Source organism: Schistocerca americana, chromosome 8 (assembly GCF_021461395.2).
Source record: "Schistocerca americana isolate TAMUIC-IGC-003095 chromosome 8, iqSchAmer2.1, whole genome shotgun sequence".
Classification (NCBI taxonomy): domain Eukaryota; kingdom Metazoa; phylum Arthropoda; class Insecta; order Orthoptera; family Acrididae; genus Schistocerca; species Schistocerca americana.
The window spans coordinates 430147324-430219412 of NC_060126.1; the positions used below are offsets into that span (position 1 = coordinate 430147324).

Below are 72089 nucleotides of genomic sequence, written 5' to 3' on the forward strand. Positions count from 1 at the left end.
TCTTACCCCTAGTGAGATAAGCCTCTACATCTTTACATTTGTCCTCTAGCCATCCCTGCTTAGCCATTTTGCACTTCCTGTCAATCTCATTTTTGAAACGTTTGTATTCCTTTTTGCCTGCTTCATTTACTGCATTTTTATATTTTCCCCTTTCATCAATTAAATTCAATATTTCTTCTGTTACCCAGGGATTTCTACTAGCTCTTGTCTTTTTATCTACTTGATCCTCTGCTGCCTTCACTACTTCATCCCTCAAAGCTACCCAGTCTTCTTCTATTGTATTTCTTTCCCCCATTCCTGTCAATTGTTCCCTTATGCTCTCCCTGAAACTCTGTACAACCTCTGGTTTAGTCAGTTTATCCAGGTCTCATCTCCTTAAATTACCACCTTTTTGCAGTTTCTTCAGTTTTAATCTACAGTTCATAACCAATAGATTGTGGTCAGAGTCCACATCTGCCCCTGCAAATGTCTTACAATTTAAAACCTGGTTCCTAAATCTCTGTCTTACCATTATATAATATATCTGATACCTTCTAGTATCTCCAGGATTCTTCCATGTATACAACCTTCTTTTATGATTCTTGAACCAAGTGTTAGCTATGATTAAGTTATGCTCTGTGCAAAAGTCTACCAGACGGCTTCCTCTTTCATTTCTCTCCCCCAATCCATATTCACCCACTATGTTTCCTTCTCTCCCTTTTCCTACTACCAAATTCCAGTCACCCATGACTATTAAATTTTCGTTTCCCTTCACTACCTGAATAATTTCTTTTATCTCATCATACATTTCATCAATTTCTCCATCATCTGCAAAGCTAGTTGGCATATAAACTTGTACTACTGTAGTAGGGATGGGCTTCATGTCTATCTTGGCCACAATAATGTGTTCACTATGCTGTTGGTAGTAGCTTACCCGCATTCCTATTTTGTTATTCATTATTAAACCTACTCCTGCATTACCCCTATTTGATTTTGTATTTATAACCCTGTATTCACCTGATTAGAAGTCTTGTTCCTCCTGCCACCGAACTTCACTATATCTATTTTTAACCTGTCCATTTCCCTTTTTAAATTTTCTAACCTACCTGCCTGATTAAGGGATCTGACATTCCATGCTCCAATCCGTAGAATGCCAGTTTTCTTTCTCCTGATAACGACATCCTCTTTAGTAATCCCCGCCCGGAGATCCGAATGGGGGACTATTTTACCTCCGGAATATTTTACCCAAGAGGACACCATCATCATTTAACCATACAGTAAAGCTGCATGCCCTCGGGAAAAATTACGGCCGTAGTTTCCCCTTGCTTTCAGCCGTTTGCAGTACCAGCACAGCAAGGCCGTTTTGGTTAGTGTTACAAGGCCAGATCAGTCAATCATACAGACTGTTGCCCCTGCAACTACTGAAAAGGCTGCTGCCCCTCTTCAGGAACCACACATTTGTCTGGCCTCTCAACAGACACCCCTCCGTTGTGGTTGCACCTACGTTACGGCCATCCGTATCGCTGAGGCAGGCAAGCCTCCCCACCAACGGCAAGGTCCATGGTTCATGGGGGAGATTTTCTTAATTACAGTTTACATATTTTGTCTTCTTTTTACATGCAAGGTGAAAAAAATGAAGGTTTATCCAGAAAACTCAAAAGATGAGCACTATTTGTTTAGATAGCAAAGAAATTCATCTACATTATCAAAACTTTGACCTAATAGTAGCCTCTTTAATTTTTTTTTTAATATATGTAGCTTTGTATGCTTTTCATTTCTTTTGGTAAGGCATTCAACAATATTTTGGGTAGATACACTATGTTGGTACAGGGCTTTTGAATGTATGTTTCTATGGAAATCATGCCTGTTCCTTGTTTGATAGTCATGTACTTCAGTGTTTAGAGTAGAGAATTCATGATTTGACTTCAGGAAACATAGTATTTCATAGATGAATAAACTAGGGAGGGTCAAAATTTTCAACTCCTTAAAAAGTCCTCTACATGGATCTCTGTAGGCTACACCCTTCAGAATACTAATAGCTCTCTTTTGGATCTTAAAACAACGGTTTGTGAAACCTGTAGTCCCCCAAAATATAATACCATACCTTAGATTAATATGTATGTAAGAGTAGTAGGCACACAGTACTGTTTCAAAATGGCTATTTTCTTTAAGTTTTCTTCATATATAACAGTTTGTACTAAGTTCTTTATTCAATAGTTCAACATGTTTTTCCCATCTTGAGTTATTGTCAAACCATACACCTAATAATTTTGTAAATTAAGTTTGTTCTACTAGACATTTCCAAATCTCTACTCTCATGTTATTTTTTACTTTGTTCCTTATGTGTCTAAAATTCATCCAAGTGATTTTTTTGTCATTTACAATTAATTAATTGTCCTTGAACCATTCAGCTGCCTCATTCATTGTTGAAGTTATTTTTTCTTGTACGTCAGCTTCACTAACTCCCTTGATAAAAAGGCTCGTATTTTCTGCAAAAAGTACTGATTCTGCTCTTGTTAGACGGTTAGGAAAATCATTAATAAAAACTAAGAAGAGCAGAGGCCCTAGAACAGAACCCTGGGGGCGACCACAGTTGACTTTCAGATATATTGAGTAATATTTTGTGCTATTATGTATTATTTCAACTCTTTGATATCTGTTGCACATATACGATTGAAACCAGCTGTATGCTTTTCCACGTATTCCATAGCAATATAGTTTCTCTAGCAAAATATCATGGCTGATGAGGTCAAATGCCTTGGATTGATCTAAAAATATTCTACAGTTTAAGTCCTCTATTGCAGTTAAAACCTGTTCCAAGAAGTGATATTCAGCTGTTTCTGTAGACCTGTTTTTCCTGAACCCATCCTGTGCATTGGTTAGAATTTTGCATTTGTTTAGGAAACTCAACAGAGTCTCATACATAATCCTCTCAATTACTCTAGCAGAACCTGACAGTTGTGACAATGGCCTATAATTTTGTATGGCATGTGGACAGTCTTTTTTATAAAGTGACTTTATTATTGATATTTTAAGTGCAGAAGGGAATTCACCAGTTTTAAATGATGTATTGATAATGTCAACTAGTTCAGTTATTATTTTGTTTGCACTATGTTTTACCATCACATCCATAGGACATTTTATTTTTCAGATTATTAATTGAATTTCTTACATCTGACTGTGTAACTGGGTACAAAAACATTGTCTTTTCATTTATGGGAACTTTTGACTTACTACCTTTTGAGTTCCCCAGATTCTTGAAAAGATTTTGAGCACTCTTAATGTAGTAGTCATTGAACATATTGGCAACACATAGAGTGTCTTCAACAACTTTTCCTCCCTTTTTTACCACCACTGTGTGGAATCAGTAGGGTTTGGACGGATCAGTTAATATGGAGACAGGACAATGTGGACATTGAATTAAAGATGCTAGGCACATAAACATAAAAAAAAAATCAACCATTATAAAAATTTGATAACAAAAAATAGCGGGAAGTGATGTCAAAATAAAAAATGATTCTGAAAATAGTGCTGCTAACAATTACACCAAATGTCTCTCCAGAAAAGTTTTCTACTTGCAGTTTTCAATTACCCCTAATTTACAAATACTGACTCTTAATTCTGGTGAAGCTTTCATCAGGGCACAAAACCGCAACACTTTTATCTTTGTGGGATGTTGCTGCTCTACGGTGGTCCAGTCATTTCCACCTCAACTGAATGTATGAAAACAGAAGTCCACTATAAACCTATATACCTGTGCAAGTCTGACTCTACTGGAATGTGGCAGGTGCCTTGAAGGTTGCTTGTTAGCAAGTATTTTGGCATTACACTCAGTTCCTTCCTTGAAATATTCCGGTCTCAGATGTGATGAGGTATCTCAAACAGAATGATCTCCTTCATGCCCACCAGCACGAATTCCAAAAACATTAGTCATGTGAAACTTTATTCACACTTTTCTCACATGAAATCCTGAAAGACTGGGATCAAAGAAGTCAGTTAAATGCAGTATTTCTTGACTTCTGAAAAGCATTTAACTCAGTACAAAACCATTGTTTATTAATGAAAATGTGATCATCCTGGTATCAACAAAATTCCTGACTGGCTTGAGGATATCTTGGTAGGAAGGACACAGAATGTTTGCTTGGATGGAGAGTCAGTGACAGATGTAGAGGTAATGTCATGTGTGCCACAGGGAAGTTTGTTGGAACCCTTGTAGGCTGGAGAGCAGATATTGCCTGTACAATCTATGTGTGCTTTGCCTTATGTATTATGACCTAGGACTAAGCAGATATAAAGAGGAAGGGTATTGTAAATTTCTGGAGTTCTGTTAGGTGCATTCTCTCATGGAGTGTTTGTTATGTTATCTTTTTATGTAGTTTGCTTGAAATGTTAATTTAAACTTGTAATGTGTAGATGGATTTAATTCTTACGGTGTGCTAATAGATATCTGGGAGTTACTGTGACTGGTGTTAACTTGAATTGATTCTGGTATCTTGTTAGTATACTTATTTGGGGGATGATTTTTGCTTTGCGAGGACAGGAGATAGTGTCTGTTTATTCTGTATACGATTATAGTCCATGCTGTAATATGCTTACCAATGTGGAGTACCAATACCAGATAAGAATGTTTCACAATTCACCTGTGTCTTGTGAAAAAGGAAATTTTGCTGGTTACACCAGATAGACAAAACCACTTGTTGATGTCAGCAAGTGAGCTGTGATGATGCCAGAGAGGGTATATTTCAGTATTCCCTCACATTTTTACTGTTACACTTGTGAATATCTCTGTTACTTTCAAACTTAAATGGATTGTTGGTAACAAATCTGTTAGGTGAATAAGTATACTGTGAGGCTGTGCTTAGTATTCCCGGCACCTTAAATAGATGATGATGATGTTGATGATGATGATGATGATGATGATGATGATAATAATAATAATAATATTTATTCAACATCGAATAATCAAATACAATCCCTAAAAATAATACAGTTTCAGGACATCATGCAGATTATTCTTCTGAATATGTCAGTTTATAAATTACAAACTAAAGATTTGTTTGTATTAATAAATTTTACATTTTGATGCATTTTAAATTTGGTAGTATACAATCACAATATTACAAATATTGTTGTTATCAACATTATATTAGCTGTAGGTTACTTAAAACTATGAGCTTGACATACTTATGAAGCGCTTTTCATACAGATATAATACTTGTCTAGGGAATATAAAGGGTTTTCAATTAGAATTCTTTTTAGCTGATCTTTTAATTTGTTAGTAGGAAGGGTTGTGGGACTTTCTGGTAGGGCGTTGGCTAGCTTCAGCCCAGCATGAAGTGCATTTTTTCCACATAAAGCTGTTCTGTGGCTACTTACATGGTATCTGAACTTTGCCTTGTATTGTAGTGGTGCAGGCCACAGTTGAAATTTGGATTTATTGTTTTCACAAGCAATATAACTTTCAATATGTATACACCTATAATGGTAAGCACACCTAATTTTGGGAACAGATTCCGACATGATTCTCGAGGTTTGGCACCACAAATAATTCTGATAACTTTTTTCTGTAGTATTAATAATGTACTTAGGTTGGCTTAAGTTGTTGCACCACATATTTCTACAGCATAGTTTAAATTTGATGAGAATAGGGCATGATAAGCAGTTTTTAGTACACACATCCTTACAATATTTGCTAATCATATTTATAGCAAACACATTCTTTGACAGCTTACCTACTAAGGAATCAATATGCATGTCCCATTTGAGGCTGTCCTGGATTGTAATTCCCAAGAACTTTGTCCATTTTTCCTTTTTTACAATGTCACTTCCTATGGATAATTTCATGTCATATTCTATTTGTTTCCTTGTGTTAAATTCCATCATTGCAGTCTTTGAAGCACTTACATTTAGATGACTTTCATTAAAATACTTGACTATTTCATTAGTTACACTGTTGCACAGCACTTCCAGACTCTCATAGTCTTTGTGTTTACACACTATTGATGTGTCATCTGCATACAATATTTTTGTACAGTTAGGAGAACAATACTGTTTATCATTAACATAAATCAAGAAAAGAAGAGGTCCCACGACAGAACCTTGAGGCACTCCATATTTTATTTCAGTAATTTTAGATTTGTAAGACCCACTGTTTGTTTTAATCACGACAAATTGTTTTCTATTGCTCATATGTGATTTTATTAGCTCATAGCCAGTTCCTCTGATACCCAGGTTCCACAGCTTGTCAAGTAATATGGCGATGTTGACACAATTAAAAGCTTTTTCTAGATCAAGGAACATTCCAGTTACATACTCCTTGTTCTCTATGGCCGTTATTATTTTGTCTATTAATTGTGCTGCTGCTACTGAAGTTGACTTGTTTTTCATAATGCCATTCTGATTTTCAAATATTAAATTGTGTTGACTCAGGAATGTCGTTAGTCTAGTACAAATAACTTTCTCAACTACCTTAGAAAATGCAGGTAAGATTGAGATGGGGCGGTAGTTTTCAATTTTAGATTTATCACCTTTCTTGTAAATTGAGGTTACTTGTGCTATCTTTAGACTATCTGGGAAACAACCTGATGCAATTACATCATTTACTGCTGTGGCCATGGAATCAGATATGTTGTCTATGCATCTTTTCAGTGTACTGATTAGACAATCCATCGTAGCCTGCCGATTTTGTATTTTTTAATGAAATTACTATGTTTTTGACTTCCTTGCTATTGGTTGGAGCCAAGTATATGCTTTGTTTGATTGGAATGCCCTTATATCTATGCTGAAGATTCTTAAAATGGTCATTGACAGATTTTCCAACAGAAGAAAAGTACTCATTAAAAACATTTGCAATCTGACACTGACATTTCATGATATGCCCTTTATGGTTTATAGTAAAATCACTTGTTGATCTGTGCTTACAATCCCTAAAGCTATTTATTACTTTCCAAACAGCTAAAACAGTGTTAGTCAAGTTTCTTAACATTGTGGCTACATATTTACTTTTAGTTTCTAGCAGAGAATCTTTATAGTAATCCTGATAGTTCTTAAATTCTACCTTTAGTCTATTATTATTGTTGTTGTTATTATTTATCATTGCATATTGGAAAAGTCTAAGTTTCTCTCTTGCTGATTTTACTTCATGATTTATCCAGGTTTTTTTTGTATCTTTTTGCAGTCATTTACTGTAAAGGTCATTTCTGGGCATGAGACATTGAAGCAATAATAAAAACCTGATGAAAAATCACTGAAAGTAATGCGGTTTTTTCACCCCATTGTAAGCTTTTCAGCAAACTGTTCAAATCTTTAACATTGCCGTCATTGGTGATCCTTTTTGTCACATATTGTTTCTCTTTTCTATTGACATGAAGATTTTCAGGTTCTATCAATACCTGTATTGCGTGGTGGTCAGAAATGGCAAGCTTCAGAACTGATGCACTGCATGTAAAGTGGGACATGTTAGTTATAATGTTGTCAATGCATAATTTTACACTATTGACCTCTCTAGTGGGCTCGTTTAACAGAAATGTTAAGTTAAATTGACCTAGTATTAGCATTAGTTTTTTAGATACAGAGTCAATGGACAGCAAGTCAATGTTTATATCTCCAGTTAGTTATTATGTTAACCCAGCCATTTTTATGGCAGTGTTTACTGTCAATGTCAACAAACAGGTCATTAAGAACATCAAAGAAACTATCTAGGCTACCAGATGGAGGTCTGTATAGGCCTATAATAATTACATTCTCTTTCCCCCACTTATGGGCAATGACCTTGCCACAGTGGATACACCGGTCCCCATGAGATCACCGAAGTTAAGCGCTGTTGGGCGTGGCCTGCACTTGGATGGGTGACCATCCAGCCACCATGCACTGTTGCCATTTTTTGGGGTGCACTCAGCATCGTGATGCCAATTGAGAAGCTACTTGACCGAACAGTAGCGGCTTCGGTCAAGACTACCATCATAACGACTGGGAGAGCGGTGCGCTCGCAGTCGTCGCTCCGGCAGCGCGCAGAGATGTCGTGGGCACGCCCGGAGTTCAGAGGATCGCTTAGCAGAGAAATGGGTGTGGCGGATCGCCGTTCGGCCGAGCCCGCTCGGTCGATGGCCCCATCCGGCCCCCCAAATACGAAGACTGGAGATGTTGGTGTGGCAGACCGCCGTCCGGAGGAGCGTGCTCCCCCGGCGGCCCCGTCTGACCCGCCGCCTACGACGACTCGGCCACCGAACACAGACTTCGAGTCAGAAAAAGATGACGATGTCATAATTAACATGGCAGACTTCCTGCCCATGATGAACGAGCAAAGGACGGCAGCCAGCGCTCCGCATCTCCCTGATGGTGGGCGGCCCAAACGGCCGATGTCTGCTGCTCAACTCGGCGCCAGAAAGGCGGCTAAGAAGAAGAGGCAGCCTACTGTCTCCACCACAGAAGACGCACCATCCGTGATGACAGCGTGGCAGGCGCAGGCGCCGACGGGCGGCCAGACCCAGGGCGATGCCTTCCCCGCCTCCCACATTGACTGCAAACCGCTTCGGCGTGCTTGCAAACAACGAGAGGCCGGAGCAGTCAACGTCCTCGCAGTTAGTGCCCACGACCGCTGCACAAGATGGCTGCTCGGATGATGAAGGAGAGACGGCCCCCACCACCAGGCGGTCTCATCGACGGCCGCCGCCGATAGTCTTTGAGGTGGCCAAAGACTACAAGGGCTTCCTGCAGCTCGTGAGGCAGTGGACGACAGCTGACTTCACTCTGCGAGCTGCCTCTGGAAACCTTGTATGGCTGCAGGTCGCGAACACACAGGATTACATGATGGTGACATCGGAGGCGTCGAACCAGGGCCTGCACTGGTACACGCACGCCGCCGTCCACGAGAGGCTGCTAAAGGTGGCCGTCAAGGGCTTCCCCATGGCGGCTGAACCGGACCTGCTAAAAGAAGAACTGGCGGAACTTGACTTCCACGTCAGAAACGTGACGCGGGTCAAGTCTCACGTCAGTCACAAAGAGTCACCTTCCCTGCTGGTGATTGCCACTGACACACCAGATAACAGGCGGCTCTTCGAGCTGAAGAAGGTGGCCAACACATCGGTCACTGCAGAGGGCCTCAAACAGAAGAGAGGGCTAGTCCAGTGCTTCCGCTGACAGGGGTGGGACACGTGGCTCGCCACTGTTCCTTTCCCGAGGCATGCGTGAAGTGCGCTGGCGCCCACGCAAGTGGGCTCTGCCCACTTCCTAAGACGCACACACCGAAGTGTGCAAACTGCGGCGGCCCGCATGTGGCGAGTTATCGCGGCTGCGAAGTTTTCAAAGCCGCGGTTGCTCGCCAGCGTGGGAAGCCAGCACAGAAGTCTGCCAGCCGCTCCCTCGGCCGTCCGCGCCCAGGCGCAAAACCGGCGAGGCGGCAGGCAACAGCAAGGACACAGAAGGCAGCCGCAGGCCTAGTGATGCCCCCACCACTGTGGGGAACAGAAGAAGGCGCATTCGCGCCAGTAAACATGCTCGAGAGGGCACACCTGAAGCCGAGCGCGTTTTCCCCCCACGGGGAAAATGCGTAAAGAAGACACCACAACGGGCGGAGGCAAGAGTGGCGACACGAATGCCACCGCCCAACAGCCTGCTGTGCCAAGGCAAGACGCTGCAACAGTAGCGCGTGAAGAAATCCTGGTCGCAGCCGTCTCTGCACTGTCCGTGGCGATCGACAAGATTGCAAACCTTGCCGACACGCTGCAGCGCGTTGCAGAGGCATTGATGATGGCCACACAAGTGGCCACCAAGCAGCAGCCGCAGTGAGGCGCTCCCTGCGCCGTCCGCGCCGGGAGGTATGCAGTCAGCCTGCCATGGGCCACCACCGTTGTCCGCACACGCGGGCAACACGGAAGACAACTAATCCTGAGAAGGGCAATGAGATCACAACTACAAAAAAGAGAAGAACAACTACAAATTGTCGAAGAGAAGACATGAGGCAATGCAGGGGTATCCTGCAAGAACTCCGACTAACCAGGGGAAAAGGGTGCACCCTGAAGAAGATGCTCTCACGGCGGCGCTGACCCCACGCCCCTCCTATTCGCATCCTCCTCTCAGGATGACATGGCAGTCGGATGGTCCTGGTAGGCTACTCGTGGCCTGAAGATGGAGTGCTTCCCCCACTTATAATTAATTGCTGCTAGTTCTATTACACCCTCAATGTGGAAAGCACTTACATCTATTACACTATAATTACTACCACTGGCTGCAAAGATAGCTACCCCACCACCACGTTCCTCTTTTCTACTGAAGGCAGGGCAAAAGATCATGTAGAGTGGCTTACATACACTAATTGGCTCATCTGTGAACCAGTGTTCACTTATAACTAAAACATCAGGGTTATCAACTGCTGCAATGGTACCCAACTAGTGTTATTGCCTAGACTTTGAGAGTTCTGCTGAATTAATTTGAAAGTAAGTTTGGATTGTTGAACACTTGATGGACATGTCACCCTAACAGACTGGTTGTTTTTAAGAGTACAAGGGTTCCACTGTATGATATTAGGGCTACGTTTCTCCTGCTAGACCATACAGGGAGATTTAGAGCTACCAGGCTGTCCAGCAGGGTTTACAGGTTTCCCTGGCTTGTTAGCTGTGGCTCTTTGTGTGGCAAGTCCTGTTTGGGTGGGTTGTGCCATTCCATAGCAATGCACTTATTTACACTGCTTTGTGTGATGTTTTGTCTGATTTCATCAATAATTAATTTACTCACTATCTTTTTACCTCTCTTGTTCACTTGCATACTATGAGTTGTGTGCAGGTTTCTATCTAGGTTACTGACGTTTACCAAAGACAGATTGCGAAATTTGTTGCATATTGTTTTAAGCCTAACATTTGTTTTATTCACTTCCAAGTTCACAGTAGATTGGTCCATTAGATCATGTCTCTGTGAGATGTTTGTTTGTGAGATCCACACGTAATTCTAATTACTGTCTTCGGTGGAATTAACACCTTCTGCCTAAGCGAGGAGTTCGCCCAGAATATTATCCCAGAAGATGTCAATCTGAAAATATGCAAAATATGTTAACTTACTGACTTCTGTATCCCCAAAGTTAGCAGTTACTCTTCAGGCAAAAGTAGCCAAACATAAACGTTTTGCTGGGCTGCTGTATGGTTTTTAAAGTTTAAATTTTCATTCATATGCATATCTAATAACTTACAATTTTCTACCCTGTTTATTATTTCTTGTTGGTATATTAGGTTAACAGGATGTGGGATATTTTTGACAGTGCAAAACCACATGATCTGCATTGTGTTTTGTTTTTCCTTTTTTTTCTTTCTTTTTCTTATTTTTAGTACCTTTTACAAAAATGTCATATACTATTTTCCCTAATGATGCTTCTTTTTCTTGGCTTCACAACAATGCTTGTATAATCTGCAAACAACACTAGCTCTGCTTTCTGCTTCAAATAAAACGGCACATCATTAACATAAAGTAAGAAGAGTAGTGGACCACTGATTGAATCCTGTGGGACTCCCATTGTAATTTCTGCCAGTGCAGACGATGTGGTGTCCTCCTGGGTATTACTCAAATAGCCTAAGTCAACTGTTTCATAAATAAGAGCTTAACCAGGCATTTGCTGAACTACATATTCAATAAAAACTTAACTTCACTAACAGAATGACTGACACAGCCAAATGCCTTTGGTAAGACACAGAAGATCCCAGTTGGTGATGTTTTCTCATCCAAAGATTTTATTGTGAGCTCAGTACATGTGTAAATAGCCAACTCAGCAGAATAGTCCTTTTGAAAACCAAACAGGGAATGGCTATGTATCCCACATCTATACAGTTGGGTTACAACCCAGAAGCACATTACCTGCTCAAAAATGTTAGAAAATGATGTTTGGAGTGGCAGAGAGTGGCACTTATCACCTAACAATAGTGTATTACAATCTTTCTAGGAAAACACCCCAAGCTGATGATGTATAAGTGACTAAGAACTCACATATTATAGGGTCACAACTTTTTTGTGTCTTGTTGGAGATATTATCTACCCCATATGAACGTTTACTTTTTAGAGTAATGATGATCTTCTTTATTTCAGATGGGGCTTGTGAGATTAATTTTTAATTTACTAAATGTCTTCTGTATTGCTCCTTCACTGTACTGTTTCACTTTCTCTTCTGAACTATTTTCACCAATTTTATCACCTGCTTTTAAAAAGTAATTATTAATAATATCTGCTACACATAGTCTTTCTTTTACAGTGCATCAATTATCTTTCCTTGCCTCTGTTCTAACAATATTTCATATAGATTTTATTTTATTATGTGATCTGTTGATTTCTGAAATGATGCGCACACTTCTCTCGATGAGCTTGTAGCTGCACGGAAGGGATTCATTAGCACAGAACAGATTTCCCAATATATATATATATATATATATATATAGAGCAGTGCTGCAGCAGGTACCAGATCAGGATCATGGTAACAGGAATCTTGGCTCCAGGTACCGTCTTAATCCTATGTCCATCACTGGCAGAGAACCATCTGCCCTCCCAAACTCCCAGTTCATTACATACCAACCAAGTGAGTCATCCCTAACGTTAGTGCAGTGTGTTTGTACCATTCCCTGAACACAATATGAGGAAGTGAGTAAAGAAGGAGTGACAGTGTGGAAGTTGTAAATAAGAGTGAGAGAGAATGTAAATAATACTACGTTATTCTAAGTAGTTCAGAGGTTCAGCAACAGACTGGGATTCAGTGAACTGAATCTTCCTGAGGGAAGAGGAATGTTGCAGCAACACCACCTCCATCCAGGCTTGGTGACTTATGTGACAACAACAAAGCTGGGCAGAAGCACTGTAAACACTCACCACTTTAACCCTAATAGTTCCTTGTCTTCGGCTAGTGCCATGCCAAAACATACTCCATGCCAGATGACATTTCCATGTGGGCCAAAGAGCTTTGTCCACCTTTAACCATGTCCTCAGCTGGCTGATGGGCTTCAAGCCACTGATGGATCTGATGATTCTGGGTCCTGCGTCAGTGCCATCAAGAGAGGGCCACCTCCATGGTGACTTCATGGGGTCTCTGGGGATCTTCAGGGAGTCCTGTGTACAAGGCACACAGGCCAGTGCACCAGACTGACCTTTGGAGTGGCCAGCTGCCCAGCACACAGCTGAATATCTGACATAAGTCTCATGTCTGCAGAGCCACCAGTTGCTGCCACTTCACTGAGGCAGGACTCCTCCCCAGTGACCTCGCACTGTAACAGCTGGGCGTATTGCTGTATGTGATGCAGAGCTACCAGCTGCTGCCTGGGAGTCTTCGCATGCCTCCCAATTGCCACCATCAACTTCTGTATATGTGTATTACAGAACAAAAAATATTAGCACTACTTGAGCTCTTCTGATTCCACAGCCACTGGGAAGCTGTTAATATGCAACCCGTCAACCTGCACATGCCATCCTGAGACGATCATCCAGACATTAATTGTGTCTACACTTCCTACCCTATTACACCTCAAAACATTTATTTACTTCAATTACAGATCCATATTAAGCCAATGTAGAAGTTAGTGAAATAGACAGAGTAACTTCTGAAGCACAAGTGCTACTATTCTCAACTATCCACTGAACATATAGAAAGAAAAGGTATATTTGTGCAGTTACATCTATTCATTGTACCACATCATTCAAATGAAAACAAAACAAAAAACCTGGGAAACATTTCTGGATGGAAAAAATGAAAGCACCTACAAATCCTGTATTCTACAAATCCCCAGAAGGAGACGAAACTTCACAAACATTTGAAGAGTAACTAAACCTCTGGTGCTACAAATTTGTTGTAGAATGCCTCTGATGATCTGCCATCCTTTTACATACCGACAACTTATTCTTCTTTCTAAAATAAATAACAGCCCCTTCTGTACAGAGTATACTATACTTTGTGTTTTACTGTTAGTGATAACATCTTAACTTTCCTTTAAAACAAAAAACAAAAGAAAATGACAATGCACTCCCATAAGCTGTCTCTGTAACAATAACACCACTCATACACTTCCTCTGGTTTTTAATTGTTTACAAAAGCAAACCTTTTGTTGAAGATGGTTTGTCATCATTGGTACAGTACAGGGTTGTGCTTCGTTTTCTTTATTCGCTATTTTTGTTTGTATACCTTCTAAAAATGAATGCCATAATGAATACAAGGAAATCTGTGCCTTTGAATGTTAAATTAGAAGCTTTGAAATAAAATCACAAAGGACAAACAATAAAAACAACTTGCTTGAGTACAGTATTGGCAAAGTTACTGCTGGTGGCTGGTGAAGAAACCAACATACATTGGAAAAGTTTTCTTCAAAGGAAACTCTCAGGTATCTCAATCGGAAAACTATACAGAAATCAGAAACTGAAGAAACAAGTGAGGAATTCTTCAACTGGTTTACACAACAGATGCAGAAGAGGGCTCTGATTTCCAGTCCGGTCTTGCAGGAGAAGGTATGTTTTTTAAAAACCAGGTGCAGGAGGGAGACGACAGTTTTGCCATTGGCATGGGCTGGCTTGACGAGTGGAACAAGTTCTATGGAGTATATCAACTAGATATATGTGGAGAAAAACTCTCTGGTGACTCTGAGGCTGTGTCAGAATTTATTGCAAAGTTCAAAAAAATCGTAAGTGAAGAAAATTCATATAATGAACAAGTTTAAAACTGCAACAAAATTAGATTAAATTTGAAATTGTTTTCACAACAACAACTTGCTTCTCAGGAATACAACAGTACTTCAGGACAAAAAAAGGTACAGAGAAGCTCATAGTTATGGCACCTTAAAATCAGCTAAAACCACATACTAAAACTGGTTGGAATTGGGAACTCTGCCAAGCCAAGAGCACTCAAGAATGTAACTACATCAACTCTTCCAGTTAGGTAAATGAATAAAAATAATGCCTGGATGACTCAGGAAATCTTCAAAACATGTGTTTTGATCTCATTGTACTGGAGTGCAGAACATTTTTAAAAGAAAAGGGATTTCCATGCAAAGTTGTCTTGACAATGGATAATACATCCTCACATCCAAGAGTAGAATAACTAAAGTGTGATTGGATCTGCGCCTTGTTTCTCCCATTCAGACTATACATCAGGGTGTTCCGGAATGCCTGAAGAAAAAGTATCATTGGCAACTGCTACAATCAATCTATCACTTGGAAGACAATGAAAGCATTGTTGGGGCTTAAAAGAAAGTGACTTGAAGTACTGTATCAGTAAGTCTTGGAGTGAGATAAAGTCAGATACAGTTTCTAAGTCATGGAAAAAAAATTTACAGAACAGAGGGCATAAACAGAAACTGAAGATTTTGACAGTGAGTGTAGTTTAGTCTTAAGGTTGCAACACTATGAGGAGGCAGAAAATGTGGAAATAACTGAATAGTTAAATTCAGACAAACATTTGAAAGTTACAGACTCTTCCATAACTTATTTATTTATTTACCACCATATTACCACATTCATGACAAAGGACTTGTCAAGGTACAGAACAGTATAAAATATTACATATTTACATCATGTATAAAATCTTATCATTGTTATCAACACATTTTTATAACAAAAACATTATTCTGCTTGATTAGATTATAAAATTATATACGTACATACAGATAGGATAAAAGCTAGCGAAACTCCTTGATTGATTTTACTAAAACTATTAAATACCAGTACTTCAGTTAACTAGGCATAATAACATACGGCACAAAAGCTAGGTGCATGATTAGATACATACATGGTTGAAAGAAGTTTGGTTTTATGTAGGAATGGTTTGATAATTACGAATTTTTGTTTAGAGGGTTGTGAAGCAGACCTACAAATTTGAGCAAAATTCCAGGTATTCATTAATGCTGTAGAAGCTGTTGTTTATTAGTAGATTTTTTAGTTCTTTTTCAAATGTATTAATGTTTGCTATGTTTTTGATGCTATCTGGCAATGCACTATACAGAATTTTTGGTTTGTAAACAGCACTATCCTGATATATTGATTTTCTGTGTACAACCCTATGATAGTCATCCCTGTTCCTTGTTTGACAATTGTGGATCTCACTATTCAAAGCTGAAACTTGATGGTTTTAATGGAGCAGATGCTTTCAAATATAAATATAGATGGTAAGGTCACGATTTTTCATTTCTTAAAGATACCTCTACATGGCACTCTGTAAGCAACATGACTTATTAATCTTACAGCTTTCTTTTGGAGCTTGAAAGAATGCTTTGAAAAAGAGGTATTTCCCCAGAACACTACACCATACTTCAGCAGACTATGCATGTATGAGTAATAAGCACTTAATGAAGCACTCTTAATATAAAGCAACATGCGGCCCATGAAGAGGTTGGCATAGGACAGTGCCATCCTGGTTCCCATGGCCGTTCTCCTGATTTGTTTGTAGGTCTGTCCTTCAAAAGTGAAGTAATTATGGGTGAGGATGAAGTTGGTAAGTGTGATAAGGAACGAGGTTTTGGAAGAGGCTTTCCTGAAGACCCAACAGCTGCTTCCCCTGGCCTGGTATAGGTTTATAGATGACATCTTTGTGGTCTGGACTCATGGTGAAGAAACACTCCTTAATTTCCTCCATAACCTCAACTCCTTTTCAAATCTGAATTTCACCTGGTCCTTCTCTGAAACCCAAGCCACCTTCCTGGATGTTGACCTACATGTTGTTGAAGCTCACATCCACACCTCTGTCCACATCAAACCCACAAACAAACCTTCACTTTGATAGCTGCCATCCATTCCACATCAAACGCTCCCTTCCCTACAGCCTAGATATTCATGGCAAATGTATCTGCTCCAGTGACGAATCCCTCAACAATTACACCAATAACCTGACCAGTGCTTTCCTCTCCCGCAACTGTCTTGTAGACCTTGTCCACAAACAGATCTCCCGAGCAATACATTCTTCCCTGTCCAACAACAATGTTCCTACCCCCAGACCACACAGAAGCATCTCCCTTGTCACCCAACATTATCCTGGCCTCTGAATACATCAACAAATTACTCCGCCAGGGATATGACTTTCTCAAGTCAAGCCCTGAAATGAGATCATCAATTGACAATATTCTCCCCACACCACTCAGAGTTGCCTTTCGTCGCCCCCCTAACCTCCGTAACATCCTTGTCAAACCCTACAATATTCCCAGACCACCTTCTCTACCCAGCGGTTCCTACCCTGTAACCGACCCCAGTGCAAAACCTGCCCCATGCATCCCCCCCACAACCACCTACTCCAGCCCTGCTACTGGTAAAACATATACAGTTCAAGGCAGGGCCACATGTGAAACAACACGTCATTTATCAGCTGACATGCCTGCACTGCACAGCCTTTTACATTGGTATGACGACAACTAAACTGGCTGAGCACATGAACGGGCACAGACAGTAGCAGAGCATGCCCTCCAGCATAATTCTAAGGACCTAGGAACCTGCTACACCGTATGTGCCATTTGGCTTCTCCCACTCAACACCAGTCCCTCGGAACTGCGAAGATGGGAACTTGCACTCCAACACATCCTTTCGTCCCACCATCCCCCTGGACTGAAGCTACGTTAACCAACCTCACTCCCACTTACTCTTCAGTCTTCTCCTCTTTCCCTTTCCTCTTTAGCCATCCACGCATCTTTTCATCCTACATAGTTGTGTTTATCTTTATACTATATACCTCTTTACATCTATATGCATCCTCTATGGTTTGAAGCTGGCACAGTACTTACAGTAGAATATCTTTGGCTTCCCTCTGACACCCATACCTCCATCTTTGCTACCCTCCCTGTTCACCTTTCCCCTGTTGCTTCATAACCTGGGTTGTGAGTAACTGAATCCACTTTCCCTTCTTCCCCTTTTTTCCCCTCTCTCCTCCCTGACGAAGGAGCAAAGTTCCGAAAGCTAGGATACGTAAATTTTCTGTTCTGTTTTGTGTATCTATCGGTTGTACTGAGTTGAGGTAAGTACTGGCCAGCCCCTCTATCTCTTTGTTAGTAAAAGTAAAGTGTATATAGCAAATGAAAAGTAATTGTCTGTGAAAAGACTGAGAGGTCTGTGATGGGGCAATGGTCATTCATTGTTCAGTCGTTATGTTGTGCATAAATTCCAGCAGAGCTGTTCTATGACATGACTGCTTTCACAGGTGGCCACTCTCTGGTAGAATAAGATAAACCTCCAACAATACTTGAGCAGGATGTACTCGGTGAGTGTATTGAATAGGTCCTCCACGGGGGTATGATCCATATGGGCAGGGAATGAGAAGAGTTGAGGAATAAGGAAGTACCAGGATGTCGTGTAGATTGAGTGTACAGTGGGATATGACTTTGGGAGCGGCGAAAAAAATTGTGACTAGGATGATCCTCATTTCCATGCATGATAGTTAGTAGTTAGAGCCCTGGCAGAGAGTATAGTTGATTGATCCAGTGTCAAATGGTATTGGGTGACGAGTGAGTGCTATTTTGCAGCTGGTTCCTGGGGGTGGTCAGACGATTAATAATCTAGACACAAAGGAAATAACATTTGGCTGCTAGTGGGCACCGATTTAGATCAATGGAAAAGTTGAAAATTTGTACTGGACCAGGATTTGAACCCAGGTCTCCTCCTCACTAAGCAGATGCTCTGACCACCAAGCCATCAGGGCACAGCCATCATCGCAACTGCACAGGCTATCCTAGCACGCCTCCCATCAGACACAAATTCTCAACTTATCCATGGACTACTAAGCCTTTTGTCGATTCCTGTAAGAGTAGAGCATGGTGTGCATCTCCACTGAAGGGATCATAGGCCAGCCTCATTTTAATTATATATGTGGTGTCTGTTCTTTTGGACATTTCTGAAAGGCCACCATTTTGAACCTACAACTGTTATGAATCAAGACATAAAATGAATAATGAGCAGATGCACTAAGTCAGAAGTGTATGGAGAACTATGTAACTGTGGGAACATAGTAGTTGGCACAACATGACTGTCAACCACCATGGCACCATTACCCAGATGGCACTTGTAATCACGAGGGCCCTCTGAAGAGATCATTTGTAATCACTACTGCACATACCTCAGCCCATGTCTGCTTTGAGTCAGCCAGTAATGTGATCAGTGTAGTGAATGCCAATCAGCATATTTGTTTGGTTTATGGTGTTGACATTTTTAACTCTGTTTGGTACTGACAAAACTGTGCAAATTGGACTTTGATAGGAATGCTTACTTAAGACAGCTTGCACTGCTCTGCAACTGTTCTGGACTAGCTTTTACTTTGATGGATAAATCAGGGTGAGTCCCCAATCGATTTGTGTGTAACCAACATCTACAAAAGTGATGATGAGGATGATATCTGGGACACATTCAAGTCAGACGTCAACATTTTTGTAAATAGGCAAGAGTGTGGTTTTTCAACCATGGAGGAACTACTACAACTGCTAATGCAAACCATCCAGAGTTATCCCAAGTGAGTGGCAGCAATATTACAGGCAGTGCAAGCATTAGTGAGAGGAACTGGTATACGTTCCATACCACCTGTCTTTACAGCTTTTCAACTGTTCAAGGAAGAAAATGAAGAATGAAACACTTATCACAGATGACTGCAATTACATTTTACAGCTTGCCACATTTCTGACACTGAAGAACAAAAGAGCTTGTTCTTGTCAGGAAATTCCGAACCCGAACATCTAATACAGAAATTAGTACCATTAACAATCCACTGGAACTTGAGTTGCCTAGAATATTTTCTTTACTGCAAGAATATTTTTCGATGAAGAAACTATTTACTGCAGCCAACTTTGAATATTGGCAGTGGAAAAAGGGCCCTAATCAATCTTATGCAGACTGAGCTGCTGATCTACAAGGATAAAGTATAAATTGCAACATTAAATATTTGTGCACATGGAACACACAGTCTCTCATATCAGGTATGTTATTGTGTGTCTTACCCTTTACATGAAGGTGAAGAGCCATGCATTAAGGATACTTACTTCAATAGAAGTAATGCAAACAGCTCCAGCCTATGAAACTGCCCATGCACTGGTAGTGCGAGACACCATACCACCTCCATGGGGCCCTCAACTGCTTGGCAACCCAGACAACCCCATAAACAATTATACCAGTAGCGATGTGTCACATCAGTGGCAGCAATATTGCCTGGCTGTAAACACTGCTGCCTGCAACACACACACACACACACACACACACACACACACACACACACACACACATGTGCCCCCATATACCACACGTCTGGCACAAAGGGACACTTTCAACAACTATATTGTAGCAGTTCCAATGCTAATATGTGCCAACTCGTGGAACTGAACAAAGTGAGGGGTAACTCTATGGAAGTGGAGATTTCTCACAAAGTAACCAGGAAATGTACTTTGTTGCATTCATAGGCAAATTCTCAGTGCTTCTGTGTCCTTGTTAAACCACTCCAAGTACTTGAGTTTTGGGTAGCCACCCTTGCACACAGCCAACACAAATCTTTGGGCCTATGGACGCCAACATATGCCTCTGCTTGAAAAGTTCTGTTTTACTGCCCATGCACTGGTAGTGCGAGACACCATACCACCTCCAGGGGGCCCTCAACTGCTTGGCAACCCAGACAACCCCGTAAACAATTATACCAGTAGCGATGTGTCACATCAGTGGCAGCAACATTGCCTGGCTGTAAACACTGCTGCCTGCAACACACACACACACACACACACACACACACACACACATAACATGTGCCCCCATATACCACACATCGGGCACAAAGGGACACTTGCAACAACTATATTGTAGCAGTTCCAATGCTAATATGTGCCAACTCATGGAACTGAACAAAGTGAGGGGTAACTCTATGGAAGTGGAGATTTCTCACAAAGTAACCAGGAAATGTACTTTGTTGCATTCATAGGCAAATTCTCAGTGCTTGTGTGTCCTTGTTAAAGCACTCTGAGTTTGGGGTAGCCACCCTTTCACACAGCCAACACAAATCTTTGGGCCTATGGATGCCAACATATGCCTCTGCTTGAAAAGTTCTCAGTTTTACTTGTCCGTTAAACTTTCTTGTGGTAGCTGACCCCAAAGTGGACATTGTTTTCGGAACAGACTGTACCTACACTTTTGGATTTATGGTTCATGAAACAGTACATACCACACAATCTGAAGGATCTCGCACTGCCCTAAAGACTCTTCGTGACATATGTACTCAAATCTTCTCACTTGGATTAGAGAAGACCACTGATTTCAAAGCTCAGTTCACTCTTAAGGCAAAGGCTGCCCTGATACTCTTCAAAGCTCAACCACTGCTCCCGGCTCTAAATGACACCCTTACAACAGAATCAGATGGACTCATGAAGATGTGTTAACACCCATTTCCCAAAGTCAATGGACCACTCCAATGGTAACAGTACACAAGCCAAATGGCACCTTATGGCTTTGTGGTGATTTTAAAGTAATGATAAATCCACAATGAACTCTTGGCAAAACTGGGCCACACCATATAATTCAATAAAACTGACCTCACAGAGGCATATATTTTTCATATTCCTTTGGATGTGGCATTACAAGCTTACCTAGTGCTCAGTATTGTAATGTAACAGACTGAGATTCAACTATTTTAGTATACAATACGCCTCATCGGTAAACAACATGATACGTAATGTCTTTTTTATGCCATGAGGCTTAACTTTCGCTTACAATCACCATTATGTAATGACAGATCAAATAATGTTTAACAGAAATTTTATTTCAGTCATATGAAATGATGTACTGTAATGGATTATTCAAAATGTAAATAGTTACCTCAGTCCTATTATTCAGTATTATTTGTAATGCTTTTCTTCCTATAAGAAGATAAAATTTTAACATTCATGGCACAAACACTGAAAGGAATTAGAATGCCGATTTATTTTTTTATGAAAACATAAATATTTGTATAGTAATTGTTACACATTGATTTTACAAAATTTAGCACAGAAAAACTTTTTAATTGACAAAAGCATTACTCAAAAACATATTTACATTTTTTCTTGATTCTCACATATGAAATTATTTGTATTGTAACACCACAAAACATGAGACCAGTGCCATAGTCAGGGTCTGAGTCGCAACCAGTCAATGCAGCATTTTGGAACACTGGCGGTATCCTTAACAATGACCCACTTAATTGTCTGGGAAGTGATCAGTCTTCAGGAAGTTCAACAGCACGTACGTGGCAATACTTGTCTTCTGCATTAGCATGCCCACTTTGGCCACATATACAGGGTGTCCCAGCTATCTTGTCCACCCAAAATATCTCTGGAACAATAACAGCTATTGGAAAACGACTTTCACCGGTATCTATGTAGGGCTGGGGCCCATGAATGTGCATATTTGGAAACATTCTAAAACGAAAGCATATGTGTTTTTTAACACAAACTTACGTTTTTTTTAAAATGGACCTCCTATATTTTTTCTTCAGCAATCCATAGCATGACAAAGCACATACACAATGGCGTTGATTGCATCGCAATATTCCCATTACATCCCGAGATATTGAGACGCGAAGTTGACGCTTGAAACACCCGACATGCACTGCTAGCACACGTCCTGAGGCTCAGGCGTGAACCCCATGCTGCCCGTAATCGCGATGTGATTGACATGCGTAATCACACTTCCATAATTATCAAGAGGTCCGAAACAAGTAATACGGTCTGCTGCCATCCTGCAGCATGGGGTTCACGCCTGAGCCTCAGGACGTGTGCTAGCAGCGCATGTCGGGTGTTTCAAGCGTCAACTTCGCGTCTCAATATCTCAGGATGTAATGGGAATATTGCGATGCAATCAACGCCATTGTGTATGTACTTTGCCGTGCTATGGGTTGCCGAAGAAAAAATATAGGAGGTCCATTTAAAAAAACATAAGTTTGTGTTAAAAAACACATATGCTTTCGTTTAAGAATGTTTCCAAATATGTACATTCATGGGCCCTAGCCCTACATTGATACCGGTGAAAGTCGTTTTCCAATAGCTGTTATTGTTCCAGAGATATTTTGGGTGGACAAGATAGCTGCGACACCCTGTATATAATCGACATCTGCCGTGTTTCAGTCTCTATCATGGAGCTGACAACACTCTCCTGACGCAGTTACCATCGTCACAGGCAAGCTGTGAACCAATGACCACTGCCTGATGGCCTAGCCATCAGTTCACTTTCACTCAGCCACCACAATATGGTCCAATGTATGAACAGAGGTCCTCCCAGTTCCTTGCCCACAGGCATCCACTGATGTCAGATGCTGCTCTCCAGCCATCAGTCCAAGGTTTGATCCCAAGTAACACAGCTAACTGCTGCATCTCTGGGGCAGCAACCCACCACACCTGATGATATAGTTGAGCCAGTACCAGCCAGGCCGCACGGCTAGGACTATCACCACTGCCTCAGCATCCAGTGCACCGAGTAAGCATATTACTTCCTAGTCATGTGTGCAAACTGCAGATCCATCAGCCACAGCTACAGCTACAGTTTTGATATAGGGATATCATGGGCCAATGTCAGTTTGCCCCCAGGCTGAAGGTGTTAACCTGTGATTATTCGAGCTCGTCGGAATAAAAGAGAATTTCACACACACCAACTGTCTTGTTGCTGCTACCCACAGCAGACCCCTATCTCCCTTGCTAGCCATATGAATATGGTACGTCTAGGTCGGAGGGCTGAACGCCTCAACTAACCAGAAGAACGGCTCTCCCACCCCATCGTGGTGGTCACTGCAGATATGGTCACTATAGTATTAATACTTTTTTATTTGAATTTACATAATGTAAATTTTGATAACACTTAAGATTGTTTAAATTGTCAAAATATTGTACAAGTGACATTGGCTGCAAGCATACAGCAGAAGAGTTCACTATTAGTAGTAATTTGATTTAGTAGAAATGCTGTTGTATTGCATTTGGTTAGCTTGAATAAATTAAAATATTCAAAATGAATTGATTCAAGACTTTTCAGATAAACAAAATCCTCACAATGAGATACGAATATTAAAATTCTGAATAAAATATTCACCGCAGGACCTGCAGTGATATCTAACAATCTTCAAGACCACCAGCTCAACCAGAAGAGTATCAGCAAATTTTATTAATGTTGCCCTATTCCAAAAATCAGTATATCACTTTGCGTAAGCCACAATATTATTAGACCTCATCCTCAATATTCTATACAGCATCTACCATTATAATTGGCTAACATTCAAAATCCCTTCAGCCCCTGCAACATTCCAGTATTTCATGGATCATTTCCTATCAGGAATTCCAGACAGTCCTGCATACCTTGGTGATATCTCAATTCCAAGTGCGACTTGAAGATCACCTCCGCAACCTAGAGCTCTTGTTCCTGAAGTTGGCAACAAAAGGTCTAAAATGCAACCTACTCAAGTATTCTTTCACACAATCATTCTTGAGATGTCTGGGTTCACCCTCTTGGTCAAGGGACTCCAACAAATGGAATATTATGTCATGGCCACCATCCGCATGGAAATGATCTCCAACAATGCATCTAATGTCCTCTGTGACCTTCCAGCAACTTACGGGTTACCTCAAGAGGATTTAGAGGCACCAACCAATTTCATTACAGAAACTGATTTGCTTCCATGACATGAGTGTCAATCCCAGTGGTGCCACTACCCAGATGGTACTTGTCAACATGAGTGTTCCTCTGACGAGATCACACCATACTCCCGCACATAAGCCAGCCCAGGGATGGTCAGAGTTAGTTTATAATGTGATCAGCTTAGTGCTCACTGCGTGACATAATGGTTCAGTTTATGGTGCTAAAGTTCTCGACTCTTGTTTATTACTAGCGGAACTCTGTTACTGTGGCATTGTACTTTGACAGAAATGTTTACTTGGACAGTTTACACTGTACTGGAAGTATTCTGTATCAATTTTCAGTTTGCCAAATAAAATGTGTTGAGTCCCAACTGGTTTCATGCCTAACTCGTCTTTACAAAAATTACATAATCCATTGTGAGGCCTAATAACCATTGAGTCCTCTTCTCAAAATCTTTAGTAAATAGTGCAATAAGAGAGGCTTATGGCTCTCACTTGTTAATGTAGAATTTGTTGCTTACCAATGCCATCAGCAGTGACAACATACAACAAATGGAATAAAAATTCGCTAAATAACTCACTACTATCACGTTTAATGCTTACATTGGCACTAACTGACTGCACAGGCAGAAGTAAGGAGGTGGGGGTGGGAGAAGATAACAGAGAGAGAGGGGGGGAGGGTGTGTGTGTGTGTGTGTGTGTGTGTGTGTGTGTGTGTGTGTGTGTGTGTGTGTGTGTGTGTGTGTGTGTGTGTGTGTGTGTGCCCGCATCTTAGAATAGAAACAAAATCATCGCTCTAGAGCTATTGCAATTTTCTGAGCTGCTACATGTGCCACCTAGCAATCAGATGCATCTAAGTGGTGGACTTTCCTCTTAATATAGTTCTTGAAGACGGATGGAGACAAACAAAAATTGATGGTGGGACAGGGTTTATTTCTGGTCATGACTCAAACGTGAAACCTCCTGAGCAAGTAAGTAACTTCAGCAGACTGGATGCACAGCCAGGTAAACAGTGAAATATTAAGAATGCACATGGAAAGAAATCATTATGTAGAACAAGCCTGAGGTTATAAAAGAAATTTTTTGAGTTTAGGCTGAGTGGCAGGTTATAAAATATAAATGCTGAAATACAGTTGTTCACTCTCTCTGCCACCTCAGAATTCCTTCATCCCTATCCCTCTGCTCTGTCACAGCAATGTACTTTCAAGAGGTTCTGACAAAATTAAATAGTGTATCTCGATCTCTGATCCACTACTGTCCATTCAAGCCAGAGGGAAAATATGTTCCAATGTCGTCACTAAAAATTATATAATTAAGACATGAAACAACTATTAAAGCATCCCGGTCATTAACTTGCTTATGTATTTTATATGCACATTTTGGCACTGAAATGACTGGTATAAACCTGCTGTAAGTTTAATGGACACAGATACTTCCAGAACATCATTGGAGAATACACACCACAAAAACAATGCAGTGGACCTGGTAACTTTTTCAACACCTTCCGCATTTGTATCTTGTACCTGAACAACAGTGCATCAGTACCGGTATATTGTAAGTAGGACTCCCCAAATGCTACTTTCAGAAGCCTGTTGGCTTTTTCAGTTTTCAACTAAATTCTTTCTACTACCTTGTTCCAGTGTCCCCTATTTAGAGATATTTATTCCCTTACTTTCTTCTCCAATTTAATAAGCAGTAAGCATCAAGCACATTAATGTCAACCTTAAAAATATTTCTGAACAAGATAATATATTCTGTCCTAGTAGTTTTTATTGAATAACGTTCACAATTTTATATTTTCAGCTTTAAGCCATTTCTAGAATCTGTCAGATAAAAAGAAAACACAGAGAAGTACCTATCTCACAGAGCACAAAATGTTTCATACATGTATGTAAAAGTAAGTCATACAATATCCAGAGGACATAAATACACAGTATCTTGTCAAAAATTTCCAGTGTAAAAGAGTACTATGGCCTAGTGCTGCTGTTTGGTGGCACAGGCTGCCTTCAGTACAAGAAGTCACAGCCACTGTATGACATCAGTGTGCTATTTAATATAGCATCAAACAGTATTAGTATTATGCATGCACTAATTTTCTATAAAAGAATAAAAATCTATAAACATAATAAATGTACTATGGACCAGTGTGACAGTGGAAGCACTTTAATCTATGACATACAATTATAAAAAAAAAGTACAAGTTCTTCAAAAGTATGTAAAAGCTAAATCTGCATAAAATAGGGATGATGTAACACAATGATGACTTTATTATTTGAACATACAGCAAGGGTGTTAATTAAAATGGAGTGTTAGACATTGGTATTCACCATCTCGTGGCCACTGTTTTCACTTGCGGTGCTGTTGGTTGCATAAGTCATGCCCTGTGGGTGACAAGACCCACTGGAAGACATGTAAGCATCAACTCCAACATAGCACAATATTCACAGTGGGTGCACATAACCCACAAGCCGTGGCTTACCTAGCCACAATAGCAGGGACAAAATCCCAAGTGAACACGACAGCCACAAAATGGCAATGATACCAATGTCCAACATTCCATTTTCATTTTACCCAACACCCTTGCCATATATAGTACATAAAAATTAATACTTGTTTGTTCATTTGTCTCCTATGCATTCCTATACCATTCGGTCAATTGCGATGAAATTTTGGTAAGTTGTGCATGTACACGAGAAGGTTTCTGTGGGGGTAAGAACCAAATAAATCCATAGGGGTGAGGGTGGGAAGGAGGTAACATAGAAGCTAAACTCAGAAACATCTGGAGCAATTTCAGTCAAATTTTGTATATACATGACTCATTACCTGTATAAAGATATTGTGGGCTGATATACTCCAACTACTCCTAGCAGTGCGAAGGTGTGACAAGTACAAACACTTGACAACAAAAAATTTTGTATCGCATCCACAGTTTTCAAGATCACTGCATTTATTATTGACAGTCACAATGACATTTCACCCCTAGAGTTTGGGGCTTGGGGGAGGGGGAGGGAGGGGGTACAAAGGCAGTGACATACCTGCATTTCTCTGTAACATTTGAAGGAATTTCTATCAAATTTTGCACATTTATAATTTGTTCTCTGGAAAAAATTACTGTGACAGCAAGACACCCCTATGACTGAGGGTTTGAGGTGAAAACACACGACACAAAAGCTTAACTCAAGAAAGCCAGAAAGAATTACAACCAGGTTTGGTACATACTGTACGTGACCTGTTACCTGTTATTTGTATACTCCCCTGTAATAACTTGACTTGAAATATTTTACATGTATGAAACACACATTATCTCTTATCTGTGTTGTTCACTGCATTAACCACATTATGAGAATGACAAGATACTCTGCAGCAATGTCCTCTTTATATGGTGTGAGTTGCTTTTATGTAAATATATTACCAGTTTTTGCTTCGTAGGATAACTACTTCTCATTGTTGTCTTTTTATATGACAGATTCTGAAGACAGCTTGAACCAGAAACACACAAAATTGTAAATTTCATACAATAAAAGCTATCATGGTGGATACTGCATTATCTAATGCAACTGTGATTGCAGACTCATTTTAATGATTGACATATCTGAAGAATTACTAGAGCTTAACCCAAGTCAATATAGTATACTTCAAGGATCAGTAATAACACAACTTCTGTTACTTTTGTACATTAATGACTTAAGCTCAAATGTGGAAGCTCATAAAACTATCATATCAGTAGATGACACATCAATTACATTAAAGCAGGAATGTGAGGTTAATTATAGGAATCGGTAAACAGTCACAAAACAACTCAGCAACTGGCTATGGCTTTAGAATAATCCCTTCATAATAAACAAATTTCATAATGCTCTAAACATGATTATGTATATCCTATTTATCTGTATCAATGATGAGCTCAATGATGAGCCATTTGGTAAGAGTACAGAGGCCAAATGCTTGTAAATTTGTTTGCAAAGCAAATAAGCACCCAGAGGCAAAATTTGCTCATTAAAATCCTGCTGCAAAGAGAGAGCAGTGCAGAATGCATAGCACATGTACTTTGTCACCTTCATACTAATCACTGGCCCACTATTGTTCTTGCTTAATGTTAACAATCTGTAGTTTTTTAAATCAGGTGACAGAATTAGTCCTGTTTGCAGATTATTATTATTTGTATTATTATGAAGCTGGACAAAGGAGAATCAGCAGAGAAAATAGTAAAAGACATTTTAGTAAAACTTACTAAATGGTTTTGTACAAATGGGCTAGCTTTAAACTTTGAAAAGACACAGGTCACCCAATTTTGTACTGTTTTCATCCCACCTCCTATTAACCTGATGTGTATAAAAAAATAAAAAAATGCTAAACAGCACAGAAAACTGTACTCATGAAAATTCAAACTGGAAAAAATACACAGTAGACCTGCTAAAATATTTAGTTTTGGCTAATTTTGTCATAAGAATAATTGCCCACTTTGGGAATATAGAAGTCACAAGTCAGTAAATTAACATATTTTGCATATTTTCACTCATTGATGTTCTGTGGAACAGTATCCTAAGCTAACTCGCCACTTAGCCAAAAAGTACTCATTGCACAAAAGAAAGTAGGCTAGTTAAAGTTATGTGTGGAGTTCACAAATGTCCATCTTGTTGGTACCTCTCTCTGTAAGCAGTACAGTCACAGCACATTTATTCACTTATGGAATTTGTTATCAACAATCCAGCTAAGCCTGACAGTACCATAGATATTCACACATACAACTCAGGAAATAAAAGTTATCTGCATTACCATTTAATGAATCTATCTTTGAGACAGAAAGAGGCGAAAAATGCAGCTATAAAACTCTTTGTCACTCAACTCATAGAAATAAAATGTCTGACAGATTCCAGAAGGTTGTCAAATATAGATTAAAGAGGTTTCTATACCCTAGAGGAATTCTTGAATAGAGACTATTTGTTAATTTAAAAAAAAGAAAAGGAAGAAGAAACAGAGGAAGAACTATAAATGGCCAGCACTGATCTGTTAACATGTTCCACATCATAACATTTATCGCAAATTTGATCTATGGAACAAAGCACTACAACTATAATATGCAAACCCCAAACTTACATTTGACCCAGATCAACAGTTCCCACGTATGAGTTACTTTATAACAAACTTCTCAGTAAAATAAAAGCAAGTACAAATGGGGACAAGTTATAATTTAGATAAATGAGTATGCACAGAAAAAAAGACCATTAAAAACAGACTACATAACTGGTTGCATCAATTCTTTATCCTCTTAGTAATATTAGGAAAAAGTAGATTGCTACACACCATAAAGATGACACACAGAGTAGCAGACAGACACAATGAACAGGCTGTTATACGTTAAGTCTCTGGCTAAAGCCTTCTTCCAAAAAGCATTCATACAACCAAGCACACCTCATGCACACTTGACTGCCATCTCCAGTCCAACCAGCAGCTCCGGTCTGAACATGCACACACATTGTACATGAGCAGTGTGACTCAACTTGAAGATATCTGTGTATCCATAATTATCTACGTAATTCATTATGTGTGTATTAAGGATCAGAAACCATCACTGCAATATTTACAAACAGGTCTTTATTTACAAACAAAATAGCACACAGATTCGTTGTAGCAATCTTTCTCCTGTTACACATTTATCAAACATGGAGCACAAACTAGCATGTTACAATAAATGGAAACTCCATGTGCCTTAAAATCACTTGTATATGGATTGCTATACTTAGGCCTATATGGTGAGATTGTGCAGTCCCCTAACTCGCAAAACTTGAGTCACAAAGTTCTTTCTGCTGAAGAATAACAAAGGAATTCACAAAATATTTAAAAAAGAAAGTACTGTTGTGTCATACTTGTGTGAGTTGTAATTTATGAACATCATAGTAGCTGTGTAGCCAATTCATTAATACTGCTGCACACATAATAATTTCTTCTGACATAACATTTGTTAAATTCGTACCATATGATATGAAATAGCACATGTTTACAAAATTTAGAAGCATAAATTCGAACAGTAAAAACAAATTGTACTCAAGTTCTATTCTTTTTAAATGAAATGCCTCTTCCTCTACCTCTGAAGGACTTTCCTCCCCTTTTGGTAGATTTTGAATCTTCTGTAGGTTGGTAACTTTTATGCAATGCATTGTACAGGCTCTCTGCCTCTCCACTGTTATTCACCAATTTTAGAAGCTCATCTTTTGAGAGTGAAAGCAAATGGTCCAGTGATCTGCCATAAATAAGCAACTTCCGTATGTTTTTTGAATTTACACCTGGCAACTTAGCTATGAAATCATGAATTGCTGGATTAAAGCGGTCCAAGTCAATTTCTTGTTCCAGTTCAGCCCCAATTGCAACTGCTGTTTCTGAATTTGGTTCAGGTTGGCCTTGCTTAAGCTCCTCAAACAGCTGAGCTGTTGCATAAGCATTCTGAGACCAAACAATACGCAGCTTTGGAAAGTGCAGAGTAAGCAACTGGAGCCGCGCACATACGTCATTTGACGACATGCTGTCACTCAAATAATACTGACCTTGCATGGCAAAAGGTTTATTCAATTCATATTCTATCAACAGCATTGGTTTCTTGTAGTGGCGTGTCATCGTAAGAGCTTGGTTGTATAGTCTACCAGAATTTAAAGACCCGATCAGATCATTTATGCTTTTGCGCTCTACACAAATATCAGGAGAAAGAATGTAATCCCCAACATGCAAAGTAACAGGGTCAATTTCAATACCTCGTTTGTGGATGAGCGAAGGCAGGTCACTGCGGAACTCCCTCATATCAACTATGACTGTTGGCTTTGATTTTTTCTCTTCCTGTTTCATTAATATTCCTCCCTTTCTTGTATTGACTGTTTCATTAGCTTTGGAGCTGTCCCGTGCCAGGTGAGGATTGTCGTCACTCAAACCACTCTGATTTTCAGCAATAACCATTGTGGATTTAGTTCTAATCAAATATTCAAATGCTTCCTTCTCCCGTCGCAATGTTGTCAAATAAGCTTGTTCTTCCACTGATGATCCGTACAAAACGAAATACACAACAACATTGACTTCTGAAAAAGTGGCATGGAAAACCTCCAAACGGCGTATTGCAGTCATGTCAGCATCATACATAACTACAAATTTTGGTTTGTGTTCTTTTAAAGTCTTTACAAGGGAAAGAGGATCTCCATTTTTCTTGAATGGCTGAATCATTATTACAGGTGGGTAATATTCACTTTCATTTGATGGCTGGGAAGCTTCATCTAATTCCACATACTGACCATCTGATTCTGGACCATCATTTTCACTTTTAACTTTCTGAGACAACATGTAGGAATCACGTGGCTCTGAATCTCCACCAATCTCCTGACTTGTATTGATATTCATTTCCACATCTTCTTCATTTTCTTCTTTAACTTCTGCTGCAGCTTCAGTGAACTTTGGTACTTTACACTTAAAAATTTTCTGATATAAATGGAGCAACATAGTCTTCCCACCAAGAACTAAGTACTGCTTCAGTTGTTCGCAGGTTTGTTTGTCATTCACCAAAATTAATATCTTCTCAGACTGTGAGGATCGTGGGCCTTTTCTAATATTCTCGTCGATTTCTTTCAAAATTTCTGACAATACCTGCCATTTGGGCACTTGTTCAGGATCAACGACTGCATCCTTCTCCGAAGAGTTCTCATCTTTGCTCTTTACGATTGCCTGTGCTCTCTGTTTTGCAACAAGGAACAATGTCTCAGCAGAATCAAGGAGCAACCAACCAGAACTTTTGAGTGCATATTCAGTGCGCCTCATAGTATTTATTATAGAATAAAAGGTTACTGAATCACAACGAGTCAATGAGATTAAAATATACCTAAGGGTTTTGAGATCAGCAACCAACTGTTTTGTTTTTCCACTCAACTGATTCCACACTGGATCAAGCTGATTCTGAAGAATTTTGTGGAAAGATTTTGCTATTGCATTTTCTGTTGTAAGCTCATCTAGATCGAGGCTTGAATTTCCATTCTTCAACTCTTTTATTGAAATACTTATTAAATCTAAAACTGCAGCCTGAATCTGAAGCATTGCTGGTGTCATAGTAACATGCAGTTCTATGACGTCGAGTTTATACTTTGTCAGACTGGTATTTACTGTTGACTGAAATCGTGGCCATAAGTATAAGTTACAGAGAAACAGCGTCTTCATAATATGTTCCACTTGGGCAAAACCGACCGTGAACGCCTGCGCTGAGTTTGAAAAAGCTTTTATGAACCCAGTTTTATTCTTTTGCCTATAGAGGCGAACTGCAAAGGCCTCGTGGCATGTTTCTAAAATGTTATGTGCGCGGAAAACCAGAAAACCTGTGACGTTCGCAATCGGGATCCGTTCTTTTAGCAAATCTACAACCAATATCTGTGGAGACACGAATAGGACACCACCCTCCAAATACAGTCTCTCTCTTTCTGCTGCCTGAAATTCGGTAGTAATAATTTTCGGAATAGGCGTCACACCATCGGCCTTTAGTTCGGAAATAAAATACTCTTCTTCTTTCGTAATTGTGCCAAGGACTATAACTAAATTTCCTGGGTCACAATAAACTTTCAACAAACTAATGAACACAGTTTCCAAACCAAGACCTTTAGCCGTAATTACAAGTCCATCCTGGTGCAATACATCCAGAAACATCTGATTCTCATATTCGAGCATTTTTCTTGCTGTTTAATTTATATCTGATAAGAAAATAAAAGTTCCATGTCATGCGTCAGCACGCAGCATATGAACCACACAATTTGGTGTAGATCACGTACTTAATGTAAGTGTTGCCTTCTTCCTCTTCTTGTTGGCCATAACTGCAATGAACTGATATCTGGATGTCACGACGACTTTGTGCTGTTAGTATTACACATAAAACATGGCAACATAACCAACGAGCGGCTTTTCACAGGACGAAGAAAATTCTTTTCGAACTTCACAATAGATTTCGTTTTCCATAAATCTCCACACCATTGATGTCCAACTCGCTATATTTCTCTAAACACCACCAAACATTACAATCAGTTTACCAACAACAACTACTTTAACGGTGTTCAAAGATGCTCCTTCTCCTCCAGAGTTTATGTCCTTTTTTTCACACCAGTAAGCTGATCGACATTTCCCGGAACTTCAAGGCGTTATTTCGTAGTTGACGGTAGATCGTCATAATGCGGAGAAATTTAAAGTAGCCTGTAGTGACTGCTGTTTCACTTATTGATGAGGAACAGAGAGAGTCTGTGTTAGAAAAAAATGTTAAACAATCGAGACTCTATACAAGGAGCCGGAAGTGGAGGAGTCATCGTTCTATAAATATTTCAGTATGTCTAAAAAAACAGTTTTTTACGTCTTAAGCCAGATGCAAATAAAAATTACGAAGAGAAATTCAAGATTTAGGTGTCCAATATCACCACGACAGAAGCTGATGATTTGTCTACAGTATGTCTAGATGGACTGTTTTAGTGTACTTTAACTATTTTTACACATATTTCTGCTACCTGCTGTTCGTCATTAATTTTTTATGAATCTTATTTTAAACTTCTGCATGCAGAATAAGCTTTTCTCCCAGTTTTCTTTTCGTTATTCCGCTGGAAAAATCGTGAATAAAGCACACTGAACAAGATATGTATCATTTATTTTGCAATGCATTTCTTCAATGGCTAAATCAAAATATATTAACTTACTATTGTCTTCCAGTACATATTACGATGTTTTCGTAATAGCAGTCAGTGGTGAATACTTTCCTATTAGTTCACACTGTCTAGTTAGTGTAACAGTTGCTTGACAAGCAGGTTACACTACGGCCCGCAGAAATATTCTTCCTGAGAAACCTTGACGTGACGTGACATGTTGATGACGTTCCATTGAAATGGTGTGCGAATACCACCATTTGAACTCCCGATGAGAATATTTTGACATGACGATGACAATGCGTCAAGTGTGGATCCACCTTTATTCTAGGAGGTTAGAATTTAACCAGAATCTTTTGACGTAACAGTGACGTACCACCAAGCGTTAATCCATCTTTATTCAAGGAGGTTAGAATTTAACCTTCTTGTTGTGACAAGCATACGGTCTTTTATTCCTTTGCGTAAGTTCGTGTTATTTTCTAGCAAATGTTCTGTGGTTCGTGTTTTAAGTGCCTTCATTTTTCAAATGGCTCTGACCTCTATGGAACTAAAAATCTGAGGTCATCAGTCCCCTAGAACTTAGAACTACTTAAACCTAACTAACCTAAGGACATCACACACATCCTTGCGCGAGGCAGGATTCGAACCTGCGACCGTAGCGGTCGCGAGGTTCCAGGCTGAAGCGCCTAGAACCGATCGGCCACGCCAGCCAGCTCCTTCTTTTTTATCCAAGAACTAAATCTCATTCATCATGCTATGCCCAGAAAGTCATGGGACTAAAAAATTGTTAATTTAAGGCCAATTGACAGTGACCATAACGTCACGTCCCAGCCCTCACGATACACAGCCATGCACTGATCTCCATGTTTCGTTTCGTTGTGGTTTTCGTGGTTAATATAATTTCTTTTTGTTCGTTATTTGTTATAAATTGTTTAGTTTCGTTATTTCCTTTATTAAACTTTATAATAAATGACGAAAGATTAATTGAAGCAGTGTGGCAGCAATCTGAATTGTACAACACGAGTGTATTGAATTACTTGCCCACTGCTACAGTTATAAAGTGAATGTTTATACATACCTGTACCGTATTTAATATCTTACAACGAATTGCATTGTAGTATGGCTGCAACTTGAAGTGAAAACAATATCGTGGGTAAAATCAGATTGATTAGTAAGTGGAATTTATTTGTATGTTTTCAGGCATTTGCAGTGTTTCGTAAAGAAATGGATTGAAGCCTTCAGACACTGCAAGTTGTTTGTTTAAATATGTGTTTTTGTTGGGCTTATTTATTGTTAAGTAGCTTTCTGGATTGTGTTTGAAACAGTTTAGCAAATCAGTGGTCAATCTATATGTGGTTTCACTAGCTAACTCCAGTAAAAATAAGGCACTTGAGCTGTTAAAAACCAAATCAAAAACTTAAAGAAAACCTATAAATCTTGAAGGAATGGTATTGAGGGAGATATGACTATTGCACAAAATTTGCACTGGATTGGCAACATAACTTAACCTTAAACAAACCAGTTTTTCATAGGATATCATGGCAGCTCTGAACACTGTGTTCCTTTTAATAATTCTGGGCGCAATTTGAGGTAACAAATGAAAAACCTGATGCTTCGACTTCCTAAAATATAAAATGAATATTTCTCTTCCTCCTTGTATAGTGTATAAAATTCCCCTACTGTGCCATGTAATGACATTTTTCGGACCCACTCTCTTTTTTGTGTTGTTTTGCACTTCTGTCTTCCTTCTCTAACATACACACTATCCCTGCTAGCTGTAAACCATTTGAGTCCAATAAATGTCATTTTGGTACAAATGTTGACTCCAGCATCCACATATACAAACTACCACTTTGTGTGTAAAAACATTTGAAAACCACCTTGCGAAGGTCGCAGTTTCCGCGAAAAACAGTTATAGACAACCATGCGAGTTGATATGACCAGAACTGATTTGACCTGACATCCCATGTCGTGACGGACAGTGTGAATACACCTTGACATGACGGTGCCATGATGTGATGGTGCCGTGAAGGCCAGTGTGAATTGGCCTTTACGTAATGTTTGACTTTCTTTGCATCAATCAAGTCTCAAGAACATTCTCAAGGCAACAAAACGTTCTCTGTGGAAGTTCTCAGTCTCACATAAATAAAAAATTCGTATTCTCTAATGAGCCAGTTCCTTCTCGCTACCTCCCGTCCATCTTGAGAAGGTTTTCAGTGTGGGTGTTATTTGTTATGTAAGAAGTCTGGCAAACAACACAGGTGTAAAGTTACATTTCATTCACCTCACTCAAACAGGTAAACCATTCAGTGTACAAATATGAAACTGGCATCACTGTTTTCTGGAAGAGTTGCAGTATGGTTGGGTTAAAGATTAAAGGGACCAAGTTGCAGTATGTTTCGATTTTACTTTTATTTGCGGCAGCAAATTATCAAGACGTTTACAGACAGTTTAAGATGATGCATTTTCTGACGATGTTACCGAATTTTCGACATGCAGGAAACCTTTTTGTTATTGAAGTTAGGTGAAAACATTATGTGGACGAAATCTTAAGATTACGTGACTTTTTATCTGCTCCAAACCAGAACTCTGTCAAATTTTTCTAACACGAAATAATTTTGGTTAAATACGATGTATAGTGGTCCACTCTCACATCAAATACGTAAGCACTCGCCCAAGATGTTAGTTATGAGAAACAGATCACTAGGTTTGTAATAAACCAGGTATTAATTTTTCTGATCCACCTACTTATTTCTAACAAAAGAAAATATAAGATTTATACTGTGAGAAAACATGATGGTGAAGATCCGAAAATGTCAGTAACAGAGTCGTCTGGTCCATATCTCATAAGTGTTTCCGTACACTAGTCTGGAAACCTGGGTCTGCTAAATAGCGCAAAAATGTTTTTATTTTCGCTTCGTTTGAAAGGTCATGATTTCCGAGAAGGAAGTTGTTAAACCTTCTGCAGTATCTCTCTTCAATATTTCTTTGTGCAAGATATATTTCTTTTCGCCTTCCAAGCAACATAAATTCTGCCATTTTAACTAAAACAATTTGATAAAACTTAACCTCAGAGAGAACGTACGCAGCTCGAAGCATGTTAGAGAGGTCACTTCAAAAAACGGAGAATGTTCTCGGTTGTGAGAAGCTTCTCTAGTTTTATTCAGACGAAATCGGAGAATTTTATCTGTTTTGAGCAATATCCCCCACCGTTTTACTCACGCTGAGAACGTTCTCGGCTGAAGTATGTTCTCTGACTCACTTCATTCATGCGAACCTGAGGATGTTCTCCGAAATGTCGAGTAAAAGTATAGTCTCCGTTTTACTCATACGATCCAGCAATCAGTGTGCTCTGCCTGCTCATAACGATTACACGAGTTACGTATGTTGTTCTTACTAATATATAGTGCGGAATTCGTACCTCTTTGGTGTGTAACTGTTGTGCTATCACACCACCAGTACCCCTTTTTCCAAAGAGGTGACCCCTAATACCTGCGTCGAGCCGCGATTTTGTCCCCGCGTCAGTTACGTCATCAGGAATGCTGACGTTAGAAACGGTACAACCTCATTGTTTCTTCGGCAGTGCCAACATTTTTCAACAAGTTCTCGTGAATTCCATGAACATTCCGTGAGCAAAATCGCTAAATATCCACAAAGGCTTGGACAATACTACAATGACTAACGGCATAGCGACAATGTCTTCATTGCCCGCCATATCTTTGGAGCAACGTCGCATAGCCGCTGATGCCAAGCAACAAATTGTGCCACGATGAGTGTCGAATTTACCAAGTGACTTCCCGATAAACATTACAGACTTGACGCCGAGTGAATCTCTTCCTGGTACTTAAGACAAAAGCGCAACAGAGAATCACAATAAACAATGGCCAGCCGCCTCCATAACAAACGTTAATCAAGTGCCTTCGACTTTTGAGCAGGACAAAACATCGTGTATTCCAGCGGTAGTAATTAGTAACATGAATACACTCGCATTAACGACTGAACCATTCGGACGCCCCCCAGAGTACCGTTATGATTGAACAATAATAGCTGATGCCATACTACTCCGTCTTTATGTTTCTTCATTCATCTGCGAACAGACTGTGGTATCAAGGTTTACATCGCCTTTCAGTACTTGTTCATTTCTATTTTCCAAATCTGGTCCTGACCATTGCGACTAAACGCCAGTTTCGCGAGACGGACTATGGCGTCACTCATATTCCAGTCATGTGGAGCATCACAACCGACTCGCTTCCGTTCCAGCGCTGTGCTTCGCATTTACATCACCAGCACCAGAAGCAACTATGGACTCTGAGAACGCGTTTTTCATGACCTCACCTTGGAAAGGTCAGATACCGCTGTCTCCTGGTCCGAGTGACATCACTTCTGTGTCAGCTGAGTTGTGAATGACTGCACGTCTGCATGAAGTCCATGAGACATGGACTGTGCTGCTGGATAATAAATGGACCACATCTTCCTTCTTTATGGTGCCAGGACCTCAGGCCCACTCACATACTTTCCATCACCAATGACACCTGACATCGGGAAAGTCGTACCTACCATGTCGGTCCCAGAACTTCAACCACAAGTGTGGCTATTCTTTGAACAGCCACCTGAGTTCTATGCACATCGCAATGTGTCACTGACGCAACCCACGCCGTGACATGACTCCCCTTGTCACGTGCCTCCCTACGTCGTACCGCATTTCCTGCCCATGTCATGCATGATGTTCCTGCTCCATGCCACGCTCACCTCGCGATCAGTGGCGTTTCCTGATTTGGATTTTAAGGCTTTGGCAAAAAAGCTGTGTTTTGGTTTACACATCAGCTCTCTTTTTGTGAAAATCAGAGTAAACGCATTTGTGAGACTACATAGCGTTATACGAGTTGGGAGGTTTCCAGTCCTATGTCTTTATGTGCAAAACTTTTTTTCCAGGTCGTGATCCAGTGTAAGTCGAAAATTGCAGCACAAATTGCTCATGGAAGAGACAACACATTTATAACTAAATTAAATGGACACAGTGATGTTTCAGTTGTTTGACACATGTGTAAAGAACAATGAGTTAACAAGGAAAACCTCGTGTCTGGCCCTTTTAGTACATTAATGCAGATTGTCACTGTATAATTAATAAAATAAAACAAGGTCGAAAAGTTATGCAGAACAGTTGAACCTACAGGGTAGGCTCCCTGAAAACTTATCCAGCCTACTGAATTATAATCGAATAATATGTATTGAGGACATACTCTCAATACAAATAAGTAAATAAATAATGCATAGACACTGAAATTTTGCAACAGTGGAACACAAGAGTATCGCTCTTAAAGGGAGACAGCAGGTAATTTTAATCGCTATTCTGCCAATGCTGTTACACCTTTTGAATAGATACACTTTTCAAAAGAACTATAAGTGTTAAAACAGTGAAATTTTAACTGAATATATGCCTGCATTTACAAGTAATATACACAAAAGACCTCTTATTCATTTGAAGAATTTTGTTCAATCTTTCACTAATAGTATTTCACCTTTTATATGTTAATTATTATAAAACAGTTTCCATTGGGTTGATGGTTCTTAGTTTACTTGTAATAAATTATTATGATCACGAGTACAAATTGATCAAACTTCATATTTTTAACCCAATTATTTTAGAAAACAATGTTACCAGAAAGTAAAAAATGTAGTTTTGAGAAAAATCAATTTAAAGTTTAGTATTGAAACTTTAATACAGTTATTAATTAGAATTACTTACCACTAATATTTTCCTACAGCATACTGACCATTATCTGAATGACACTGATCTTTTCTTTTCTTGGTTCCTCTTCTTTTCTTCTACCTCCTTTTGTGCATTTTAAATTAGCAATTTCTGCTTTGCAGATTCCCTCTTTATCTATTTGCACTAAGAATTTTGCAGTATTACCACTAGATTTTATGCACAGTTTTCTTGTTACACAGTCATTTAAGCATAAAATAGTGTTATAAACACCAAATTTGAAGGTTGTAATCTGGACAAATACAGCTTTTGGTAACCAGGTCCAAATGACAGAATTCACATATTCATTTAAATTTTGTGTTTCCCCACAAAGACATTCTTCAACAAAGTATCTTTACAATGATCTCTAAGTATAGGTTTAATTGCATTCATTACTGCTGCAGGTAAAGAATGGTTTGAGGTCATATGTTGCCCTTCTCCTTCGCTTGTACCAAGTGTCAGGATCATTTGGGCAAAGATAGTGCAGAGGATTTTCAATATGGAAGAAGATAGTCCCTACAGCTTTTTTCATGTTTTCTAAATTCACAACATTTCTTGTTATGGCCAAGCTATAATAATTCTATAATTTACCTGTTTCAACATTTGTCAGGCAACCTTTAGCTTACCATCTTCCAGTACTATTTTTACTTTTCTTTTAATAATCTCCTCAGCCTGGACCCCATTCACTTCGGGATATTTCCTGTACATTCTAATATAGAAATTGTGACATTAGGACCATAGGGTTGTTCTGCACATATCTGGTCAAAAGCCTTGCTATCACCATCCCCTAAAACTGAGCATATCTACACCTCTTCTTGCCACTGAATGATTAAAAATCCTGAGGACTCCTGCTACTTCCATCTCACCACTTGGACCCATGTAATTCATCTGACATTTATGTTCATCCTCTTTCTCAGTTTCACTGCCACAAATTTTACAGTACTTGCTTAGAGTCTCTGCATCAGTAACTTGCCTGTATCAAATAATGTAGCTGTCATGACAACATTTAGTTAATTGTGGACATGTTTCAGCCAGCTGCCATCAAAACATGCACAAATCTCACCACTTTCACTGCTATCACTTTCCTTGAGTGCTTCTTTAGCTGCATCCTTCACTGAAATGTTAAAAGCTTCAGCAACAGCAGTTCCAATAATTTTATTGTAAGTCATAAATTTTGCAGGTGGATTTGGAATGTCAAGTAAAGTGCATAAGAGTTTGCCTGCCTCCATCCCTTTACCAAGACATCTGAGACCACAAAGTAGACTTATGTTTTTCTCATACAAATTATTATTTACCATTTCTGATGACACTGTATAGCAAATGCATCACATTTTTTACAGTAATTTCCAAGAATGATTGCCTATCGAAGTCGCGGGGTCAAACGATACATATCTAACATGCGATCCTAAATCGATCATACGACTCTGGTAGCGGGCGTTATGACCATTTCTATCTGTTTTCCGTCGTTCCCTTAGTTGCTCTCAGTTACATATCTCCGCGAATTATCTGTGAGATGGTAGGGGAACCCAGGCGATGTATGTCGGTAGTGAGTAGGTTGCCTGGTGTTCCTGACGTTTCTTTGGCGGATTCTCTCACATGGAAAAATCTAATTCAGAGCTTATCGAATGTAGAAAATTGTTTGACTTTTTGTCGCAAATATAGAGCACTACCAGAGGAGGAAAGGAGGGACTGTGTAGACTGTGGTGGTATGAAGTGTGTAAAACTTCGTTAGAAGAGTTTCGATGCTGAAATACCGTTACAATTTCATTTAGGACAGTGCGGAAAACGAACGAATATCGGGAAGAATACAAGGTTCGACTCTTCCAAATTATCTATCCGGACCAGCGTAAGTCTTCCATCTTGATGGATTCTAGACTAAACCTTGCAATCAACAGCATCGGAAATTGACTTATCTGGTAATACCGTGTGCGACTATTTCGGGTTTTGTAGAGAAGTGCGTTATGTGGTGGTGACGAACGGCAGTGTACTGATTAGTGGACCAAGTAAAGTTGTTGTAGTGGACGAATCTCACATAGCAAGAAGGAATAACCAGAGAGGACGACCTTCAAAGAGTGAAATCGATCATATTTGGGTATTTGGTGGAATAGAACGAGAGGCCCTGAAGTGCTTCATTGTCAGAGTATTGTACAGATTGTACAGAGACAAAGTCAGTTTAGTGCATGTGATAAAGCACTTCAGACAGCCTGGTAGTAAAGTCATTACAGACGAGTTTGAGTCCTCTAAGACACTCAAAGCAGACGGATTTGAGCACGAGTTTGTCAACCACTCCATAGAGTTGGTGTCTTCAGATGACCCCAGTGTACACACACAGAACATCGAGCAGCTATGGAAATCTGTGAAGTCTTCCATTGAAAGAGAATGGCGTCCAGGACTCTATTTGCACAATCTGCGTTTGCAGGAAAAAGTTAACGCATGTGATACTCTACCCATATTCTTATGTGATATCAGCATAGTTTACCTAGGCTTTGGTGAAAAGGGAATTGTTCCTGTAGCGTACACATCACATGGACTTTCACATGACAACACCGATGACGAGTAAGGTAAGTCTTTTCCTTAGTAATTACAAGTATTTTTGTAACTGTCTTCTTTTGTCGTTGATGTAGTGACCACTGTAAACATACTCATAACACCCGCCACCAGAGTCGCATGATCGATTTAGGATCGCACGTTCGATATGTATCTTTTGGACCCCGCGAATTCGATAGGCAATCATTTCTGGAAATTATCTTTTGTACAATTCAAAATCATGTTTGACGCAATCCCTCTGTGAAGACACTGATTCTCTCCTAGGGATACGTCACCACCATATATTCTGCACACACTAGTTTTGAAAATGAAATCATAGAGCATGCTAAGATTCACCAAAATATTTACAAACGAGTGTTCATCTCCACAATCTAACTTGAAGACACTGCAGTTTCTTTCTTGAGGTGTTGATTATCATTACGTCTAACATTCTTTGTTCCTTTGATCCCCCAACCTCATTTACCTTTACGTATTTATCTCTTCTGAATTTTAATTTGGGCAAGAATTTCTTTATTCGCGGCATTTTTATGAAAACGTGCGAAACCAGAGAAAATACAAATCAACACTTACTTTACTCGTGACAAACTTCACTAAGTACAACCAATAATGGTCAGAAACAATAACGAACACTATCAGAACAATGAATGTGATGAATGTCGATGGTAGATACAGTGTAGGAAACCTTGACACGATAAAACAATAGAACAGGAAATAACATACAAGGAATAAAAGAAACCTGTGCATTATCTCTGCATGGTGCAAAAAAGAAGGAGTGGCATCATAACTCATGAGTAACTTGAATTTATGTGAAACAATAACTGGTTTACGCAGGAAATAGGGGCACCTCAAATACGAAAAAATTTAAAAATCCATTTTTTGAGTCCGTCTGCCCTCTGTCCCCCTTAAGCCTAATGTTACTTCCACAGCAAAACTACGAAAATTAGTTGTATTTAGGGGGTGAGTGATATGAACTCTTCACTTCATTCAAAAAACATTATAATGGGGAAATCGATACTTTCTCTCTCCCTCTCTCTCTCTCTTTCTCTCTCTTGCGATAAATGAATACTGAAAACAAAAAAATGGCTCTGAGCACTATGGGACTCAACTACTGTGGTCATCAGTCCCCTAGAACTTAGAACTACTTAAACCTAACTAACCTAAGGACATCACACACATCCAAGCCCGAGGCAGGATTCGAACCTGCGACCGTAGCAGTCGCGCGGTTCCCGACTGCGCGTCTAGAACCGCTAGACCACCGCGGCCGGCATACTGAAAACAGTCAAACGCCAACAAATTATTACTCGAAAAAAGATAAATTTACCTAACTGACCAACTTGTTTAAATGAACTGAAGACATTGCTATGAAGCTGTTTCATAAATGTGAGTTCTTGACTCTACAAAAAGGCCTAAATTCGACATAATACATGTCTGCAGTCACCTTATTCATTTGAAGGCGATGCAGAGAGGTGAGGAGACTGCAGCAGCCGTGCCACAGGGTGTAACGAGACTCGGCGATGGGTGTGCGAGGTGGCACTGCTGAATGTCGTGTTCGTCCACACAGTGAGAGTTATGCACACAACTGTCAGGAATGGCTATGACGAACATCGACTGGTCAGTTGGCGTCGCTATTAGGTCGTCCCCCATCTTTTCATTGGAAGTACCGATGCTGCATTTGTGAAGACAACGAAATGGCGTAAATGAACCTTCCTTGCTCACTCAAAGGCGGAGCACCTACCTTAGTATTGAGTGTGTGTTCGTCTCCACAGTAAGTGCTGGTTGAAGTGAACATCACCAGAATCTCAGACCGTGGTACAACAACCGAGTTAGAAAACTGCTGCGGAAGCAAAGGGAACTTCACAGCAAACATAAACATAGCCAAAGCCTTGCAGACAAACAAAAATTACGCGAAGCTAAATGTAGTGTGAGGAGGGCTATGCGAGAGGCGTTCAATGAATTCGAAAGTAAAGTTCTATGTACTGACTTGGCAGAAAATCCTAGGAAATTTTGGTCTTATGTCAAAGCGGTAGGTGGATCAAAACAAAATGTCCAGACACTCTGTGACCAAAATGGTACTGAAACAGAGGATGACAGACTAAAGGCCGAAATACTAAATGTCTTTTTCCAAAGTTGTTTCACAGAGGAAGATTGCACTGTAGTTCCTTCTCTAGATTGTCGCACAGATGACAAAATGGTAGATATCGAAATAGACGACAGAGGGATAGAGAAACAATTAAAATAGCTCAAAAGAGGAAAGGCCTCTGGACCTGATGGGATACCAGTTCAATTTTACACAGAGTACGCGAAGGAACTTGCCCCCCTTCTTGCAGCGGTGTACCGTAGGTCTCTAGAAGAGCGTAGCGTTCCAAAGGATTGGAAAAGGGCACAGGTCATCCCCGTTTTCAAGAAGGGACGTCGAACAGATGTGCAGAACTATAGACCTATATCTCTAACGTCGATCAGTTGCAGAATTTTGGAACACGTATTGTGTTCGAGTATAATGACTTTTCTGGAGACTAGAAATCTACTCTGTAGGAATCAGCATGGGTTTCGAAAAAGACGGTCATGTGAAACCCAGCTCGCGCTATTCGTCCACGAGACTCAGAGGGCCATAGACACGGGTTCACAGGTAGATGCCGTGTTTCTTGACTTCCGCAAGGCGTTCGATACAGTTCCCCACAGTCGTTTAATGAACAAAGTAAGAGCATATGGACTATCAGACCAATTGTGTGATTGGATTGAGGAGTTCCTAGATAACAGGACGCAGCATGTTATTCTCAATGGAGAGAAGTCTTCCGAAGTAAGAGTGATTTCAGGTGTGCCGCAGGGGAGTGTCATAGGACCGTTGCTATTCACAATATACATAAATGACCTGGTGGATGACATCGGAAGTTCACTGAGGCTTTTTGCAGATGATGCTGTGGTGTACCGAGAGGTTGTAACAATGGAAAATTGTATTGAAATGCAGGAGGATCTGCAGCGAATTGACGCATGGTGCAGGGAATGGCAATTGTATCTCAATGTAGACAAGTGTAATGTGCTGCGAATATACAGAAAGATAGATCCTTTATCATTTAGCTACAAAATAGCAGGTCAGCAACTGGAAGCAGTTAATACCATAAATTATCTGGGAGTACGCATTAGGAGTGATTTAAAATGGAATGATCATATAATGTTGATCGTCGGTAAAGCAGATGCCAGACTGAGATTCATTGGAAGAATCCTAAGGAAATGCAATCCGAAAACAAAGGAAGTAGGTTACAGTACGCTTGTTCGCCCACTGCTTGAATACTGCTCAGCAGTGTGGGATCCGTACCAGATAGGGTTGATAGAAGAGATAGAGAAGATCCAACGGAGAGCAGCGCGCTTTGTTACAGGATCATTTAGTAATCGCGAAAGCGTTACGGAGATGATAGATAAACTCCAGTGGAAGACTCTGCAGGAGAGACGCTCAGTAGCTCGGTACGGGCTTTTATTGAAGTTTCGAGAACATACCTTCACCGAAGAGTCAAGCAGTATATTGCTCCCTCCTACGTATATCTCGCGAAGAGACCATGAGGATAAAACCAGAGAGATTAGAGCCCACACAGAGGCATACCGACAGTCCTTCTTTCCACGAACAATACGAGACTGGAATAGAAGGGAGAACCGATAGAGGTACTGAAGGTACCCTCCGCCACACACCGTCAGGTGGCTTGCGGAGTATGGACGTAGATGTAGATGTAGATGTCGCCCTGTCCGGGGATGCGGTGACCTCAGGTGTGCAGGGATGAACGGGAAAACCAAGGGTGTATATTGTGGTGTCACACCTTTCCCATAGCTAGTGGTGTGTTAGACATCTGTGTGGAGGTCTTACAGTGTTTGTGTAAATTAGAAATATTATCGGTGAAACTGTATTAGATCAAAAAATCGATCAGAAATAACCTGAGAGGTCATTTTATCAGGTAAAATAAATGAAAAAGGAAAAACCGAAAGCAGTCTAAATAAAGTTATTAGGACTCCAAATCCATCCTTCTTTCCCTGTGCAGAAATTTCTTGGTTACTGCTTCGTAGAACCTGGATTTTTCCTCTTGTAAGTTGGCAAGTAATTCTTTCTCCATGGGAATAAGACTTAAGTTAGTCACCCAGTTTGCGTTAGAGTAGAGCGACAGTGGGTGTGCATCCTGTGTGGAGGTCTTACAGTTTTTGTGTAAATTAGAAATATTATCGGTGAAACTGTATTAGATCAAAAAATCGATCAGAAATAACCTGAGAGGTCATTTTATCAGGTAAAATAAATGAAAAAGGAAAAACCGAAAACAGTCTAAATAAAGTTATTAGGACTCCAAATCCATCCTTCTTTCCCTGTGCAGAAATTTCTTGGTTACTGCTTCGTAGAACCTGGATTTTTCCTCTTGTAAGTTGGCAAGTAATTCTTTCTCCATGGGAATAAGACTTAAGTTAGTCACCCAGTTTGCGTTAGAGTAGAGCGACAGTGGGTGTGCATCCTGTGTGGAGGTCTTACAGTTTTTGTGTAAATTAGAAATATTATCGGTGAAACTGTATTAGATCAAAAAATCGATCAGAAATAACCTGAGAGGTCATTTTATCAGGTAAAATAAATGAAAAAGGAAAAACCGAAAGCAGTCTAAATAAAGTTATTAGGACTCCAAATCCATCCTTCTTTCCCTGTGCAGAAATTTCTTGGTTACTGCTTCGTAGAACCTGGATTTTTCCTCTTGTAAGTTGGCAAGTAATTCTTTCTCCATGGGAATAAGACTTAAGTTAGTCACCCAGTTTGCGTTAGAGTAGAGCGACAGTGGGTGTGCATCCTGTGTGGAGGTCTTACAGTTTTTGTGTAAATTAGAAATATTATCGGTGAAACTGTATTGGATCAAAAAATCGATCAGAAATAACCTGAGAGGTCATTTTATCAGGTAAAATAAATGAAAAAGGAAAAACCGAAAGCAGTCTAAATAAAGTTATTAGGACTCCAAATCCATCCTTCTTTCCCTGTGCAGAAATTTCTTGGTTACTGCTTCGTAGAACCTGGATTTTTCCTCTTGTAAGTTGGCAAGTAATTCTTTCTCCATGGGAATAAGACTTAAGTTAGTCACCCAGTTTGCGTTAGAGTAGAGCGACAGTGGGTGTGCATCCTGTGTGGAGGTCTTACAGTTTTTGTGTAAATTAGAAATATTATCGGTGAAACTGTATTAGATCAAAAAATCGATCAGAAATAACCTGAGAGGTCATTTTATCAGGTAAAATAAATGAAAAAGGAAAAACCGAAAACAGTCTAAATAAAGTTATTAGGACTCCAAATCCATCCTTCTTTCCCTGTGCAGAAATTTCTTGGTTACTGCTTCGTAGAACCTGGATTTTTCCTCTTGTAAGTTGGCAAGTAATTCTTTCTCCATGGGAATAAGACTTAAGTTAGTCACCCAGTTTGCGTTAGAGTAGAGCGACAGTGGGTGTGCATCCTGTGTGGAGGTCTTACAGTTTTTGTGTAAATTAGAAATATTATCGGTGAAACTGTATTAGATCAAAAAATCGATCAGAAATAACCTGAGAGGTCATTTTATCAGGTAAAATAAATGAAAAAGGAAAAACCGAAAGCAGTCTAAATAAAGTTATTAGGACTCCAAATCCATCCTTCTTTCCCTGTGCAGAAATTTCTTGGTTACTGCTTCGTAGAACCTGGATTTTTCCTCTTGTAAGTTGGCAAGTAATTCTTTCTCCATGGGAATAAGACTTAAGTTAGTCACCCAGTTTGCGTTAGAGTAGAGCGACAGTGGGTGTGCATCCTGTGTGGAGGTCTTACAGTTTTTGTGTAAATTAGAAATATTATCGGTGAAACTGTATTAGATCAAAAAATCGATCAGAAATAACCTGAGAGGTCATTTTATCAGGTAAAATAAATGAAAAAGGAAAAACCGAAAGCAGTCTAAATAAAGTTATTAGGACTCCAAATCCATCCTTCTTTCCCTGTGCAGAAATTTCTTGGTTACTGCTTCGTAGAACCTGGATTTTTCCTCTTGTAAGTTGGCAAGTAATTCTTTCTCCATGGGAATAAGACTTAAGTTAGTCACCCAGTTTGCGTTAGAGTAGAGCGACAGTGGGTGTGCATCCTGTGTGGAGGTCTTACAGTTTTTGTGTAAATTAGAAATATTATCGGTGAAACTGTATTAGATCAAAAAATCGATCAGAAATAACCTGAGAGATCATTTTATCAGGTAAAATAAATGAAAAAGGAAAAACCGAAAACAGTCTAAATAAAGTTATTAGGACTCCAAATCCATCCTTCTTTACCTGTGCAGAAATTTCTTGGTTACTGCTTCGTAGAACCTGGATTTTTCCTCTTGTAAGTTGGCAAGTAATTCTTTCTCCATGGGAATAAGACTTAAGTTAGTCACCCAGTTTGCGTTAGAGTAGAGCGACAGTGGGTGTGCATCCTGTGTGCAGGTCTTACAGTTTTTGTGTAAATTAGAAATATTATCGGTGAAACTGTATTAGATCAAAAAATCGATCAGAAATAACCTGAGAGATCATTTTATCAGGTAAAATAAATGAAAAAGGAAAAACCGAAAACAGTCTAAATAAAGTTATTAGGACTCCAAATCCATCCTTCTTTACCTGTGCAGAAATTTCTTGGTTACTGCTTCGTAGAACCTGGATTTTTCCTCTTGTAAGTTGGCAAGTAATTCTTTCTCCATGGGAATAAGACTTAAGTTAGTCACCCAGTTTGCGTTAGAGTAGAGCGACAGTGGGTGTGCATCCTGTGTGGAGGTCTTACAGTTTTTGTGTAAATTAGAAATATTATCGGTGAAACTGTATTAGATCAAAAAATCGATCAGAAATAACCTGAGAGATCATTTTATCAGGTAAAATAAATGAAAAAGGAAAAACCGAAAACAGTCTAAATAAAGTTATTAGGACTCCAAATCCATCCTTCTTTACCTGTGCAGAAATTTCTTGGTTACTGCTTCGTAGAACATGGATTTTTCCTCTTGTAAGTTGGCAAGTAATTCTTTCTCCATGGGAATAAGACTTAAGTTAGTCACCCAGTTTGCGTTAGAGTAGAGCGACAGTGGGTGTGCATCCTCTTTAGTGATGAGAAGGACCTCTCAGCAGATGATGTTGTAGAAGGAGTTGCTGAGTCCAGCAATGCTAAATTGTAATCTTCTGAAAATCCACTCATTAAATTCATCTCCAATAGATAATTTACAACCTGAATTTCTGTTTTTTCGAGCCCTTCATTATGAGCATACTATATGCTCTGGTGTCTCCTTACACTGAAAACACTGCCATAAATATTATTCACTTTATTCAATAAATCGTTAGGAAAATTCTCTCTTTTTTTTAAAAAAAAGCAATTGTTCTTGGATTTATTAAAATAAAATACTCCAGCTTTACGAATAATTCAAAATCTAACTGCTAACTGATTTCTGGTGTTATAAATTATTTCATAATAAATCTTGCTGTACTTCAGTCTTCAATTTTCTCCTTTTTATTTGAATCACCTCTTCATTTTCCACAGTACCCTGAATGGAAGACAACACTGCTTCGAAATTCCCTCTTTATTGTTGCAGCTACTTTTGAAATTCTGTAATTTTCGTACTGGCATACAAAATGGCAATGTTTTTGGATTGAAGTATTCTAAACAAAACATCTGAATGGGCAAGTAAGTTGGATAAAGAATGTTCAATAAATCCTTTAGGCCACTACAAAATCCGTTTTGTGGTCATTGCAGTAACATGGTCGAATTTCCACTTTCATAAACTTATTCAAAGGACATTATCAATGCTTCCCCGTTGTCACAAACTGTATGAATAAGCCTAGAGGTAAAACTCCATCGGGTATTAGACAATGATGGCAGTTTTCGGGAAATGAATGTTGAAAGCTCATGTAACTTTTTAGAAGAATGAGAAAAAAACGTAGGCAGTGGTTTAAGACCAGAAGAAATACATTCTGATGATTGTTGAATACTGGGTTCATTACTTGAGCATAGTTGTGCGTAAACATAGCCTCAGGATACTTTTCCAGAACTTTACTTTGGAGTCCATTTAGGTGGCCACTTATGATGGCAGCGCCATCATAGGTCTGGGCAGTTAAACCTTCAGTTATATTGCTCCACTATTTCATCGACATGATAAAAAGATTTGTTGCAGCTCTGTCAGCCTCACATCGCGAAACATAAGAAATCGTTCCACTACTTTTTTCTGTGACACTCAAAAGTTATGGGATACAGTTGATAACTGCGATTTATTGCTTATATCTGATGTTTCACCATGCATAATACCCCCAAAATCGATACTCTCAATTTCATTACAAATTTCCTCTCGCATAACATCACCTACTGCATTTATTAATTCATTTTGAACGCTTGCCGATGTGCTGCAGAAAACTGTGGACTAAATGTTCTTTCAACGGAGGATCAAACATGTCATTTGCAAGAAGAAATTCCATGTAATTTCATTTGTTTGCACATTCTGAATATTCCTCATGGCCTCAAAAGGTTAGCCCCTGCTTCGCTACACAGCACATTACATTAATTAATCTGTTCAATATTTCCCTGTTCTTTCTTACTTTCTCATTGTGCAATTCTGTTTCTGTCCTTCGCTGAGAACTCAAAAGAATGTCTATCCTGGCAGGACATACAATAAATTTGTTGTATGTTAAAGAAGTAGAAAGGTGAATTTCAGACTCACCATGTTTCTTCACTGCAGCATTGAGATGATTTAAATCACAATATTCTTGCTTATTCCAAACAGTTTTCATTGTAGCAAATAACAGACAGGTCCAACAATAAAACCTGTTCGTCTCATCACAGCCGCAAATCCAGTCTGATAACTCGTACATCTGCTAACAAAAATGCCTGTCGAATCCCTTTTTAAGTTGAACAAGATACTGTTGAATTAGGACATGGTCTGCCATTGTCAATAATTTGTTCCTTCTCTGTGTCAGATAGTAATTAAAAAGGACTGTGTAATAGTTTTTGCACAATGCTTTCACCACCCATTTCAAAACAACTAGTCTTCACATACCCAAGAAACACAAAGTTTAAGAACACAACAGCAGTCAGACAGCCAGCAACATACTAAGTCGTTGGCTTAAGAAACAACGTCCTGGCTGCAGTCTGGCTGACGAGTGGACGGAGCTGATGCACATGTAGTGATACCTGCTCAGCGAGGCATTCAGCTGCGAAGCAGTGCCAATGCCTTGGGCTCATGTTTAGGGCGTTGCATACGGCCAGGGCCAAGGCTGGTGGTAGACAGTTGAGGTAAAGCATTATCAAGCAAAATCACAGATATAATGTACTTTATACTGATTAAGAATAATATCATAATTTCATAATTTTAATCAGACATTGGTGCACGAGCCACAATCTCATCCACACACCCCCAGGAGATGCCACTGTTCGAGATGGCGCCTTACAATCAAACCATGGACGGCAATCATACCGTTCATCATCGTCTACCGATGTTCCGCACGGATTCTCTAGCGACGTGGTTTGCCCTTAGTGTCTGATGTCAGCCAGTAGCATCATTGGGGACAACGAGAAGTTCGCCTCTCTTCTTAACCACCTCGGCGACAGTGCGGACCTTATTAGTGACTTGCTTTCGGATGTTCCAGCTTCCCACAATTACGGAACTCCCGAAACACTACTCCTACAACGACAAAAACACACGCCTGGGCAGCAGCTACATCTCGTCATCAACCAGACTACTTTGGGCAACAGCACACAGCCTTCTCTCTGGCGCCGCCTGCAAGCTCTAATCCAGGGCTTAACAACTGGCCGGTTTTGAGCGTGAGTACTCGCGTCTGCTCAGGTACGTGCTCGCGAGCAGGTGCAAGGTTGTGGAGTAGGGAGGGAGGGAGGGGAAATGCGCGCGCACGTTTGAATAGGGCCGCAGCGTGCCTATTGAATTCGCGCCGACTGTGTAACGTTTAAAGTACTACGATCAGCTCTAACAGTCACTTCGTTGGTTAAGAATCATGTCAAGTCGCCGTTGTGTAACCCCAACCATGCTTTCGGAGTTCAACCCCCATTGGGAGGAATTGTACCTGCTTACAGAAAAAGATGGTGTTGCAAAATGTTTAGTATGTCACAAAACGCTGAATTCTTTAAGGAAATTTAATATGCAGCGATATTATATGTCGTACCACGTGAAAGGCTACGGAAGTGGAAAATGTGATGGGCCAGATCGTGCACAGGAAGTTATTTAACTTAAAAGGAAGCTATCCGAAGAAGATCTGGACGACAAAGAAAACTCAGCTGAGGCAGCTCTCAGAGTGAGTTACAAAATTGCTTTGCCTTTAGCAAAATCCCTGCGCCCCTTCACTGATGGCGATTTAATAAAAGAATGTTTGGTAGTTGCAGCGGAACATTTGTTCAAAATGGTTCAAATGGCTATGAGCAATATGGGACTTAACTTCTGAGGTCATCAGTCCCCTAGAACTTAGAACTACTTAAACCTAACTAACCTAAGGACATCACACACATCCATGCCCGAGGCATGTAGTGCCTAGTGCCTAGAACCGCACGAGAACATTTGTGTCCATCTATAGTTGAACAGTTTCGGATTGTGCCATTACCTAACATGACCATTATGCGTCGCATACAGGACGTGGCAGACGACGTCCAGAGCCAGCTTGCAAATATCTGTAAAGATTTTATGGCGTATTCTCTAGCTCGGGACGAAAGTGTTGATGTCACTGGAATAGCGCAGCTTGCCATATTTATTAGAGGTGTTAATTGAGATCTTCAGGTGAGGAAGGAGCTCCTCGATGTAGTAGCCATGAAGAACACTACAGCCGGAGGTGATATTTTAAGTAGTGTTGAAGGAAGTGTTGAAAATGTAGGATTGTCGTGGAATTAGTTTCAGTGTCTACAGACGGTGCACCAGCGATGACAGGGAAAAAATCCGGTTTCGTTGCGCTGTTGAAGGAGAAAATGCAAAAACTGACCGTGCCGAATGAAATAAGTGGCGGTCACTGTGTGATCCACAAGGAAAACTTATGTGCAAAGAGTATCACTCTAAAAGATGTGATGAGTGTTGTTGTTCGCACAACCAATTATATACGGAAGCATGGGCTACAACACAGGCAATTTAAAAGCTTTCTTGAGGATGTAGAATGCCAGTATGGTAGCCTGCCTTATTACAGCGAGGTCCGCTGGCTTAGTCGAGGCGAATTATAAAATCGATTTTTTTGCCTATTAGATGAGATAAATATGTTCATGGAAATAAATAACATGTGTGTTCCTGAACTGAAAGAGCCTTCATGGAAATGTGATCTCACGTTCTTAGCAGATTTTACTAGCCATCTTAATGCTATGAACATTTCACTACAAGGTAAAGATCTGCTAATTACTCATTTCATTGATCGAATACGAGCTTTTAAAATGAAATTGACACTTTGGGTGACTCAGCTTGAAACAGGAAATCTAGCTCATTTCCCTAAATTATCATCCATGCAAGATGTTAACAAAGACTGTGAACGTTATTCACATAGTTTAGTTGCACTTAAGGAAGAATTTGATCAACGCTTTCAAGATTTGACAGCACTAGACAGTGATTTTGATCTGTTCTCCTCTCCATATTCAGCGAATATTCAAGAGATTCGTCCTGAGCTGCAACTAGAAATTATTAACATGCAGTGTGACAGAGAATACAGAGAAAAATTTCAGAACAAGAAAAACATTTTGGAATTCTACAGATACTTCCATCAGGATGGATTCCCTCGTTTGCACAAACTGGCGGCTACAATAATATCAATGTTCGGTTCAGTATATGTTTGTGAACAACTGTTCTCTGCAATGAAATGTAACGAGACGCACCTTAGAAACGCATTGTCTGATCGAAATTAATACTGCACGCTGCACCGACATTGCGCAAGAACAATTACTCTGAACATAGACGCAATTGTAAAGGGCAAAATGTACAAGATAACCGAGAATCCCACACTACAGTGACACCTTTTATTGTGTAACAGTTCACAAATTAATACGAATGTAGATGCATACAATAAGCTACTAAAATTATGTGGCACGTGTACATTCTCCTTTATTTGTTTCATTTGTCGCACTAATAATTCGTGAGTGATATCCCTGCAGGTGGCCGCGAATTTACATTGACTGGCGGCAGCTGTTGTGTGCCCCACGTGACTCTCCCCACTTTCCGCTCTGGTCCGGTAGTGGGGGTAGCGTGCTCGCGCTGCTCCGTGCTCGCGCCTTGTTGCTCACAGATTGCTCCGCGAGCACGTATGTTGTGAAGCCCTGCTCTAATCCATCCATCGCTCCTGCCTGGTCGCGCACTATAGACACTTTGATTCCTAAAACTGTCAGAGACTATTCGGACAGCGATGCTAGTGCATGAGGAGACACCGCTGGAGCTTAAACTTCGACTTGGTGACAGAATGCAGGCACTATCACACCACTGCATTCTAATCAACAAGACCGCTATGCTGCAGTTGACACCCAGTATTGTGCGCACTAGATCCGCAGATGGCAGGGCACGCATGGGGCGACCGGTAGTCGTGAGGGTTATGGGCAGGCACTGAAGGGGAAATGCCGAGTGATGGAGGGGAAATGACATTCTAAACTGAAGCCTATGTTCACTTTTCTGTAAATATTAAGTGGGGACCCTCCACGCCCTCACTTGCATGGTGGCCATTCAAAAAGCTCTACTGTCACCTCTGCTTTGGTTAATATATAAAAAAAATTTCGCCAAAAAGGAAGCGATTTATTTTCGCCTGGCTTGTTAACCACTTGTAACTTTCAGAGAAGCATCATGAATGCTTTGAGTAAAAGCTACACATTTCTCTGGCTGCTATGTTATATTTTGCTTATTTTGCCAAAACACTGTGGAATTTACAGTCTCACCTCACTAAGATGTTGTACAGACGCAGTTCCAAAACAATTCTGAAAAAGCGGTTTATTAACTTTATTAAGGGAGGAACTGAGGGAAAGTAAGGTCAGTAGCTTATGAAAAAGCACATTCTCGGTACAAAATAAATGTGTAATGTCTTCACACACTTTGTTCCAAAACCCAGAGCATTTCTCATTTCACCAGCTATGGATGATCTTTAAAAATGCATTCTTTCATCGAAAAAGTCTGTAGTTAGTAGAATAACATGGCAGATAATGAGTTTTGGATAGTAACCATATTGAAAAATACTCTCCTCTTTGTGTGCTATTATTTGCCAAAATCTCATTTCACTATCTCAAACCGTTTATGAAATATGAGGAATGTTGTGGATCTCTCACTCTGGCTTTATCGCTGGTGCGGCGGGATCGCAAAAAAGTGTGCTATGTCAGATCAATTTTCTCGAGACTGGTGCCAGATAGAGACCTCTAGCCAAGTCTAAAGAAAAATTTATGTTCCGATTTTGCTTATCAAAGAAAGAGGTACTTTGTTTTTTCAACCCTGTACATGAGACACTGGAGGTTAGGACGAACAGATGAGATTATTTCTCTGCTTTCTTAATTAACACTGTTTATTTGTAGTAATACGCACTTGATTTCAGCACTTTGCGAATTCCGTCATGTTATGTATGTAAATCAGGCACATTAAAATGGCGATTCGTGAAAAAATAGCCGTTGTTTACCTGTTTGTGTTACAATCGTTGCATAGCGGAAAAGAAAGTCTCATTTTATTTAGCAAACAGAGCCCTAATAGACTTAACTAAATCGAAAAACCACCCCAGTTCTGCGTACTATTTGATTTAAAGTTTTTTTTCTGTTTTAGACGAAACATATATTTTTCGTGTTGCAAAACGTTTCGACAAAACAGTAGTGTCCTAATATTACTCAGCCACATTATGTCAATAGTAGATAATATTGTTTCACTGTTTTGCAATGGGAATGCCCTTTTTTGTAAACGCCACAGCAGTATCAGAAAAAATTTCCGCCTTTTAGTGAAAATATTAGGATCACAGGGCCATTAATGCTTCAGACCAACAAAATCGTGTTCCCACCTACAATTATTCACTGAAGCCTGTGAACTAGTTGTGCTTAATCAGGCTAAGCTTAACAATGTAAGATAAGAGGGAAGTTAGCACTTTTTCTTATTTAAAAAAAAGGTGATGCTACCCCATTTATGGAACATAGCTGTTGTGTTTCTCAGTTATTAGTATTACCCACATAAGCCCACCCACATTTATCACAAAATAATAGCTATATTATTATTAGTATGTAGTGTTCTAGCTAGTGGCAGGTCTATGTCTTCATACGCAGAATTTCTGATGCCCATGTTCATGCCTTCAGCTTCTTCCTTCAGTCTGTGGTATCTCTTTCCATCTTTCAAGTCATCCAAAAGTTGAATTGTTCTTCTTCCTCGTTCTATAGTTCCTTTAATTTTCCCTTCAATGACTTCTTGTATGAGTGCTCCATATCTAAGTATGTGTCCAATCCATTTGGCCTTCCTCTGAAGAATTGTGTTCAAAATGTCTTTCTTATCTCCTGCTCTTCTCATTAGATTATTATTCGTCACCCGATCGGTCCACTTGATCTCCACCATTCTCCTTCAGCAACACATTTCAAAACTTTCAAGGTATTTTTTTTCCTTTTTTCTCATGGTCCACGTCTCTGCTCTGTACAGTGCAATGCTCCAGGTATAGAACTTCACCAGTTACTTCCTTAATTAGAAACTTAACTTTCTGGTCAGCAGATTCCTCTTTGTATTGAATGCAGTTTTGGCCACAGCGATTCTTGCTCGAATTTCACTGGCGCGTTGGGCCTCCTTTATCACCAAATAAACCAAGTACATGAACTGTTTCACATCCTCCAGTTCTCGATTGTCGCTGGTTGTTCTCAAACGTTTCTTCCATTTTTATATCTGCATCACTTTTGATTTTTTGATGTTGATTTCCATGGCGTATTTCCTTCCAGTTTCCAAAAACTGGTTCATCATGTGTTGCAGTTGTCTTTGATTTTTGGCAAGCACTATCAGGTCATCTGGATACTTGATGGTATTGATGAGGTGTCCTCCTATCCTGAAGTTCCTGCATCCTTTCAATGCTTCTCTCTCCAGCCATTCTCATACAGATTGAAGAGACTCAGCGATAGACAACACCCTTGTCTGACGCCTCTTCCTATTTCCACTCTGCTTATTTCTGCATAGTCCAACAACACCTTTATTCTTTGTCCCAGGTACAAGTTGAGAATTAGTCTCCGGTCTCTCCAGTTTATTCCTGTCTCCGTAAGGATGTTCATCAATTTTATCCAGTTGACTCTGTCAATGGCCTTCTGTCAGTCTATAAAACAAACACAAAATTCTTCGTTAATAGCCATATATGTAGGTTATAAGAGCAGAGCAGGCATCTAGTTATTGAACCTGCATAGTTGTAGCATCTGGAAGGAATGCCTGCAGTGCTATGTTTTTAACTTGAACATCAAATTATTTTTAACTGTCCTCCTTTATGTCAAATTATAGTTAGTTGAAGGAAGCTTTAATTGAAAATCTTGTATTATACTTGTGTGAAGTACCATTTCTCTGAAATCGGTGGCTAATTATGATAGCTTAATGTAACAAGAAGTTACAACACTAACGTTCCTAATTCACCTAATATCCTTTGGTTGACAACTTTATGAAATTGTGTATTTCATTTGGCACTCCATGTATGTGACGCCACCAATATGTAGCCTCTGTTACCTGTTCACACATAATATTTATGTGTTTCTTTCTTTAAGACATGCACAGAAAACCTTACACATTTTGTAGGTGCTCTGTTAATCTATGTGGAGTTGTTTATGAATGGAAATTTTTGCATATTGTTTCCCAACTTTATTTGAAATATACAAAGGTCGCTTACTGGTCAAACAACAAATACTTGATCGTTTAACTAGTCTCAAGATAGATCGTTATAATGTTATACATATAAGTACCTACCAATTTAGTTAAATGTTTTGCACCAACATTTTCATTGAATGAGAGTGCTGCAGTTTTCGTGTTTTCTACTACACAGTTGAACTCATTTTCATTATCTCCCAACCCCCAAGTATCCACAAGGGAATAGTTTTGCGATCTGTAACGCTTGTCAGTCATGTTTGACATACTAGTTCTGCAGATGACGACTTAGTACACGTGAAATGATAAACGCAAAAATACACAGAGTGCTCTTCAGTTGTTGCCAGCTTGACTGGATATGAACGCTACTCTGGAAATAACTAACTAGGGAATACAACGGCTTCGTAGAACCCACGCTCCAAGTTAACCCATGGTTAGCCTTTCCTCGGTTAGCTATCCCTGGATTTATTCTGAGTTTGTACAACTGGCCCAAAATTTCGGGAAAAATAGCAGGAGTAATGATTGTCCTTATAATACAACTTATTCATCAACTTCGCCATTTAAGATAGGCTATCTCTATGATGAAGTTATGAGTGGAAAATGTGTAGTTTAAAGTGATTTTGCAAATGAGAATATGCTCGATTCATTATTCTGACTGAACACTGGTGCAAGGCAAATGAAATTCCTTTTCCTGCATTTGATCATTTTCAATTAGTTAATAGCTTCAGCAGAGAGCAGGATGTTCGTGGGGGTCTGTCAATTTATCTTAAGATAGCGTTAATAAATTATAGTAGTGGATTAGAAGTAAGTTTTTTGCGTACTGAGTTGCAATTTGAAGCTACATGTATATATTTTGAGAATTTAAAAATTGTTATTGGCGCACTGTATAGGTCACTCAATGTTGATCCATTAATCTTTTTAGGAAACCTTGAGATATCATTAAATTTTTTTCATAGTTCTTAGTGGAAAGATATAGTATAGTCATTGGTTACAATGTAAATACTGCATTTGATGTTAAAAAAGACACACACAATATAAATGAATTTAAAAATCTGTTAACACAATTTAATTTCAGTTTTACTAACTGTGAACCTACAAAAAATTGCTTGTCTTGACAATATGCTTACAAATGTTAGCAGATATTCGCTACATTTACATGCGATACATCCTCCATAAGATGAAAACCGAATTTCGGCAAACGGTTTTTCACTGTTGTGTTTACATCTTAAGATCTGAAGCAGATTTTCTACCACAGTTAAACATGGCCGCTGAAAAACGTGTTACATTTTCTGATTTAGTCAGCACAGTCGCTATTTCTCATCAATTAGACGAGGAGTAAACAGGTTCTGTCTAATATTTCAACTTATCATTCGCTGTACAAAAAGTTACTCTGTCCATATTAGCCAAAAAATTTTAAAAACAACACGAAACCTGACAGGCCAAACATGTTTCAAAACTGGATGCATTTATATGGCAGCGAAAATCGATTGCGAAACTGACAAATGGGCAACTAAATGCGGATTTACAGAATCGATTTTGAAATGTTTACATGACCACCCAGGAGTGGTATTGCGAAATTGGTTTACGAAATCCAGTTTTGGAAGCCCTATGTAAATGGGCTGATTGTGTTGTGACATAGTTGTTTCTGCTTTCTCAAATCATGATTTAGTTTGGGTAGAAATAAGTAAGACTATTATAAAACTAAAGAGCTCAAATAGCTTAAAGTGGCCATTAGAACACTAATAATGCAGGATACTTTTTTTTAAATTTTATTCTCTTCCATACGAGAATTAAGGATTGAAAGTTTTGTTTAACAGTATTAGTCATTGCTCTGCTAATGTAATTGATAGGTTTTTTCATGCTTTCTTGAATATTTTTGAGACCTTCTATCCTCAATATAAAGTCAATCCCAACACAATTAAGCATAGACATAAGGATATATGGTATACTTTTCAACTGGCCTGTATGAAAAACAGATTGTTAATGTATTTAGGTCTTTATTGACTACTACACAAAACAGATATGGCTTAGCTAAGATACTTAGCATTTCGAAAGTATTATAAAGATGCAGTCAATGAGGGTAAAAAACAACAAAACTTGTTTAGCACAGAGTCATCCAAAAATAAATGCGAGAAAGCATGGAATGTAACAAATTCGGAAACCAAAAGCAAACAAAAAGCTGTAGCTGTATCACCAGTTAAATTTAATAACTTTTGTGTACCATCTGTTAATGAAATTTGTGAAAGCATTATCAAGCCTCATGAAACAGTATCTGATATTATAAAATGCCGTAATGTAAGCTGTGCATTGAAAGGCATTTTTTCTTAGAGGTAATACCTGATGTTGTTTTAACTATTGTAAAACAATTTAAACCTTTGACAGTGTAAATATATATAACCGTTCTACCGAAATCTTAGAAAAGTTAGTTGGTTGTACAGTATTTCCTCTTATTTATTGCATAAATAAGTGTTTAAATGAAGGTGTCTTTCTAGAGATGTTAAAATTCTCAATAACTGTGGCGATTTATAAGAAGGGAGGCGAAAATTGCCGTCTTGTTATTGTCCAGTATCACTGACACCAGATTTATCCAAATTTTTGGAATCCATCTTCTATTATCAGTGATGTGATTATTTGAAATACAGGTGAGTCACTAACTATTGCCACCAAGCATAACTCCGAAAGTATGATAGGACCTGAAAAGTTTGTGGGTCAAATGTTGCGTGAGACAATGGTTTTTTGTTGCTAGGTGGGGTCGCTTCAGAGATATGAACCACAGCTTAGTCTTTTTGAATGGAATGTTATAGTTGCGTACTTATTTTCTGATAGTAGCTATCGAGACGAATCAAATGATGTGTAACAGTAAAGTCTTTGAAGGTCAATGAAGGTCGCAAAGGCGGCATGAACGTCCATTTACAGCAGGTGTTCGAAGTGATGACCATTAGTATCAATGCAGTGCTGCAATCTTCTTATCATGGACTGAGTGGTATTCCTTATCACATCAGCACTTATCGAAGCATATCCTCTGACAATTATCTCCCGCATATCTTCAGGTGTAGTTGGAACATTTTTATAAACAATGTCTTTTACGAATCCCCACAAGAAAAAATCCAGAGGCATCAAGTGCGGCAAACGAGCCGGCCACGACACATCTCCGTATCCAATCCAACGATTTGGGAATTGTCTCTGAAACTCATTTCTAGCCATTAGCGAAAAATGTGCCAGACACCCATCGTGTTGATACCACATTCTGTTCCTTATTCCTACTGGTATTTCTTCCAATAAAGACCTAATGTTTCTTGCAGGAATGTGTTCTTCTTCCTACCATTAAGATTTCCTGCGATGAAATGGGGGCCTATAATTCTGTCTTTCAGAATCTCACACCATACATTCACCGACCACAATTTTTGGTGTGCAACTTGCCATAGCCGACATGGATTTTCCGTTGCCCAATAATGCACGTTATAAAAATTAACATTTCCATGATTTGTTAATGTAGCCTTGTCATTAAATCAAATCAAATTAATAAATGTGTCATCCCTCTGAAGCTGAAGTTGAGCCCATCGCCAGTATTCAATGCAATGTATACAATCCATACCAGTTAATTCTTGGTGGAGACTGATATGGTAAGGATGATTTTCATGGTAATACAGAACACGAACAACACTACTGAACCTCATGCCAGATTCCCTTGTGATTTGATGCAAACTAACACAAGGATCTCGAACCACAGTGGCAAGAGTACCAATTTCCGCTTCCTCGTTAGTAACTTTCGTTTGCCAGATGTGTTTCGCATGCATTAAAGATCCAGTTGTTCTCAATTAATCATACACAGCCGGCCGCTGCGGTTGGCGGTTCTAGGTACTTCAGTCCGGAACCACGCTGCTGCTATGGTCGCAGGTTCGAATCCTGCCTTGGGCATGGATGTGTGTGCTGTTCTTAGGTTAGTTTTTTTAAGCAGTTCTAAGTCTAGGCGACTGATGACCTCAGATGTGAAGTCCCATAGTGCTTAGAGCCATCTATCATACACATATTCAAATGTACGACGTGTAAGGTGATTATGTTGAGAATATCTTTTAGCGTATAAGTCTCTAGCTGTCACTGAATTTCATTAGCATTCTCCCTAAATTAGAAGCATATCGACTTGTTCTTCAAATGAATACATCATTCACAGTCGCTTGATTCGACAATACTAGTCTTTCCGTTCCTGTTGGTGTTGTATTGCGAAACTGTCGAATGGTGTTTGGATGTAAATGGCACATTAGATCGATATGGTGTATTCGGCGAATATTAACTATTTTCACGATACATGAGAGACAATTGTCAGAGCATGTGCTTTGATAAGTGCCAAAGTGATAAGGAATACCACTCAATCCATGATAAGAAGACTGCAGCACTGCATTTATACCAATGGTCATCACTTTGAACACCCTCTGTAAATGGAAGTTCATGCCACCTTTTTGACATTCATTGACCTTCAAAGACCTTACTTTTACACATCATTGGATTCGTCACGATAGCCGCTGTCACGCAATAAGTACGAAACTATAGCATCCTATTTAAAAAATCAAAGTTGACGTTCATATCTCTGCAGTGACCCCACCTAGCAACAAAAAAACCATCATATTATGGCCCCCATTGTCCCATGCAACATTTGTCCCACAACCTTTTCAGCTGCTATCATACTTTTGGAGTTATTCTAGGAGGCAACAGTTAGTGACTCACCCAGTATAATAACATTCCCTCTGCTGCACATTTTGACTTAAGGAAGGACGAATCTACTATTCATGCTACTGAATCTTTGATTAAAAAGATGCTTAGTGCTTATGAGGAGAAAAACTTTGCTCAGAGTCCTTGTTGCTATCTTAGCAAGGCCTTAGACTGTGTAGATCATGATTCACTTATCAAAAAATTAGTTCATTATGGAAACATTAACAACAAAGTAGGTAACATTTTCGAATCATTTCTTAATAACCATAAACATATTGCATGTATTGAAGACGAGAGTCATAAACAGCTGAAATTAATGTGTTGTGCCACTAGGTTCAGATTTGAGACATTTGTTATTTATTCTAACGATAAATGATTTGGCATTTTATATAAATGCTCATGCCATTCTCTATGCTGATGGTACCACTTTCGCAATGTCGGTTCAGATCTTAATACTCTTCAAACTGTGACTAAAGTCACACTATCACAAGTATCAATCTGGTTTTGGGCTAATAGATTCCTGCTCAACGAGAGTAAAACTCAACAAGCTGTATTTAGTTTAAGAGATTTGCCAGTGGAAGACTGTTTAGGCAATGTTAAGTTTTTAGGTATTATCACTGATAGTAGAATGTTCTGGGATCCACACATTAAGTATCTTAGTCTAGAGTGATGTACCTGTTAAGAAATTTAAAAAATCGTCTACCTTTGGGTTATGTAAGATCAGCCTCTTCTGCTTTTTTTTCATGGTATTATATTATTTAGGGGCAATAGCTCCCAGTTATTAGGATTATCACAAACCCATAAAAATTGCCACCTGCAGACCATTGTTTATTGACCTAAGAATATTAAATGTAATAAACTTGTACATTTACACCATTCTCTTGTATACAAAGTATAATTTATCAGAATACTTTGACAGGATTTGTACTCTCATGGCATAGACATATTGACATTCCTTACTGTAGTCCATCTAAATCATTGAACAGCTATGAAGTGATGGGTATGAAAATGTTCAACAAACTGTCTCTAGAAATGGGTATACGTTCCATTCAGTTTATTTGAGCACAGTCTGTACAGTTGATTATCCATTAATCCTTTTTACTCAGTTAATGAATTTTATGAATGTGACTATATGACAGCATAGTAGTAACTATCTGGTGAATGTATCACAATTTATTGAACACTGTCAATACAAGATGCTTTATTCAGATTGCTTCAGCTCAAATATTGTATTTTATTGGAAATTCGTTGTTATTTATTGTAGCTTTAGGTTTTATGAACTAATGGTTCAAATGGCTCTGAGCACTATGCGACTTAACTTCTGAGGTCATCAGTCGCCTAGAACTTAGAACTAATTAAACCTAACTAATCTAAGGAAATCACACACATCCATACCCGAGGCAGGATTCGAACCTGCAACCGTAGCGGTCGCTCGGCTCCAGACTGTAGCGCCTAGAACCGCACGGCCACTCCGGCCGGCTATGAACTAATCTTTTTTCTACAGCCTATATACTGTATATTTATATACATTTGTAACTTGACATTGTATAGTGCTCTAACAGCTGAGTGACAGTAAATATTTATTTATTTTGGAATTTGATGAGATACAAACTGTCATGTCGTGTGCTTCAGCAAATGGTATGTGGAATGGGCTTAAGGCAATTCATGAGCAACAATCATTAATAAATGAAGTGGCATTGAAACAACAGACCTTTAATGCTAATAATTCTTCTGTTATTTTGAAGACCACATCTACATCACGAGCAAAAATCGCCAATTAAGCTGTGTCTGACAAATCAATGCTCTCGCCCAGAGGAATGGGTGTTGTCTGAAAACATCACTGCAAGAGTCTTTACAGCCTAGTCTGTGTATAATCCTTCAACCTCTTTTCTGTAGCTATAGTAATCTGTTAAACATCTGCAGTGACCTAGAGGTACTCCTTCACGAATTCGCCTTGGCAATGTTTCTGCTCACTATAAAACTGGCTTTAACCATGTTGTCGTACTGCATCCTCAGTTTGGCAAACATTTGCTGCTGCTTGTCCAAATTGGAAATTAAAAACTTAATTTTGCCTTTCCGTACTTGCCCTGTAAGCTGTTGTTGAGCAGTGTGTTTCGTAGAAAAGTACCCTTTTATGTTACATTCTCTCACAACAGATAATGATTCACTACACAACAAGCAAATGGGTTTATTGTTGTACATCGTGAAGAAGTAATCCTCGGTCCCTTTCTTCTGGAACTGACGATATTCAGCATCTACTTTCCTCTTGTTAACACCAGACATTTTGTGAATAAAGTCGACGCACAGAGACCCTTGCACGAAATTAATAAACAACTAGCACAGAACTTTACACGCGAGTTGAGAACTAAGGACAGCTCTTTCCTGTATGGCGTCGCTTGCCTTGTAAAGACTGGTCATCCACCATGGCTAGAGACGTGTCACCAGCCTGTGATCTGTCTGGCCAAGTCTTTCAGCAAGACTTTCACTGGTCTGCATCATGAGCTGCAGACCTGTGCTGAGCCTAGCCAAGCATTGGCAGGAATACCTGAAAATGTGTCCCAGGTGGAGTACAGTGTGAGTGAACTGTTGTCTGCCTTGGGTATCGTCCACAGGTCGCATTGAAATCATTGTCAGGCCAGATCCAGTTCCCCACCTGTGCTGTATAACAGTGTGAGGTAGGGCAGCAAATGTGCATATGAACAGACTGCTGAAACTGCAAGGAAAAAAAGTAATCAGATGCATTGGAAGGCTGTCACCAAGAGAGTTCTGTAAAACCAAATTCAAAGAATATATATGACCATACCCTATATGTACGTATTAGATACTATCTTGTATCGCAAATTAAATTGTACACCAATGCTAAACGACAAACTATACAACTGCAGCACAAGAGTATAAGATGACTATCACAGCAACAGTAGCCAACTATATCTGGCTGATAAAGATCCTATTAAAGCCAGGTGCTTATGATACCGGGTGGTTGGAACTAAACTTTTCCTATTAAACGCGTTATAACACGAAAACTAATTACTGTACAGGTACCAAACTAGGTAGCATTAATGTCAACGACATGGGGAAGAGAAATAGTGCAGATTCAATTCAAATGAAACACTTTTAATGTGCTGCTACGGCACATCATATCATTACATACTGGTACCATTACTGCTACAATAGGTGCTCAATATGGATCCCATCAGTTTCCAGAAGAGTCTGAAAGCTAGGATTGCATTCTGTACAGCAGAACTAAGCATTTCCATAGGTATGCTGGCTATGTCTCTTGGTATGCTATGCTTCACATCAACACATGTGTCCATGTTCCCCCAGTAAACCCTGTCTTTGATGTAGCCCATATCCAGAAATCACAGGGAGAGAGATCAGGAGGTCATGCCGGAAAAGCATTTGTAAACGATCTGATGATAATTCGATCGTTTCCAAATGTGTTTCGGAGAAGCATGAAAACTGTAGAGTTCAATACATCACTCTCCTGTAGGGCTGGTATGACATGCAGGCGAAGCATATTGCAATAACGCTGGCCAGTCGCACTGCAAAACTTTGGTCCATGAGCGACAATCTGTTCAAAAAAGCATGGGTCAATGATGAATGTAGCTGTGAAGCCACATCATACGATAATACGTTCACCATACATAGAAACTACATGCATGGTGACTGGAGGTGAAGTTTCCCTTACTGGGCGATTCTGTGTGTTCACCTCACATGTCAGAGAAAAATAAGCTTCGTCTGTCCATAGCACGATCCTCATCAATTTCAATCCTTGTGAGAAACTAGAGAGCGAAGTCAACATGTCGTTGTGTGTCCTGTGGTGCAAGCTGCTTTACAATATGGATCTTGTGGAGATACCATTTGAGAATGGTTCGAAGCACCTTCCATACAGTGGACCACGGGATGTTCAACTGTGATGGCACAATACATGCACTGCTTGACGATCGGGAATTTCGTGCAGCATTGTTTGCCATATCAGTGATTTCATCAACCACCTACGATGCAACCAGCCTCTTCCCGGTGCGGTCCAGTTCTCCAGCAGATTCAAACTTCTTCATCATGCTCTGCTCACCAGGCAGAGAAAGAGAACCCTTCCCCAAACCTTCCTGATGCAATGTTCTCGAAGTGCAGCTGCAGCATTACTGTTGTTTTGATGACACAGCATTACCATAATGTCTGCTCCTTTTGTCCAAGCTCATGTTGACACATCAATGTTAAATAGGGACAGTTTAATTAGATTACCAAGCAGTTTGAAGAATAAAAAGTCACCACCAGTTCTTAAAACAAAACTAAGAGAGTACTTAAAAGAACTTGTTTGAACAGTGTTAAACAATATTTTGTGACCAGACCAAAAGAATTAGAAATGTTTTGCAGTTCTAAAGCAATAAAGTGAGAACTGTGCAACATACACTGTGAAAACTTTTCTTGTGTCTCTTCCATTGAGGCAGAAACTGAAACTGGTTGCCTGCACATAGTAAATTAAATTAACACTAAAAATTTTGTTTTGCCTAAGTTTTCATTAATTATTTTGCATATATGTGTAACTCTATCGTACAAAAATAATATATGGCTCATATTGTAATTTGCATTGTAGCTGAAATTGTAAATGTCTGCTGACATATCTAGTGTTGACCTAAACAGAGATCCAAGGATGAATAAATAAAAAATGTAAAGAAATAAAATAATTAATTTAAAAAATTCAGGAATTTGTAAGTGAAATAAAATTCCTGATGTAATTCCTGTTTTCACTAACTGAACTGACTATTCACAGTGCATGATGCCCAAGTGAGTAGGGATCCATATAGAAGAAGAAATGATTCATGTGTTATTGCTTTGTGTCACCATATGAACAATTCTGGCTATAAATATTTTTGTATCATACTTCCATTTTGGACTTACTAACACACTTGGAATCTGATATAGCAACTAAGTTGTGATGCCTTGTTTGTCTACCAAGTATTAGTGCTACTTTTATGGCTGTTGCTTCTGCGGTGAAGATGGAGGTGAGTATGGGAAGACATTTGAATTTATTCACCTTCAAACATTTTACATGTTATTGGTGTAATTATTTACAGATAAAGCTAAAATACAAGAAGTACATAAATGTTTCATGATATTTACATCAGTGATACAATGTTACATATAATGTAAAAATTATATTTGTAGGAATATTATAACCAGTGATACATTTCAACTATAGTACGACAGTAGTCAGAACTTTGTGTCTCTTAAATCTGATTCCTCATACTCTTTTATGGGGTAATCTGCTTCCTTCTTAAAACACTATGCTAGAACATTCTTAAGGTATCATAAGGAACAGAACGGGCAGCTTTTGGGAATCTACTGAAAATTCTGGGAGCAAGGTATTTGTGGCTGTTATGAACCTTAGCTAGCCTACTGCAGGGTATATCAAGTGATTGTCCAGTTCTTGTGCAGTGATCATGTACAGACATCTTAAGATTAAAATTACTTAAATTATGTTTAACACCGAGAAGGCAACTATACACGTAGAGGCTTGGGACTCTCACAGTACTGAGATCTCTGAAGCGATCTTTAAAAGATTCTTTGGAATCAGTGCTGCTATACACATGATAGCTCTTTTTTTTGCCACCTGAATACAGTTTTTCAGCTGGGACAATTACCTCAAGAGTCCCATAGGTAAGGGGGGAGTGAAAAAATTTAGAATATGCATTTACTAGTAGGGTCTTGCCTACATTATTCCCCAGTTTGTAAGCAGATGACTCACTCGAGAATGTTTTGAGCACAATTTTTCTCTATGACTCAGCCAGCTGAGTTTCTGATCTATGTGGAAACCTAGTTTGATTATTCTTTGATGTTCATAGGAGACAGTAAAAATTGAAAACAATATTTTCAGTTTTATTGTTATTAATCTGTAAATAATTTGCATGGAACCAGTTAGCGCATTGGTCCATTGTTACAGTTACATTATGTTGTAGCTCTTCTGGAGCATCAACTAGTTTGATTAGAATTGTATCATCTACTTGAAATACTGCCTGATACAGCAAAAAGGAAAGTCATTTGTATGTACAATGAACAGGAATGCACCCAGTACTGAGCCCTGTGGAGCACTTTTCGTTACGGGTGATGATTCGGATCCTTGGTTGTTTATAGTTTCCATCTACATTCAGTTGCTGAGGTATGACTCCATAAGCTGAAGAGCATTCTTTCCAACTCTGTGGTACTGGAGCTTTTTGATAACTACAATTTGGAAGACTGTGTCAAAAACCTTTTTTTAGATCTAGAAGATTTGCTCATGTTGTTTCCTTAGTCTCAAAATAATCATATACTTTTGTCATAAAAGTCTCAACGGCTTTGACAGTGGAAAGATGAGGTCTGAAACCATATTGTGAGGAGCTAAGCAGATCGTTTTGCTCGAAATACTGGTTCATCTGTTTGTGCATAGAATATACTGTAATTTTTTATATGGTTGGTATGACTGAGATGGGACAATAGTTATCAGGAGATACTTTATCACCTTTATTATGCCTAGGTGCTACAATAGTAATTTTTAGGCAATGTGGGAAGATTTCTTTGTGTAGGATTTGGTTGATGATTTTGGTTAGTGGCAGAAGATTTTCTTTCTTTATATTTTTTATTAGATGATTTGAAAGTCCATAGAAGGCGCCTGTTTTTGATTTGCTAAGTCAGATAATTCCTTCATTAACTGGTCTGTAGGAGACACTAGTCCAGCAGAAATTGTCATGTTGCTTACTCTCTAGAGGTGGAAGCAGAACTACAGTTTTATTTGCAACTTCAGTGAGATTTTTATTTGATCCAGAACTAGTAAGGGGTGCATTTAAGGTGTTTGGTTGAATTGGAATGTTGTTGTGTTTATTTCCAGTGCATATCTCTGGTTTTATAACTTTCCATTCTTCTTTACACTTATTTGTCAAATTGAGTATCTAATTGTCATTGGCTTTCCTCTTGGCTGCTCTAATTTCTGATCTATACACCCTTCCATGTGTTAGCTTCCGTCTCAGCTTGATTCTGTTGCAATCTGTCATAGTGCATCATAATTTCTTCCCTAAGTTTGCACAGGTGAGGCGTGCACTAGTTTCTCATTTCATGAAGTTTAATACTCCTGTTCTCTTTTGAGTGTTTTGCGATATTTGGGACAACATGAGTCAAGACTATCTACAAATAATTCTAAAATTTCTGTGTTGAATCATTGGCAGACATCATTAGTGAGTACTGTATCCCAGTTAATGTGATTAAGATTAGTTTTTAACTGATTCAATTTGTGTTCATTGATTGGCCTGATTACTCTTCATAGTTCAGTTGAAGAGCTGTCTCTGTGTTGTTTAGAGGATGCCTAAGCCACAGCCCTGCATGATCTGATGTCCCTAGGTTTACAGTACCAAATTCAGTTTTATTTGTTGCAGATTATGTTATTTAAGCAAGCACTGATCCTGATGGGTTTGTCATTTAGACAGTAGACGTTTAATTATCTTAATATGTGTAATAGCTGCTTCACATGTTTGGTCTTACAACTAATATCTAGGCCTATGTCAATATCACTGAGTGTCAGAACTCTGAAATTTTAAGAGCATTATTATCAATTTTTCTAGTTTTTTTATGAATCATTCTGTGTTATCACTAGGACAGTTGAAAACCGATACAGCTATTACTTCTTGACTTGGTATCATTATTTCTAAGACTTCAAAAACTGATTATATATGTAGAAACTTACATCTATTACTTCCCATTCTAAATTAATTGTTTCTTTGATAAAGATTCACATACCACTCTGCTTCAAATTTGTTCTACAGTGACATGTTGCTGATTGGTATCGATAAAATACACTTCATTCAAGTTCACTATTAATTAACCAGTGTTCATTTACCAGCAAAATACCACAGTTTAATTCTATCAACCAGTATTCCATTTCTGTGAATTTACTTTTTAGTGACTGCATATTAATATGCAAGAAAAACATTCCTTTTGCTTTATTGTCTGGCAGGTTGGACAACAAAATTCTTAACTATTGTCATCTGGCTGCACCAGGTGAAATGCATCAGATGACTTACGCTGCGCCTCCCTTGTGTGACTCACCATAAAAAACGCTGGCGTTTTTTCCTTGTGCCTGACAGATGAGTGGCTTTTTCTGCTGGTGATGCTGACAGTGGAAGTGTTGGAGTTGTCTCTGCTGTACATTGAGAGTTCGAGTTTATTATCGTTTATATTTTTTAATAGCAGTTTTTCCCCTGAGATATAAAGATGTAATCCATGTGATGTGTAGAACGAGGATTTTACGTTTTTGAAATGTTTACATAACACTGATATTTGCTTGTTGCAGGCAGTAATTTCCTTGTTTAGCCACGACCATGGCGGTAAGTCGTATCGACGTAGGATATTCAGCATGAAGACATTTGCATGTATCAGCTATCTGGTTTTAATTCCAGTTTTTCTTTGCAAGTTCCTTGTTTGTTTACATCATTTGATGCACCACAAAGTACAACATGATCTTCTGAGGACAAACTTATTACATCTGTGTTCCATATGTGTTTACATACTTTGGACAAAGATGCGCCAGGCTTTATGAAGGCATTTGCATTGCTGTGGGCTGTTCATTGAGAAGACGAGCAAAGCCACGTCCATGACTGTTTGCTGTAACAATTATTTTATTTCTCTGTTCACGATTATTCCCGTTTTTAGATCGTACACTTTTCTATTTTTTTTCAACAACACATACATTTTTGGAACAATACTTTCACCGTTTTTAACCTTTTCAACGTCTATCACATCAAATTTATTTGAAAGTAGGATATTTTCGTTGTATCGTATTTTTTAGGAAAGACAAAACCAGACTCGTCACTTCCAGAGTTCGTTTCATTCAAATCTAATGTCACCAACTGATCATCAGTCACACCAATACTCGACAAGCGCTCGTTGTTTCGACCGCTTAACCGTTTTTGAAGGCGCAACTGTTTCGGAAGGTCTTTAATTATTTGACTTTTTAGTTCTAAGTCTAACCTGCACCGATGATCGGTTCCCACAATGCACATTTCACTTCGCCCCGTCGTCGTTTCATCCAGGTATTTAAGGTTAACTCCTGCACATTTTTCATACAGTCAGAAGTTGCAGTTCAGTTCTTTCAACACTTTTTGACACTTCCTACACTTATTACTATGTAAAC

At 39.3% G+C, this 72089-nt stretch overlaps 1 protein-coding gene across 1 annotated transcript; it reads right to left on the bottom strand.

Annotated features, from left to right (window-relative positions):
• Positions 1-30100: 30100 nt before the first annotated feature.
• LOC124544588 (DNA repair endonuclease XPF) lies at positions 30101-33772 on the bottom strand. Its single transcript, XM_047123178.1, has one exon. The coding sequence runs from the start codon at positions 33213-33215 to the stop codon at positions 30573-30575; it is 2643 nt and encodes an 880-aa protein (XP_046979134.1). The 5' UTR covers positions 33216-33772; the 3' UTR covers positions 30101-30572.
• Positions 33773-72089: the final 38317 nt, after the last annotated feature.

What these genes read in the sequence shown, in the direction of transcription:
- LOC124544588 (XM_047123178.1), bottom strand. Translation starts at nt 33,215, where the DNA reads ATGCTCGAATATGAGAATCAGATGTTTCTGGATGTATTGCACCAGGAT.